Source organism: Hyaena hyaena, unplaced genomic scaffold, assembly GCF_003009895.1.
Source record: "Hyaena hyaena isolate Hyena2069 unplaced genomic scaffold, ASM300989v1 scaffold_483, whole genome shotgun sequence".
In the NCBI taxonomy this organism is placed as follows: Eukaryota; Metazoa; Chordata; class Mammalia; order Carnivora; family Hyaenidae; genus Hyaena; species Hyaena hyaena.
In genome coordinates, this window is record NW_024081117.1 from 162,182 (window position 1) to 234,270 (window position 72,089).

The window sequence follows — 72,089 nt, forward strand, 5'->3', positions numbered from 1 at the left end:
GGCTTTCAAAACACAGCTGGGTCATGTTCCAGCCATGTCTCTTACTAGCAGAATGTCTACAAAAAGTACAAAGTACTTAAATTCTCAAAACCTCAGTTTCTTGGTAAACACTCCGCCTCCAAGGTTACTATGAGGATTAGAGATCTAAAACTGAACTCTCTGGTGTTCCCTCTTGTGGTAGGCAGAATAATGCCCACCACCCCCCACCCCCTGCCCAAAGATGTCTCCATGCTAATCCCTGGAGCCTTATGTGGTATTTCCCAGCAATGGGGGAATTAAGGTTTCAGATGGAATTAAGGCTGCTAATCACTGATCTCGAGGACATTATCCTGGATTATCTGGATGACCCAGTGTAATCACAAGGGTCCTTAGAAGGAGGCAAAAGAGGAGGAATCAGAGAGACTGTGAGATTACTGAGCCTGTCACTCTTGGTTTCCAAGATGCAGAAGTGGGGCCATGAGCCAATGAATATAGGCAGCCTTTGGAGCTGGAAAAGGCAAGAAAATGGACACATCCCTAAAGCCTCCAGAAGGAACACACCTTTGCCTACACCTTGGCCTCAGCTCAGTACAACCCATCTTAGACTTCAGAACTCCAGAACAATAAATATAATACAAGTATGGTGTTTTCAGCCACTGGTCCGTGGTAATTTGTTACAGCAGCTCTAGGAAATGACTAGACCTTTCGTCTGCACATTGTTCTTGCTCCCCCGGAGCAGTCTTTACATCATCTTTTGGTTAGCTGCAGCTTTTTGGAGGACACGCCTCGTAGGCGATTCTTGGGCAGAATCTCTGCTCTAACACAAGCCAACCAAAGCAGAAGGCTGCTTCTTCAGAGGGTGTGGTTTCTCAATCCCTTGTAGCTAGTTTGTTTAGAGCTGAACTGAAAGCAGTGGTTTGTATTTGGGACGCATCACACTTGGGAACGCAGATGTGCTCTAAAATAGCTGGTAATCTGATCGCTCTTCCTCCTGCTGGATCATACATCTTTTAGTTAGAGCTGCAGTCTTTCCAGAAAGCGCTGCCCTCTTGCAAGATGTCAGATGCCATTTGCCAGGAAATGGTTGAGGGAGAGGCAACAGCGAGGTTCCGTGCTGACTGGCAGCGGTGACAGACGGTTTGTGGTCTCTGCCCCTTGCAACAGCCACCATCCTGTGTGACACAACCCTTTGATGCAGTGTGAAAGCTACTTCAGTGGGAGTGACGGCCTCTGTCTGACCCACTTCTTTATGCTCAAGCACAGGTTATCAGGATTTGCGTGTTGGGTGACCACATGTTCATGAAGTTCCATACAATTCTCAGCCTGCAGGGACACTATTACATGATCGCTGCCTGTGACGAGTTTATACAAGAAAAGGAGAAGTTGCAGAGTGAGGCTCCCCCTCGTGCTGATACCTCCGTGCCCACACGCCTCCAGTCATGTAGGTCGGCCGCTCTCAGCTTCTCTGGCGGTGCTGATGTTGGTGCTGATGTGGGCTGTTGAGAGGGGAGCAGAGAAAACTTCTTTGTGGTTCCTCAGAGGAAACAAGTTGTTCCTACTTCTGGGGCGAGCTGTGGGAGTGTGGGTTACTTTTAGCTTCTCCCTTTTCTAAATTTTTCTTTTCCTTTTAAAAATAAAATAGCTAGGGGCACCTGGGTGGCTCAGTAGGTTAAGTGTCTGACTTGATTTCGGCCCAGATCACGATCTCACAATTCTTGAGATCAAGTGCTGCATGGGTCTCAGTGCTGACCGAGCAGTGCCTGCTTGAGATTCTCTCTCTCCCTCTCTCTGCCCCTCCCCCACTTGTGCTCTCTGTCTCTCTCAAAACAAATAAATTAAAAAATTGGAATGGAAAGGAATGGAAATGGAAATGGAAATGGAATGGAGTAGCTAAGATGGCTCCTCGTAGAATAGTGAAACATTTCATCCATTTGTTTAGGATTTCCATCATGTTTGCTCCCTACAGAATTTAGAAGAAAATAGAAGATTTAAAATAAACAACCACAGTAAGGTACAGCTTTCTTCCATCAAATGATTAAATATTTCAGAAGACAATCCTCAATGTGTTGGTGAGTGTGTGGCATATACCACAAGTGGGAGGTACAGATTTTCCAGAAAGCAAATTGGCTTTCTGTAGCAGGAACCCAAACATGTTAATGTCTGGAACCCTGAAATTTGACTGTTCAGAATTCATCCTTTTAAAACTCATCTGACTCTTGGGGTGCCTGGGTGGCTCTGACTTTGGCTCAGGTCATGATCTTGTGGTTCATGAGTTCAAGCCCTGAGTCAGTCTCTGTGCTGACAGCTCAGAGCCTGAAGCCTGCTTCAGATCATGCCTCTCCCCCACTCATGCTCTCTCTCTCTCTCTCTCTCTTTCTATCTAAGAAATAAATAAAAACATTAAAAAATTTTAAACTCATCAACTCTTGATTTCAGCTCAGGTCATGATCTCATAGTTCATGAGATGAACCCCCCTCCCCCACCTCCCCGTCCCCGTAGAGTGAGGAGCCTGCTTGGGATTGTCTCTCTCCCTTTCTTTCTGCCCTTTCCCTGCTTGTGCTCGCTCTCTCTCAAAATAAATAAATAAATAAATAAAAATAAAACTCATCCTTCCAGTTTCGTCAGCTGTAAAACCAAGCTATTAATAGAAACTATTGAGTGATGTGAGAAATGCCTAATGGATAACTGGTACACAGTGTGCACTCAGCAATCGTTAGGCATCATCACTGATGAAAAAATAAGAATCTTTCCAGATAAAAATTATTGCAACATCGTGGCATAGAAACTTCAGGCCTTGAGAGCACCATGTGCTTGAGCACACCTGAAAACCATTTTAGGAAGAGAGCTTTGGCTCACCCACTTCCCATTCAGCTCTCGAAATAGATCTCTTAAGATGTCTCAAAGTTATGCAAATTGGAGATCTTGATTTAATTCAGACATATGGTCATAAAAAAGGGTAAGGACTTCTTTGACATAAGAAAAATGCATATGTTGTTTTTAATGGGATACTTCTGGGCCAACTTAGTGTTCTCTCAAGGGAACATTCCGGTGAGCACTGTGTTCCTGGAATTGCATGCTAAGTGTGGGCTTACCAACCTTGCTCAGCAGGCACTGCTGTAGAGCTATGGTATGGGTCTATTTGAAGGTTTTCAAAGAGCTGTGAAGATGGAACTTTCTGGGCCCCTGAGGAAAGGGGATCCACATTGGCTTTGGCCGGGAATGAGTGGGCTGCCATTTAGATAAAGAAATCAAGCTCTGTTGTGAAATAAAAGGAGAATACTGCTGTTTAGGAAAGCAGTAAAGATGGTGTGTGGCAAGAACTCACAGAAAATAGAGACGATAGAGCTCTAGTGGTTATGGGATTGAGGCTCAGTGACCTGGGCCCTGAGTAAAAGAGAGTGGTCAGAATGGGGACTGGAGACTCTCAGGGGGTGGTGGGTGAGAGGAAAGTCTGGGGGAGTAGACTTATGGGCCCCTACCGGGTCCCTCTCATGCATCCAGGAACAGCCTTGAATGGTGCCTTCATCACTGAGCACCTAGCCTTTACCCACGTGGAGACCGCTAGCTCCACGTCTGAGCTGCACACAGGAGAGACCTGCCTCCACCTGCTCCTGTACCTCTCCAGCTGCCAGACTAGCCGGGGCAACCCCCCCAGCAATGCCACAGGCTTGCTTCTGTCCAACTGCCTGTGCACACACTTCCCCACAACTTCCCAGGATATCTAAAACCCAAGTGGGGTGCTGGGAAAACTCCAAGTCTAGAGCTTGGGCGCGGGTCCTGCCAAACTGAGCAAGAACTAGACCCTCAGGCTGGGATAGTGCTTAATGACATCTTCGTTACCTTTATAATGGAAGACTATTTTCCTACTTCTTGTAAAGTGACTTGTCTTTTACACAGGAAATACTATCCACTGTGCCCACTGAGAACTGCAAGTAGCCGTAATTCCATTTGCTCAAAGGAGAGCAGGCAAGGAACTGGATGTGATAATCATGATAACAAACCCTCTCTATTACCATAATGGAATGAATTCATTTGGAATCCAAATACATGGACATCTGAGGGCTCCTTGAGCTTTGCCAAAAGGAATACTGTAGATCATTTTGGGCTTCTTTTCTGGCATATTGCCAAATAGAAGGGGCAATGAGATTGGAAAGTTCCAGTCCAGGCAATTCTTTCTATGATGTATGATGTTACAAAGAACTGTCCTTGTCTGGATGCTGTTTTAAGGTCTGTTTATCACCATGCTTTTGGGCCAAGAGAATCCTCAGTTAAGGTCAATTGGAAATCTGGTGTCCAAGCAGATATTTCCCAATTAGATAATGATTTTTTGTAACAGTCTCTGTGTCTGTCCTCGGCGTCATGGAGACTATTGATTGGGTTGTTGAGCCAAGTTTTGCATTACTGTAAATTACTTGGGTAATTCTTACTTTTTAGTGCCTCACTTTTCAAATTAAAAGCGTATGACAGAAGCAAGAGTGACTCAGGGCTCAAAAAATGTCATTAGCGTGCATTTCTTTTCAGTACAAAAAAATGTACACAACCGGTAAGCTATGTGAAACTGAGCTAAAAAGGTAAAAGAAGAAAATTGAGCTGTTATTTCTACAATTTTATAGAACCCCATGGTTTTCACTGAACTTTAAAAAATTATGGTAAGTAGCTTGGCTGAATTCCTGAGGAAAATGCCCATTTCCCCCTTGGAGTATCGACTCAAGAAAAATCTAGTCATAATACTATTCTGGGCATATCCCTGACTTCTGCCGAATTTCTAAACTTCAGCTTTCTGTATCTGAAGTATACTGAAAATTTAACTGGCTCAGATTTTCCCAGTAATCAAACAAATTCAGCAAGTTGATGTGGAAATGTTGAGGAGGGTCGGACCTTTCAAATCTGATGTGACACTTTGAGGACACAGACTCCTATTCTCATGCTCCAGGTGACAGGAGACATTGTTTCCAATTTTCAGGAGCAGCTGGGGTAGAAATTCTCTCAAAAGGGATTAGTAGTCCCACTGCCCTGGATTCAAGCATTGCCTGTGGGTCCTGAGGGGCCTGATGGGAGAGCGGGTGTGGCTACTTCTCTGAGCAAGTGAGACCCAGTGAAGGTTGGAGGCAGCTGGGGGCAGCATGGAGTAACTTGACCCTTTCTTTCCCTGGTCCTTTATGACCTCTTCCAAGAACTCGTTCTTTTCTGCCTCCACATGAAATCTCTGGTAGATGCCAGAAGTCCTTCCTGCCCTTTTTGGTCATACGAACAGTACCATCGCAGCAACAAAGCATCCAATCCGGTGTGACAATCATACTGGAAGCTCTTAGGCAAGTGAGAATAGTATGGGGTCAGGCTTGAAACTCACAGTGGGGCAGGGGCCCTGATCAACTCTGCCGGTCACCCCCTGCCCGCCCTCCCCCAGCGTGCTCTCCCATCACTCCACTGCAGCTTCTGACCCTGTCGGAATGATGCCGAGGGGGAAAAGGATGGGAGAAAAGGACAGGCTTTGTCACTGGCACTGTCATGATCAGGCATTGTGCCCTTCGGCCTTGGTGGATGCTCAGATCTGACTCCGTCTGGGCAATGTATTGGGTTTCTTGGAGAGCCCCCCACCCGCCAGGAATCTGCCATTGCTGCTCCCACTGGCTGTCACAAAACTAGCTTTGTCCACTTCTTTCCTAGCTCTTTGGTTTGGAATGTTCTGTCTAACATCTCAATTTGGAAACTTATCATTTTGTTTTAAGCATTTAAAAATGGAAACCCCGAGAGTCACATTTTAGCATCCGGTTATAGTTGCTAAGCAGTACCGAACAATAGCTTAGCAACCTAAGAAGAGGTGATATCAGATGCACGTGTATGTGAGGTGCTGACGTGTAAACCGAGAGAAGCTTAGTCTGTGGCATTGTTTTTAAGTTTATTTATTTATTTTGAGAGAGAATGCAAGCAGGGGAGGGACAAAGAATTTTATTAAGTCGGAAGCAGAACAAGACTCGGCAGGTGAGAGTGTGAAGATTGCTTAGTGATGTCGCAGTGAGCTGGGAACTATGGTAACATGGGGCCAGGCATCTTCTATCCTGGTGCATGTTGGGCACTCAATAACAAAGCAGCTCTTACATGCTTCCATTCTGTTCCTAGGCTTTCTTGGCTTGCTGGTTTAGTAGACTTTTTTTTTTTTCTTTTAAAGGTACACAGGGTTATAAAAAGGACCAGAAGTGGTTGATTCGCTGGTAGGTCAGAATCTGATGAGGTGAGAGGCCTGACTCCCTGCCCCACCACGCAAATGGCCTTACAGGTAAATCAGTTTGCCTCCCCTTGTCCCCAACCTAACATATAAACCTAAGTGAAATCATGTTCAAAAGGAGTTGAGAGAAGCTTGAAGGGAAAATGAAATGATCTTAAAACATAGTACTTTAGTAGGGGGAATATAATATGACTCTTTCCTAATGTATTTGTTTGGAGTGTATTACAAGCTATATTTGTTAAGATTAAGTTTGGCTAGAGAGAACAGAAAAGCCCAAAATACTGATGATTAAAACAAGATAGAAATTGAGTTCTCTTCATGTGCAAGGTAGGCATACTGGTCTGATATTGTGGCTTATGGTGTCACCAAGGCCCTAGGCTTCCTACCTTCTATTTTCAAGGTCATCTCCTGGCCGAAAATAGCTACTGGGACTCCAGCCATCCTGTCTGCATTCCAGGCTAGAGACAAGGGGAGAGATTAGAGAGCAAAAAGGGCCTTCTCTCAAATCAATCTGTTCCCTTAAACCAGCCTTCCTGGAGTCCGACCAGTGCTTTCACTTATATTTCATTGCCGTGATTTAGTGACTGGATCTAGCTTCAAGGGAGCCTGGGAAACATCATACTTAATATTGGGAGGCAATTGTGCCTAGTTAAAATGAATTCTACTTCAAAGGAGGAAAAGGGAAAAGGAAATGTAGTAAATAATCCATCTTCTGTGCCACACAGGTAATACTAAAAAAAAAAACAATGGCTTTTAAATCCCTCCATTCCTTCAGTATATGAAAGTGCTTTGCAAATTATAAAATATTTAGACATGTAATCTGCTTTACAATGGCAGGGAAGGGGTTGAAGTGTTGCCAAGACAGCACATTATTTGATGAGAGACTAAGTGAGCAAATTAAGAGCATTTAAATCATACTGTCTTTTTCTCCTTATAAATAACTTAAAGATTGTGAGCAAATACCTGAGTTATTTTTTAAATGACAGTATATAGCCTGGCATCTTGTCTGAGCCTGATGATAGACCAGAATATTTAAAATTGTGAAGTCATTTATGCAATATATTATTAAAGTCATGTTCTGTTCTGCGGAGAATTTATTCAATTGAATAAATATAGAGAATGTCCCTGCTATGTGCCAGGCACCATGCTAGAAAATACCTTAAAAACCAGCAAAAGAGAAAATAACATACCCTATTTGTAAGGAAAAAAAGGAACAATTTATTAGAATGCAAATTCCATGAGGACAGAAACATTTGTCTCTTTCATTCCCTGCTATCATTGAAATGTCTAGGACAGTGTCTGTCATACAAAGAGAAGCCAATAATATTTGTTAATTGAATGAATGAATAAATAAAGGAATCCATCCAAGAAAATACCTGCCACTTACTCTAAAAAAACAAAAACCAAAAAACTATCTTGGAAAAGAAAATCCACAAATTAATTCAAAAGTGTGTATGTGTCAGTTTTTATAAAATATATATTATTTCTGAGGAGTGGAATATTAAATCATATTTAGAGCTATTTTATTTAAAAATTTTTTAATGTCTGTTATTTTTGAGAGAGAGCACAAGCAAGGGAGGGACAGAGAGAGAGGGAGACACAAAATCCGAAGCAGGCTCCAGGCTCTAAGCTGTCAGCACAGAGCCTGACGTGGACCTCGAACTCACAAACCGCGAGATCATGACCTGAGGCAAAGTTGAACACTCAACCAACTGAGCCACCCAGCCACCCCTCAAGCTGACAATTTAAAGGTGACATATGAAGATGGATTTTATAGAACAAAGAATCCTTTTATAAAGAGAATAATCACTTCTGTTCTGACAGATCTAGATTTTTTTTAAATGTGACGTTTGCATAAAGTGGCCTCAACTCCACTTAAGTGTTCAGAAGAGAACAGAATATGAATTAAAACCAATATGCAGTTCTGAAATATCATATCAGTTCTATAAAACTGTTTTCTCTATGACAAAGTTATAGGCTTGGCGAATTGAGTGAAGTCAAGATTTTTTCATACTTCTTCCTCTCATGAAATAGATAGAAATCAAGGGAATTATTCCAGAGACCCCCCCTTCTCCCTCATGCTCAACATCCTTTCTGCCAACTTTACATTCTAACTATTTCTAGAAAATGTTCCTCCTTATTACTACTGTCTCGCCTTGTTGGAAATCTCAGCACCTTCTCTGCATTTTCCAATCTATTTACATAGTGATCATGTTATTCTTCCATTAAAATCTTCAATGGCTCTTCAGCAGCTAATGACACTTCTTAATATGGAATGTGAGAGCCTGATGACCCAGCCCTGTGTACTTCTCTAGCCTTAAGCCTTATCTCTGAAAATCCTCTACTGTGCACTTTACAACATTAACCTTGTTCATCTGGCTTAATGAATATGCCCTCCGGAAATCTTTCTTGAGTCTCCATAATTGGTCTGTGCTACTTCATTGTGGACACACCTCCATCGTAGAACATTCCACATTATACTTTATCCAAGGAGTCTATATTTCATGGCATCTAGTAGGTACTCAATAAATCACAGGCGAGACTTGAACTCACCTAGGAAAAAAGTGATCTCCAGGGAACACTCGCTTGAAAGTTGTACTCAAAAAAAGTTAATGTGATTATTATTTATTTTCTTTATTCCGCTACAAAACAACAAATCTTCATTTGTCCCCAGAGGTGTGTAGCAGAAGGGTCTTTGGCCTCCCACACATATGTCCTCTCACAACCACTTTATGAGTAAAATACTACATTTCTTATTGGTAAAAAACAGTAATTCCTGACATGTTAGGAAAGAGTGGCTCAATGGTCAAAATGGGTTGGCACTCTTGATTTGTGGAGCTATGGATTTCTGAGATTAATTGTATTTGGAACATTTGCATTGTTTGCTAGCCAAAGGAATCCTATTTAAAGATTAGAAGTGCTTAACTAAGCACAACTTGGAGAAAATAGAAAAAAAGAATCAATTTTTGCCATTAATCTCTATATCCTCCCCCTCCCCTAAATGTAATGAAAACAACAAACAAATAATATGAGAGATCCTCGATTGACATTCAATCAATTGGAAATCTCCTTGTGTTGGTAATTTAAAAGTAGAAGAAATTGGAGAAATATATATTTAAAATCTATTTAAAAAGACAAACCACAACGCCCTTGAAGGAAGCCATCATGGTATACGAGAAGGGAGAATTGGATGGGGTGTGAAAAGACACATATTCTGACATTAAAAATAAGTGCTATCCTTTCCTGAGCCCGGTCCTGCGCTAGGTGCTTATCAGTCAGTTCTGTAATGCTCACCACTCGACCTCTGCTTTCCTTGACGTTATTGCAAGTAAGAGCCCAGAGTCTGGGAGTTTGGTAGGGATAGAGCATTAGTAAAGGAGAATGGAAGGCCCAGTCACCACTTTGGAACAGAACATTCCCTCAGCTTCCTAACAACCAACTCTGGGGCCCCAGGCCTTGACTCCGAGCCTGCAGGAAGTGGACGCCCTGGGTGGGACCATCTAGAATGCTCACTGCAGCTGTGCCTGCCGGGGCTGGGGAATGCTCTGGGCTCCATGGTTGAGCGCCAGTGCTTCCCCGTTTCCACCGCTGCTGTCTCTGGCACACCGTGACACCATGGATGGAGTCTCTTCAAATTGTTCCTTATGGCATGTTGTTGGGAGAGCAGTTTATAGGAGACAGATGATCAAGAGTACAGGCTCAGGATGTGTGAATTCAGGTATGTGAAAGGAAAGCACTTCTCTGTGGGCTAAGGTTATGGTTATGGACTAACAGTGATACCAGTAAGCGACCGCCAAGTGCCTGGGCCCCTGGAGATGTTACAAACTTCTGTCTCCTTAGATTCCAAGCAGGAAATGACAATCTACAGCAAAGGGGATTTGCAGTAGATTGGCCCTGCTGTCCCATCCCCATCCCCTGCCTTTTGCCACAGCCCACTCAGCATGCTGATTCCATACAGAGCTCTGATGGTGGCCAAGGGGCAGAGCAGAGAACAACCAGAATTGCATCCAGTTTTTCTGAACAAGGCAGAATATTCCTTGGAGCTCTATTGTTCAAATCTTTGAGCTTAAAAATTCTGCTTTTTGAATAAGTGCATAAAGCAATAATAGCCATGATTACTGCTTCCAATAAGATGTCAGCATTTTAACATAAACAATGTAGGTCATACAGAAGAAAATCTCCCAATGGCTGAATTGCTATCATTATCATTATTGTTACATAAATGAAGTCATAGAATCTATGTTCTGGATGGGGAGTCTATATTGTGAAGATATCAGTTTTCTTCTGTTTCTAACAAAAATCCAAAATAGTTGATTTGGTGAAGGGGTGGGGGACACGATACAAAACAATTTTAAAGATTTTAATAATTATTGTATAAAAATAAAGGTATAAGAATAACTAAAAAGTAGTGAACAGAAATAGAAATGAGTTGGAACTTGATAAACCAGATATATTACTTAAGATGCAGTTTCAGTTAAAATAATTAAAACAGTATGGTGTTGACATCACATAGACAAGTTAATGGAATAGGGTAGGGGGGAAAAACACAGGCCTAATTATGTAAGAATTTAATGCATCATAAAAGTGGCATTTCAAGTTGGTAGAGTGAAGCTTCAGTTGATAATGGGGACATAATTTCTCAGCATTCTAGAAAGACTTAAATTTGAAGCCACACCTCATGTTCCATACTAAATTAATTTTGAAATGAATTAAGACTAAAATGTAAAATAAGTAAACTACAGATGGATTTTTATGTAACTGGGGAAAAAGGAGGACTTGCTAAGCTTAGCAATAAAAGACAAAAACATAAGGGAATAGATTGGTTTTGACCAACATCTGCCCAATTTCCCTAACCCCCAGCTCCTGGTAACCACTGTTTTATTCTCTACTCTGATTTTGACTTCTATAGGTTCCACATATATGGGAGATCACATAGGATTTTTCATTCTGTGTCTGGCTTATTTCATTATTCACTGACATTATGTCCTCCAATTTCATCCATGATTTTACAACCTAAAATTTAAAATCTTCACATCAAAAAAATAAATCAATGAAAGAAAATCTTTGTGTCAAAAAAAACCCCCTTTGAATAAAAATCAAAGGCTAGTAGTAAGTGGAGAAAAAAAACTTTCATCATAAATGTTAATAGAAGGTTAACATTCTCAACATATACAAACCACTACAAACCAGTAAGATGAACATATCAATAGAAATATCAGAAAAAGATGTAAAGAAAAAAATCACAAAAGATGATAGAATCATGACTATTTAACATGGAACCCAAATTAACTTTATTAGTAATAAAAGAAAGTAAAATAATCATATATACTTTCTATCTGTCTTATTGGCAATGCATAGTTAATTAATTAACTAAAATCAATGACGTGAGTTTGGGAAAAAGGGCATCTCACACACTGCTGGTGAAAAGCTAAGCTGATAGTGAGGATAATAACAATTTCATCACAAGAATAAAAAGCTATAGGGGTGCCTGGGTGGCTTAGTCGGTTAAGCATCCGACTTTCGCTTAGGTCATGATCTCGCAGTTCGTGGGTTCGAGCCCCGCGTCCGGCTCTGTGCTGACTGCCAGCTCAGAGCCTGGAGCCTGTTTCAGTCTGTCACTCCCTCTCTCTCTGACCCTCCCCTGCTCATGCTGTCTCTCTCTCTCTCTCTCTCTCCTAGAAATAAATAAAACATACAAAAAAAGAAAAGAATAAAAAGCTGTAAATTTCTGCACAATTCTCATCTAGCAATTTTAATGTCAGAAATTTTTATTACAAACAAAAACAAATACAAATTTTGGCAACATTTTATCTTTGGTTTTATTAAATTTATTAAATCTATTGTTGCTTACATAGATAAACACCAAAGATAGTTTATTCAACAAGAGAATATTAGATAAGCAAGTTAGGGCACTTTCATCACAATTTCTCAATATTGGATCTAACCTAGAAAAGTGTTTGCAATACATGATTCAGGGAAGAAAGAAAGGAAATGTCACCATTACATGATCCCATTAAAAATTAAGACATTTTTATATTGATTAGAGTAATTCATAATTAAACTGAAATTCAAACATTGGAAGTAGAAACAATCACGTAATAGAAAGTGAAAGACCCTGTTCTCAGCCCCCGGATACCGTTTCTCAGAGGGAACCATGAATCCTTTGTTTAGCATCCAGACTGTTTCTCCCATATTCTTCTACGTGTACCCAGATGTGTGCTCACGCACATACTTGTTGTTATAGGATGACGTTGGGGTTGCCTTGAGTATTTTTTTTAAGTTTATTTATTTATTTTGAGAGAGCGCGTGCATGGGGGGGAGGGGGGAGAGAGAGAGAGGGAGAGAGGGAGGGAGAGAGAGAAGCTGGGGAGGGGCAGAGAGAAGGAGAGACAGAATCCCAAGCAGGCTCCATGCCATCAGCACACAGCCCAAAGTGGGCTCGAACCCACGAACCACGAGACCATGACCTGAGCCAAGATCAAGAGTGGACATTTAACCAACTGCACCACCCAGCCGCCCCGGGATTACCTTGACTATTTTACAGACAGACTGTTTCAGTGACCCTTAGTCCTCCTTCATGTTTAAATTGAGTTAAACACTCTATACATCAGGACTGATAAACAGGAAAAAATAGAGGCCCAAAGAAAACGATGAAAGGAAGGAAGGAGGGTGAGAAGAAAAACTGAAGGCAGGGCAAGTGAAGGAAAGGAAAGGGGGTAAAGGACCTACCTATTGAGATGTTTTGCACCAGGATAATGAATATCTAGAAAGAGAAACATTCACCTGTCTCTATTCTCTGGCCTCTGATGCTCATGGAGTTCCAGATGTCTAGTGGCTTACATTGATCAGTTTTTTTTTTAATGTTTTATTTATTTCTAGGAGAGAGAGAGAGAGAGACAGCGACAGCGTGAGCAGGGGAGGGTCAGAGAGAGAGGGAGTCACAGACTCTGAAACAGGCTCCAGGCTCTGAGCTGGCAGTCAGCACAGAGCCCGACGTGGGTCTCGAGCCCGCGAACCGCGAGATCATGACCTAAGTGAAAGTCAGACGCTTAACCGACTAAGCCACCCAGGCACCCCTACATTGATCAATTTTTGAATGTTAAACTAGTCCTGGGATAACATTGCTAAAATAATTATAGAATGAGATCTCAAGGATGACAGTGTATGGCTGAGATGAGATGAGAAGACAGTAAAGTGCGCTGTGCCCCAACCTGCATCTTTCATTTCTCCAGCATCTTGGGGTGAGTCTTCTCACCTCTGGAAACCAGAGAATGTCAACGTTAGTGACTGTCCGAATCTTCTGGAGAGAGAGTAATTATGAAGACTCCTGGAAACCAACCCCTGAGATTCTAATCTAGTAGGATGGGGGTGGATCTGAGATTTTGCATTTCCAAGAAGCTTACAAATGAAGTCAATATTGCTGCTATAGAATATGACACAAAAAAATTCTTTTAGAAATCTACTGGAATAAATTTTCTTATTCTAGAAGTTTCTTCTACATCCAGCTGTGTGCTTACACATGCTTAGAGTTTCCCTGGAGGCAAAACAAGAAGCTGGTAGCAATATTTGCCTCTGAGGAGAACTGGAATCTGAAGGAAGTGAATATGAAAGATTTACTTTTCACTCTGACCCAAATCTTGTTTGAACTAGGTACAATATATAAGTATTACATATTCAAAAGTAAATAAAATAAATATTCTGTATCCCCCCAATTAAATATAAATGCACATACCTTTTGACCTAGCAACTTCACCTTTAGGGATTTATCTCACAAACATATTTAAACATGTGCAAATGACGAGATTATCTGTTGCAACATTTTTTTTTTCATAGTAAGAGGTTATAAAAAGTTTAAAGTTCATTTGTACTGAACTGGTAAAAAAAAAAAGCTATATACACTTTTCAGTGGAATAATATGCAATCATAAAAAATAATAGAAGGTAATATTGATATGGAACCCCCTCTGTGATGTAGTATTAAAAGCAAAGGTCCAGAAAGGAGTATATATTTGTTAATATTGTATAGATGGTAGGAAAGAAATATATTTACTTACTAGCTTATATATACATAAAATATCCTGGAAGAATAGAAAAAGCTTGATATCACTGATTATCTCTGAGATGCAAACAGATAGCAGAGCATTGGGGTTAAAGAATTTTTAAGATCTACTCTTTTGTGTCTTTTGAATCTTAAATTATATGGTTGTATTACCTATAAATATCTTGTTAAGAATACTTGATAAATATCTTTCTATGTCAGGAAAAACAAAGCTATCTATTTTTTAAATGGCTGAATGATATTACCTTCTTGGATTTCCCATATTTAACCATCTACTGATAAAAACTTAAAATGTTTCCAATTGATCACTGTTATAATATCCTCAGGTATATATTTGCATCCAAATGTGAGTATTCTTAAGCAATAACTCCTTATAATTATGGTGAAAATATATGTGTATTTAATTTTGTTATAGCCATTTAAATATTTAGCTCACATTTTTGTTGTTGTTATTTGTTGTTTTTTAATGTATATGCATTTTTGAGATGTATGCATGGATGAGAGAGCAGATCCTCCAGACAGAGGATCTGGAGCAGGTTGTGTGCTGACAGCAGAGAGCCCAATGGGGGGCTTGAACTCCAAAACCAGGAGATCATGACCTGAGGAAGTCGGTCAGTCAGCTGACTGAGTCACTCGTGTGCCCCTTTATTGTTATTTGTAACAGCTTATTGCGTGTTAGGAATTTTAGAAGTCTTTGATAGTTCTAGATTTTAGCTGCCTAAAACATTTTTCCTTTTCTCAATTTTCAGTTCCAGGCTCTTTCTTGGGGAAAATCTATCTCATGTGTTTTGGAAGAAGCTAATTCCCCCTTTCCCAGATAGGCATGTGACTAGTCCTGGCCAATTAGAGTATTCCATCCATGAGGCTACAATGCTTTGTCCATATATGAACATGTGACCCAAGTTGAGCCAATGAAAATCACTTCTAATACGTTTTAGTGTAATGCTTGGGATAGATAGTGTACTTTTCCTGAGGTTCCTGACATTTTAGTACATTAACCTGAACCATCAGTGGCCATCCTTGCTACCTGGAAATGAGGCAAACTTAAAGAAAAGTGTTGCTAAGAGATAGATGGATGGATGGGTGGGTGGATGGATGCATGGACATATAGATAGATAGGCAGAAAAATAGATAATGCCTTCATGACACAGTCTGAGTTCCCATATTGGCTGCCCCTGAAGATGCGCGCGCACGCGCGCACACACACACACACACACACACACACACACACACACACACTAATACATTTCCTTCAAGTGGATTTCTGTCATTTACAATCAAGATTCCATGGCTACTAGCCTGACTCTGTGTCATTCATATATATTACAGGTGTTTTCCCATGTGTTACTTGTCTTTTGACCTTGTTTATGATGATTTTAGCTGTACGGAAATTAAAAATTTTTTGCATAATGAATCTGTTCATCTTTTCTTTTGGGTTTTTTTTCCTGCTTATAAAGATCCTTCCCATTCTAATTTTTAGACCCTATTTATCTATTTATACTTTCAATTTAGACCTTTAGGAATCCAGAATTAATCATTGTGTGTGGTATGAGGCAAATAATCCCATTTTAAAAAGAAAGCAATATGTAAGTGTGCACATATACACATATACATGTCACAAGGATTATCTCTAATTTTCACTGGGTGGAGTTACAAGGAGAACTTTGTTTTCTTCTTAGGTTTAGTTCTCTTTTAAAATGTTTGTGTAATAAGTATGTCTTAGATCACTTAGATTCAAGGCTTACACTAACCACGAGGATATAATGAGATTGGACTCTAAGTGTATTTTGTATTTGTCCAAATGTCTAGGTATATTTATTTTTCTGCAACATCTCTAAGATCTTGTAATTTCCCTTGAAACCTGTTCTTTCTTCCCTATCTCAGTTTATTTTATTCCCTATCTCAATATGATATCACTCTGTTACTCAAACCAAAAATCAACATTTTTTAATTAAAGAAATAAATGCACTTTTCCCTCCAAGAAATATTTCAAGGACAAAGGTAAGTACTAATTGGCTATATGCAACTAGGATTTAATCTTATTTTTATCTTGTTTGTAATCATGGATATATTACATTTTAATACATTTATTTGTTATTAGGCTATAAATATCCTTGTCTAGATTACATATATGATATGGTAGTTACTTCTGTATAAATAATTTCATTATTTTGCTGATGAATATGGTGTATACCTCTCAAGCGATGTTTTCTTATTTCTGCTTAAAATCAGACTGAGTCTCAAGCAGATGAGTATAAGTATCTCAATTTATTGAAATCAACAGAAAAAATATTTGCCTGGTGTGTTTTGTCTTTGATTTAAATATTACTAAATGAAACACACACCTGACATAATGTGAATTTTCTGACATTCTCTAAAGATAAGATACCTGTATAAATTTCAACCATGTGATTTCATCAAGTTTCATCATTAACAATGGCATTTTGGACTTAAACACACATAAAAATATGCCGCATATGAAACAATTCTGTGCCATTCTGATAGTCAGTTGTTTGTTATATCAAAATGCTCTTACCTTCCTCTTACCAAACACTAAATCTTAAAGCCTCAAGTTCTACTGTAGGCATATGTTGCTTTACAGTGTAATCTTGTAAGTTTTACTTTATTTTCTTGTCAGGCTATCTTTTTTTTTTCTTAATGTTTATTTATTTTTGAGAGAGAGAGACAGAGCATGAGTGGGGAAGGAGCAGAAAGAGAAGGAGACATAGAATCGAAGCAGGCTCCAGGCTCTGAGCTGTCAGCACAGAGCCTGATGTAAGGTTTGAGCTCATAAGCTGAGAGATCATGACCTGAGCCAAATTTGGATGCTTAACAGACTGAGCCACCCAGACACCTCAATTGCCAGGCTATCTTTGAAGGCCTGGTGAATGCTAGCACTGGCCTATGGAATCAGGCTTTATGAGATGAAGGTCAGGATAACTGAAAGACTGTAGATAACTGAGTGTTCTAGGAAGCCTGAGTAATGAATTCAAACAACTAAATATAGGACTGGAATGAATCTTTTATTCTTAGAACAATCCACAATTGAGATGGTTGGCACTGTACAGATTTCTACAAAAATTCACAAACAGAATTCACAAAGAGAACTTGGGTACATGGCTTTGAACCCATGTAAGGCACAAATCCCACTGATGACTTTGAAATGCTATCTTATCACTTGGAATGGATGCATAAAGATGCCAGTTGTAAGATAAATCCTTTTGTGCAAAGGATTCTATCGTTTCTCCGTTTTACAGCAAACATGTGATAAAAGAAATTTTCCAGATTTTCATTGAAATCCAAAGACCTTTACTAATCTTCCTAAAGTAATTATTCTTCAACAATTCCATAACAGTCACAAAGTTTCATAAGAAGCTGGGATTACAAAGAGGAGTCACAGAAGACAGAACCTGTACTCTCAAAGAAGTGAATCACTACATACATAAACTTTAATGGCTCTTAAAGTGGGACTCCTAAATTATCAACTCAGAATTTAGAGTTGTTCTTTGGCTGGAAACAGTATCTAAAATGAAACTGCTCTCCTTTACTTTTCTATAGCAGTAAGAAGAACAGACATGATACAAAATAGGAAGATGTGTTGCTCCAAAAATATCACAGGATTGGATGACTCGAAAACCTTCACCAAACATGGGACCTTGACACCACTCACATCTAGATGGGCTGCAAGGGAGAAAACATCAAATCAATATTTAGTAAATATCTACTAAAGAAAAGACATCTTGCTTGATGCTGTGCAAAGCAGTTTAAAATAGGGCCCTTATCATTATTGATCTTACCATCTAATTAAGGAGCTAAAACATACACAAGTAAAAATTAAATGCTAAAAAATAGATACATGTATATGAAACAATCCTAGTTTTCTAAAACAAAAAAGGTATAGATGCATAGCTAGAAAACAGTCTAAGGGATTGCAGAGAGAAAACAGTACTTATTCTGGTCAGTATGATCACAGGACATTTTAAATATCTTTCTAAAGATTTTCAGTAGTTTCCAAATTTTCTGTAAGAACCACATATTATTTGTAGAATTCAAAATAAATATATCATTTTAAAAATAAACGGACTACCATAACCTAGTATAGGATTAGTGTCTGCATGTATGTTTAGATGCTCACAAATCAGCTAAAAAAAAAATAAGGACGTCAACCCATTATTCCATTTACATGAACACACTCTTCACAGAAGAAGAAACTTAAATGTCGAGAGCACATTGAGAAGTGTAGCTTCTCACCTCCATTAGCCATCAGAGACTACAGATCCCATTTCATAATCATCCAATAGGCACAATGGAAAAATCTGCCAGTACGAAGTTCGATATGGATGAGAACCATCGGGTGGGGGTGGGGGAGGGCATTAATACTTTCTTAATGGTGTAGACATTGGTATGATTTACCAATTTTAAATTTTAAAAAATTAAAAAAAATTGATATAAACATGTATACATATTCATTTTCATGCATGTTTAAAATCCCAAAAGAGTTGTGGCTCAGTCGGTTAAGTGTCCGACTTTGACTCAGGTCATGATCTCACGGTTTGTGGGTTCGAGTCCCGCGTCAGGCTTTGTGCTGACAGCTAGCTCAGAGCCTGGACGCTGTTTCAGATTCTGTGTCTCCCTCTCTCTCTGACCCTCCCCTGCTCATGCTGTCTCTCTCTCTCAGAAATAAATAAAAAACATTTTAAAAAATAAATAAAATCTTTGGGGCACCTGGGTGGCTTAGTCGGTTAAGCATCTGACTTTCGCTTAGGTCATGATCTCTCGGTTCGTGGGTTCGAGCCCCGCGTCAGGCTCTGTGCTGACTGCCAGCTCAGAGCCTGGAGCCTGTTTCAGTCTGTGACTCCCTCTCTCTCTGACCCTCCCCTGCTCACGCTCTCTCTCTCTCTCTCCTAGATATAAATAAAACATTAAAAAATAAATAAAAATAAATAAATAAAATCTCAAAAGAGTTAACAGAATGTCTTGGACAACTTTTTATGGAAGTAAATTTTGTTTTGCTTCATATTAATAGCATCATAATATTCCATAACATGGATACATCATAATTTTACTTTACTACTTTTTTTATTATTAATTAATTAATTATTTTATTTATTTGAGCACATTTGGGCTCAGATTTTCATCCCTGTGCCTGACTTGTGTTCACATGTTACTATTCTATAATACAGATTCTGAAGACTTAAATTTCTATTTCAAGGAGTAAGCAGGATACTGTCAAAATGCCTTCCACAAAGTTTTCACCAACTTACAGCACCACTAATGGTACATGATAATCCAGTTTTGGGGCACCCAAAGCCAACATTAAACATCAATCTTCTTAATCTTGATTAAACAGGTAAACAAAAACCAATTGTTGCTATGTGGTATCACAGTTCCTCGATTACCAGTAAGATTTAACATTCTTTTTTTTTCAAAAATTTTAAATGTTTTATTTATTTCTGAGAGAGAGAGAGAGAGACAGCATGAGCAGGAGAGGGTCAGAGAGAGAGGGAGACACAGAATCTGAAGCGGGCTCCAAGCTCTGAGCTAGCTGTCAGCACAGAGCCCGATGCAGGGCTCGAACCCACAAACTGTGAAATCATGACCTGCACCTAAGCCAGACACTTAACCGGCTGAGCCACCCAGGTGCCCCAAGATTTAACATTCTTCATGTTTATCAGCTATCTCTCCCATGAGTTGCATATTCCTATCGTCTCCCATGAATTGCATATTCCTATCACTTACACAGTTTTTATTGGTTATATCTTTTCTTGTTTTAAATGTTTTTAAATGTTTTCTTTATTTCTGAGAGAGAGAGAGAGAGAGAGAGAGAGAGAGCAAGCATGAGCAGGGGATGGTCAGAGAAAGAGGGAGACACAGAATCAGAAACAGGCTCCAGGCTCTGAGCTAGCTGTCAGCACAGAGCCCGAAGCGGGGCTCGAACCCACAAACCGTGAGATCATGACCTGTGCCAAAGTTGGACGCTTAACCAAATGAGCCACTCAGGCGCCCCTGGTTATATCTTTTCTTACTGATTTGTGATCGACATACATATATGTTTCAACAGCTGTATGCATTGTAATATCTTCTTAATGGCTTGTCTCTTAATTTTATAAGTGTCCTATTATACTTTTATCAAATTTATGAAACTTGGCTTTACTGTTTATATATTTTGTTTTGCTTAAGGCTATCTTTTCCTGTCATGAAATCATACACATTAGTCTCCTATACTTGCTTGTAAAGGCTTTAAAGTTTTGTTTTTCACATTTACGTTAATCCAAATGGAACTGATTTTGCATCATATGATAGTGACAAACACATAGCAGGAATCTAATGATACATTTTCTCCCTGTAGATGACCAAATATCTCAGTATCATTTACTGAAAAGTCTCTCCTCTCCCTACTCATCCACAGCGCTATTTTGCCTGATACCAAGCTTTCGCACGTGCGTGAGAATGTAACTGGACTACGTACTCTCTTCCATTGGTCAATTTTTCTTTCATTGCACGTAACATCAGCTGTATTACTTTCTCTGACTTTATCATAAGTGTTCATATCTGACCATGTATAGATCAATGAGATCCTTAATGTTAGTCTTCTTTTTCAGGTTTGTCTTAGCTATTTTGAAGTCTCTGCTTTTCCAAACACATTTTATAGTCAGCTTATCAAGTTTCTTAGGATATTCTGTTGGGGTTTTGACCAGAAATACATTGAACATACAGCTCTATTTGGGGAGAATGAATATATTTTTGGTGTTGGTTAATATCATACCTGGATATGTGTCTTTCTCATTTCATTCAAACTTCTTTATTTTTCTGTCATTTTAAGTTTTCTCTCTAAGTACCTTATGCATATTTCACTTCATATATTTCTAGGTATAGTCTGTTTCTTTACAAAAGTATCATTTAAATATTACATCTCTAATTATTTTTGATGTCTGATTTTAACTATAGCTTCTTTTAAACAGCATAACATAGATACTGTTGTTATTATTATTTCATAGATCCTAGAGTTCATGTTTGTTTATTCACATATTTCCAATTCCAGTCCCTTTTCCCTCCATTTCTTCTTCCATCTCAGAACTTGCTTCTGGAGTCGTTTTCCTTTCTCCTGATGCACATGCTTTGCAAGTTCCTTTAGAGACAATCTAGGGGGAGGAAATTCTCTGTTTTTTTTTTCCTCTGGAATGACATTTGTTCTCCTTTGTTCTTGCAGGTTAGTTGTGCTGGGCAAGGTAACATGTTTTCCGTTATTGTTACACTGTTGTTAGCAGTTGGCTTGTTATTCTCTGTAAGCAGCTCCCCCCTCCACCTGATTTTAAGTCTTTGCTTTGTCTTTGGTGTCTATCAGGTATGTTACTTAGCTCGTGCAGAGCTTTCAGCATCTGAGTTCACATCTTTCATTACTTCTGAAAATGCACAGAATTCTCTGGGAGTCTACGTCTGTGTTAGGGTATATATTAATATCTCTTTACCTCCTGTCTGTGAAGACACAGTAATCCCTTAGATCCCTCTTCATGTCTGTATAATTGTCTGTTTAACCCATGCACAGAGTTAATTTTAACTGTTACACTTTTAGTTTCTAGAATTTCATTTCATTTAAATTTTCTTTTTCAGGAGCACCTGGTTGGCTCACTCGGTTAAGCCTCCGACTTTGGCTCAGGTCATGACCTCACAGTTACTGAGTTCCAGCCCTGCATGGGACTCTGTGCTGACAGCCCAGAGCCTGGAGCCTGCTTCACATTCTGTGTCTCCCTGCTCTCTCTCTGCCCCTCCCCTCTCAAACTCTGACTCTCTCTCAAAAATAAACATTAAAAAGTAAATAAATAGGGGTGCCTGGGTGGCTCAGTCTGTTGAATGGCCGGCTTCAGCTCAGGTCGTGATCTCACAGTTCGGGGTTTGTGAGTTCTAGCCCCGCATCAGGCTCTGTACTGACATCTTAGAGCCTGGAGCCTGCTTCGTATCCTGTGTCTCCCTCTCTCTCTGCCCCTCTCCTGCTCACCCACTTTTTCTCCCTCTCTCTCAAAAATAAAAACACACACACAAAATGTTTCAATAAATAAATAAAATAAAATTTCTTTTTCATATGTGCCTGCTGATATTTAATGGCCTTTTATTTCTTGACCAGTTTTAAAATTAAAATGATATTTTATTACTTTAAACCCTTAAAATAGGTATTTTGTATTCTGTAAAGTTCTAATATCTTGTGTCCTTGGAGATTTGTACTTTTTGACTGATTTTGCTTCCTTTTACTCTCGCTGGCTCATTTCCTCGTGTATTTGGACATTTCTTTAAATTGTGAGATAATGTTCAATTTAACTTAATTTTTCTGGAATCTTCAGAGCTAAACTGAGGATGTTTCTCTCAAAAATATTTGTTTAGCTGGAAAAAAGGTATTTACTGCTTGGGGACATGGAGCCCACTCTTGGGTACAGATTTGAGGAATGTCAGCTTCAGCTTCCCTACTTTGTGGTGAATTCAAATAGTTTCATACGACATCTGTTACCACTCTCTGGTTTGGTTTTATTTCTTTATAAAACTTTTTATCTTTTGAGAATTTTTCTTAATTTTTCATTTGCATTAGAATCTCATGAGCACTGACATCTCGATGCATTAAAATGGAAAACTTTGGGTCCTGGTCCCTTTTTATTGGTAGTTTGTTAATCACCTTCTTCAATTGCTTGGAAGATTACTCATCTGTTTTGACTTCCTGCCTTTTATTGAGTCAATATTGGTAATTTATATACTCCTGGGAAATTTTACTTAGGCATACAACAGATATTTGTTAAATCAATAATATACACACTGATGAGTGTAAAAACAGATTTATACCACGTGCAGGAAATAAGAGATAAGCTGAGTGGACTGCCAGTGCATGGGGTCCACCCAAGTTTTGAGATTAGGCAATGATTCTCACATTGGCCATTGATCACTGAGGAGGAGAAGTTGCTCTAAATACGTCTGGTCTCTTCCTGATCCCTAGGAAGCTAGAGTATAACGAATTTCCCTGCATAGAGTGCCTGGGAATAAAGAATCCTTTTTTGGAAGGACCCACTTCTATGTCTTCAGTAATTCACAGAAAAGATTAATACTACAACAATTTTGCCAGCTACACCTCAGCAATTTGTAACTCACACTGGAATTAAGTAGTAACGAGAATATTAGCAAATGGCAGAATTCAGACTACATTATGATGCCTGGAGAGTCAGAAGGAGAAAGGTGAAGAATTTTATGTATGTCTGAGGGTGTGGTGTGGGGTGTGCATGTTAATAGTAAAACAGTCACCTGGCCTCTATTGAATAACATTTAAATGCTTATAGGGGTGTTGGGGCACTGGGTGGCTCAGTCGGTTGAGCATCTGACTTTGGCTCAGGTCATGATCTCAAGGTTTGTGGGTTCGAGTCCCACATCAGGCACTGTGCTGAAAGCTATCTTAGAGCCTGGAGCCTGTTTCGGAATCTGTGTCTCCCTCTCTCTCTGACCCTCCCCTGCTCACACTGTCTCTCTTTCTCTCTCAGAAATAAATAAAACATTAATTTTTTTTAAAAAAATAAATGCTTATAAGGGTATTTTTCTTTTATTAAAAGGGCTTCAGAATTTGCTCACCATTCTAGCAGCTTCTGAATTTCCACTGGGATCACTTCATAATATTTATGTAGATCATTTTTTAAAAAGAACAAAGAAGTAAGATGAGTAAGACACGGGGGGCTATTCAAAGAATTCTCTTTCCAAAAAATCGGGTGAGTGAAAGTATTCTCAAACTGGAGTTTTTTCAAGTTAAGCTTCAAAATTGCAGGTGGAAAAGTAGTCAGCTCAGTCCCATCAACATTCAGTTTTTCAAGTAGTCTGCAAATAAAGGAAGCCAAATTTAAAAGGTATTTATGCAATTTATAACACTGAAGTAAAATTCTGTTCCAATGTTCCTGAAAATTAGCATCACACTTAGCAATAAAATATGAGTGTTTAAGTATTTCCTTAGAATCAGAGAATTAAAAAACAATGGAAACAATATATTATTACAGCAATATGTGGGTTTGTGTAAGTGAATTAAAGCATAAGTTCTGGGTCTTTGCAGCATGTTATTACGAGAAAAGAAATAATATAGTACAATGATAGAGTATATTTTCATTGACAAATTGAACATCAGTACCTCATCTCATTCAAGCCTAATCAAAACCGTGAAATTAACACTATCACACTATCATGTGCTGTGTTGCACATGGACTTTTCATCCCCTGAGTCCCCTTGGTTTTACTGTGTTCGTTGATTCTGATAACCCTGATTTCTTTGTTGAAAGAGACCCGATGTTACTGATTTTCTCATTTATACTACTTGTCTTGATGGTGTGTTTTACAGTCACTCATCTCCTTTCTAATTAGTGCTGGAGACAGGCAGAAAAATATCTGTTTATGGGGGCCACATAAAAACAAATCAAAGGCTGGTCCAACTTGTCAAATGTACTGGGAGTGAAAAGGTTGAAATGAGGACTTTTGAAATGAGGGGCTGGGAGGTCTAGAGTCTCATGTGCAGCCTAGTTTCTCGTCCACACAAATCCTTCAGTTCTGACTCTGGCTGACAATACTAAAATGTGATCAGGGCTCCTGGGTGGCTCAGTCAGTTGAGCATTTGAGTCTTGATTTCAGTTCAGGTCATGATCCCAGAGGGTGGTGGAGTTGAGCTGCGTGTCAGGCTCCAGACTCATGAGATTTTCTTTCTCCCTCCCTCTGCCCCTCTCCCTTACTTGCGCTCTCTGAAAAAAAAATTAAACATGGTCAAAAAAGGGATTTAAAATAATGAGACTAGGAAGAACCATCAGTGGTCTTCATCCCTCAGCCACAGTCTGACCACTGCACCTGTCACAACCTGGAAAAGGAAAGCAAGACCCCAGGCTTTGCTCTGATTTCCAAGGAGAAAGTGGCATGGTCACTATTTTCCCTCTACACCAAGCACAAGCCTCAGGGCCAGCAGCAGAGAGCCCAGTGGACAGCCAGAATAAGTGTGGGGTACTCTAGGGGAAACGCCAGCGAGGGTCCCCAAACACCCCTGGGTGAGGCTGCCCCTGCCTGAGTTTCTTTTTTCTTTATTTTTTTAATTTTTAAATTTGTTTCTGAGAGAGGAGAGAGAGAGAGAGAGAGAGAGACAGCGTGAGCAGGAGAGGGTCAGAGAGAGAGGGAGACACAGAATCTGAAACAGTCTCCAGGCTCTGAGCCAGCCGTCAGCACAGAGCCCGACGTGGGGCTCGAACCCACAAACCGCGAGATCATGACCTGAGCCGAAGTCGGACGCTTAACCGACTGAGCCACCCAGGCGTCCCCTGAGTTTCTTTATCATAGAGTCTCCACCAGATAGGGTTCCTCTTTCCTCTCAGTGAGTTCTGGGGAGTTCGAGAGGCTAAACAATGTTTAAAGCTGGAAGAGCTCCCCACTGAGACAGCCTTCGTAGCTGAGCATCCTACGGACCGAGGCACTTCCTCCTGTCACACACTGACTCTGTCTGCAGGTGCTCTGAGACTGCCTTCAGCCCGGAGCAGAAGACAGAGCAGCCAGAAGAGAAAAACAAACAAACACACAACAGTGCTCCTGAGGCAATCACGCTCTGTGGAGGCAGAGGAAGTGTTGGGGTGGGGGGCAGAACTTAATAAAATTCACTTAATAAGAGACAAACCCACACAAGTAGACTCTCTTGAACCCAAACCCATGATTTATAAAACTAAAGAATTCAGCAGATGAACTGAAGAAGAACATGGTCTTCATAAAGATCTGGATTAGAGGTGAAGACCAAGAAGTAACTCAAACAGAGCAAAAATATGAAGAAAAATCATGTGAAAAAAATATATAGATGTCACAGAAGATAGAACTAGGAGACCTAACAGATAAACAATAGGTATTTTAGGAAGACGAAATGAAACCAGATGGAGGAGAAGACTCGATGGTTAAACATATTTCTTTAATTGAAAATAAAAATGTTTAAGCTGGTGATTAAAAGAGTTCATTGAATTCCGGGAAAGACAGGTGTGATGTTGGGATTTACAAGAAATATTTGGTCTTTATCCATAGTTCCTGGCTCACAACTCTCAAAACCCTTGACATTTCCTGAGAAATAAGAACAATGGGAACATCTTTTGTTATTTTTTGTCTCTTATCCTTGCTATTATTACCAAGCAGTGCGGGGTATCCCTGGTATTATTAAGATTACACTGTATATATGTATATCCTTACCCAAAATAAATAAGACTGATAAGACCACAGGTGTACACACAGAAAAATGAACAAAGTTATCCTGTCGTTCTATTAAGTAGTCATCAGTACAGCTTTTAAACAATCACTGAAAATGTTATGTCTTGAAATGTTATGTCTTAAACATACTGATCATTCAGATTATGTTTTTGTAAACTTTATGCTTTCACATATTATGTTTTATGGCTATTGAATATAAGAAAGAACTCAATTTTCTCCAGCACAATCATTACCAAATACACCCTTATAGGGCCTATGACTGTGTGTACTCACTACATCCAAAATACCTGAGTCTCTGGATTTCGTTTGAAATAGAAGCAATACTATTGTAGGAAATATCAAGTTCCTCAAGATAGGTCAAAGAAAACAACCTTAAATAGAAAAATAAAATGAAATTAAAAATGATTAAATGTTTGTCATTACTGGGCATGAATAAAGAACTAAATATTTGAGTATATAGGTAGAAGTATGGAGAAACTATATTTTTCTAAGATCTTGAAATTTATGGACTTCTTTTCGTTATTGGGTATAATTACAATCAAAGTTCCTAAAAGAACCCATTTATCCTTTAAGACTGCTTTGAAATGTTTGGAGTGGATATTGTTGAGAGTGCTGCTATGAACTTTGGGGTGCATGTGCCCCTATGCATCAGCACTCCTGTATCCCTTGGGTAAATTCCTAGCAGTGCTATTACTGGAACATAGGGGAGTTCTATTGTTAGTTTCCTAAGGAACCTCCACACTGTTTTCCAGAGGGGCTGCACCAGTTACATTCCCACCAACAGTGTAGGAGGGTGCCCGTTTCTCCAGATCCTCGCCAGCATCTAGAGTCCTCTGATTTGCTCATTTTAGCCACTCTGACTGGCGTGAGGTGGTATCTCAGTGTGGTTTTGATTTGTATTTCCCTGATGAGGAGGGATGCTGAGCATCATTTCATGTGTCTGTTGGCCATAAAGCCCCACACAGAAAAGCCACCTGAGAAACTTCTAACACACTTGGATATGTTATTTTCTCAGTTGCTGTTAGTTTTCTAGAGCTGACGTAACAAATGACCACAGCCAGGTGTCATGGAGCAATGGACATTTACACTCTCAAAGTTCTGGAGGCCAAAGGTCTGAAATCAGACCTTGGGGTTGGTTCTTTCTGGAGGCTGTGAGGACCCTCCAGGTAGGCTTTGGGATGGAGAAGACAAGAACCAAAAAAGAAAAAGGAAAAAAAAAAAGGAAAGGAAAGAGACACATTTTGGTGATGTCCTTACTCCTTAAATGAACAATGAAAATATATTTCATGAGCAAATCCTATCTCAAAGCTTTGGAGAAAAGAAGAGGCCTGTTGGGCTTTTGAAGTGATGTATTATCTTTATTTTACAAGAAAACTAAATAGACAAATCAAAGGACTTTCCATGGTTACAAAACTTCAAACATTTAACCTGAGAGAGTTGATTATACCTTTACAGTGTATAATCAAGGGCATAACTGTAATAGTAGGGCATCTAAGGTCACAGCTAGTATGAGAATCCCGTTCTTTGTGCTTTCAGAGCTGGGCCGTTCCAACTATGTTTGCTTTATATCAGATGCCCTAAGTAGCTCAAAGCCAGATTGTAGCAACAAAAATTTAGGCCTCAGGGAGTTTGTGCTGTGCTGTCAGTCTTCCCCTGATATACATACATAACCTGTTATCTTATAAAAATACACAGCTTTATTTTAGAAATGCTAATCTTATTGAGAAATAGCTCCTTAAAACTTTTGATTATAACCAATGGTTAACCAATATTCCAAACTAATTTGCTTAATCTCTAAATAGTGAACAATGTTGACCCTCTACTTATGAATGAGTTGTAGTTGCTTTAAGAATTTTAACATTTTGGGGCACCTGGATGGCCCAGTCAGTTAAGTGTTGGACTCAGACTCAGGTCGTGATCTCATTTAGTGAGTTCCAGCCCCATGTCGGACTCTGTGCTGACAGCTAGGAGCCTGGAGCCTGCTTCAGATTCCATGTCTCCCTCTCTCTCTGCCCCTCCCCCACTTGTGCCTCCTCTCTCTCTCTTTCTCTCTCAAAAATAAACAAACATTTAAAAAAGAATTTTTACATTTTGTTCATTTAAAAATCATTTTTGTAATGTTAATTTTTGAGAGACAGAGACAGAGTGTAAGCGGGGGAGGGGTTAGAGAGAGAGGGAGACACAGTACCTGAAGCAGGCTCCAGGCTCCCAGCTGTCAGCACAGAGTCCAGCGGGGCCCAGCAGGTAGTTTGAACTCACAAACCGTCAGACTACCATCTGAGCCGAAGTCAGACGCCCAACCAACTGAGCCACCCAGGCGCCCCTACATTTTGTTTAAATGACAGTTATGGTTATTAAAGTTTGTAATTACAATAAGAGATAATCAAATGCAAATTTATATTTAGATGCATATGTAGGTATATACACATACATATATATGTGTCTCTATATGTACATATATATGTAATTGTGTGTGTGTGTGTATGTATGCAGGGGTATGTGTATATATATTTCTTAATGTTTATATATATACATATATATACACACACAGAAATAATTGTAGATATGTGTGTACACACAGATTAGTATATATACATATATTACTTAGCTCTGTTCACAGGGAGTGTCTAGAAGCAATGTCGTCCCAATAGCAATGGGACATCTAGCACTCAGATCTCAAGTTTTAAACACCATCTTTCAATAAAAAGGAAGCAGGGTTTCCTTAGAGAGATAGCTGTTTCTAGTATCAAGGCAGAGAAAATACAATTTATGTTACTGTTGAAAAATATAGATGATTTAAACAGAAAGGCAATACACACAATGCAGTATTCTTACTTTCTTAGTGTTTTAAATGACTGAATAGTTATACAGTTTATGAATGTAGATTTTATTGGATTGTTAGAATTTATTGGATTGTTAATTACGAACAATGGTGGGTGAACAACTTTATAAATGAATTTTGATGCAGTTCTTTAATTACTGTGAGAATCTTCTTTACAAAATGTTTTTCAACTATTTACGAGCCCTGTCCCTTTGCTCTTAATCCACATTCAGTTTGCTAAACTCTACCTGGAAGAAGTATCTTGTTTTGCATTTGGTTATGGTTTTGGTTTAAAATTTTCATTAGGGGTTAAATAATTACCTGTCCATATGTGGGGAGAAAAACCCATCTCTCTTATACTCAAACATCCCTTCTTGGGTATTGTACTGGCTAATTTCTTAGTTTATAGATTAGGAAATTGAGACCAAGAAGCTTACGTGACTTTCTCCAGATAAAACAGATCATTATCAATTTTGAAGTTAAAAGTCTAGATTTCCTAATTCCACATTCAGCCTTTCTAAAAAGTCTATAAAGTCTCTTTATATGACAAGTGTTCTTTTAATCCATACCCAAATACTGGATTGCTACATAAGCACTCACTGGCCTGGGCCCCATAAGAATTGGCATCTATGTAGCTGGTAGGATTACTTTTAACACAATAATAAGCAGCAAATCAGTGATTCAGAACAAAATGCGAATTATTCGATGGCTAAAATGTTGCCAGCAGCTTTCAAAAGGGAAATTGATCTCTTTATAAGTTATAAACTCTTTTTCTGTGTTTATAATCTCAGGTCTACCGACCTTACCCAGGTGGAAGAGTAGTAATCAAATTAAAGGCAATGCTGAAAACTCTAAGGAACTTAAGTTGCTGAATTTCAGAAGGGATTTCTTTGATTGGATTATTTCTCAGGAATAGTAGTTGTAAATTTTTAAGGCAAAATATCTGAGGAACAGAAAAGAGAAACAAATATGAGTGGCATGATAAAGTGTACAGATCTCTCTCTATTTGTTACATTTTGTAAGCCCTTCAAACTAATGTAGTAGAATCAGCAAAGGAACATTAATTGGCTGCATCGTTTATCTCTTTTTTCACTCTTTTCCAGGGCATCATAAGTGTCTATTTTTTGTTCTAATTATAATTAATAAGACATTATCCTTGAAAAGACAGTAAAATAAAAAGTAAAAGTAAAAGAATATTGCAATATATACCAATGATAAAAATGGACTCACTTCTGTGGGAAAATCACTGATATCATTAAAGGATAAGTTAAGATATATCAATTGGGAAGCCAAAGGCGTTAAGTCTGGACAATTCATGATAAAAAAACCCTAAAAGAAAGTGACAAGAGATTAGAGGTTAATTGTTAACAATGCACAAAATATTTTATGTAAAGGTAAAAAAAAAAAAACCAATGAGCACATAATCTGACAGTGTTTATCACAACACACTAACAAGCCTATATTCATCTTCCATTCATTTAGTCAGTCATAATAATAGCTTCTTAATTATGTAAAGGATAGAAACAAAATAGAAACACTGCTAAGTGTTCGTGTATGTAATAAATATAGTGTTATATGTGTGACAGGAATTATTTTCGTTAATAACAAGCAAACATTTATTAAATGTCCACTACATGCTGAAAAGTTAGTAAATATATTTTACATTGAATTATGTCTTTTATCTTATTTTTTCATGTTTCTACTTCTATTTCTTTCTTACCTTGCTATTAAACTAACATCTATCTAAAATTTCTTGCTTAAGTATGCCAATTCTGATTGAAGAAAACTATGTCCTGTTATGAACTAAATGTTTGTGTTCCCCTCATATTCATATGTGAAAGCCCCAGTCTCCAATGTGATGGCATTTAGAGGTGAGGCCTTTGTGAGGTAATTAAGGTTAGATGGTCTTAAGGGTGGAGCTCTTATAACAGGGTTAGTGCCCTTATAAGAAGAAGAGGGGAGCAGAGCTCTATCTTTCCACCATGTGAGGATACAGGAAGAAGACAGCTGAGAGCAAGAGACCTCAAACCAGGAAACGAATCATCTGACACCTCAATGTTGGACTTCCCGGCCACCAGAACTGTGAGAAATGAACATTTTTTGTTTAAGTCATTCAGTCTGTTGTAGTTTGTCAAAGCAGCCAGAACTGATTAAGACAGGCCTGCTGCCCCCAGTATCCTTAATGCTCCAGGAAAGTGGAAACATTTGTTTCTTAAGGATCCTAGACTCACTAACAGTCACCTGACTGAACCAAGGAACTCCATTACTCAGCTTGTAGAGAAGGGAGACGTTGCTGTAGTGCATTAGGCTATGCCACATAGTGTATAAGAATGAAAAGGTTCATGGCTAAAGAATCTTGAAGTTGACAGTGCTGGTTTCAAGACTGACATTTTTTAAATTAATTAATTAATTAATTAATTAATAATTTTATTTTTTACAGAAAGAGCATGACCTGGGGAGGGGCAGAGGGAGAAAAAGAGAGAATCTTAAGCAGCCTCTATACCCAGCACAGGGCCCATGGAGGGGCTTGATCTCACAACTGTGAAATCATGATCTGCTAAAATCAAGTGTCAGATGCTTAACCAACTGAGCCACTGGGGGCCTCTAGACTGACCTTTTATTAAAGTATTACTATTTGTAAATGTGTATAGAGACCAAAAAAAGTCGGTGTTCTTTTTTTCTGTCATTAAACACTTCTGTCTGCCGAACTGGTGGTACATTTACGTAGAAGAAATGTATCTGTCATAGTTTCCATAGAATCTAATCACTCCACTTAACCATGCTCAGACCAACTCACACCTTTACATTTCCTTCTGCCTGGAAAGTTCTTCCCCCATTTAGTTCCATGAACTTTCTTCTCACTTCATCAGTGGCCTGCGTATAGTCAGCTGTCATTTGACCAGAGAGGCCTTCCCTAACCAACCTATGATAAATAGTGACCTCCCACACCAGTGCTCTCTCAGTGACTCCCTGTCCCTGTCACTTGCTTTATTTTTCTTCATAATTCTTATCATCACAGGACAGACTATGTACAAACGTATGTATGATTTCACCCCACTAAAGTATATGCTTCATGAAATAGGCTTTCTTTTCTGCTTTGCAAAAGACATGTGAGATGGAGGGATGCATAGTTTACCACTGGCACATGGTGGGTTCTTGGTAAATATTGGCTGAATGAGTGACTATCCAGAACCTTCATACTGCCTCATGTAATGCCAGGGACCTTCACGGTGGATATACCACGAGGCCTGCCCTCCACAGGTACCCTGGCGCTCCCTTTTACCTTCCCACTGTAAAACCTGTTTGCTGTGGTTTTTATGAAAGAGATGTGAAGAACGAAATAGCATTAAGAATGTGGAGGCTTTCCCAATCTCCTGAACTGCTCTAGCAACCTTCAAGTACTTATAAACTGAGTCTGTATTAGACTATCCAGTACACTTGGTTTGTGTAACTTTTGTGCATATAAAATCTACTTCTTTTAATAAGACCCTGAAATAAATAAGAAATTATGACTTTTGGTTCATTTGTAGCATCCTCGTAGAACTCCAGATTCTACTGTGGAGTCAAATATTTTTTTAAATAATATTAATGGCTGTGGAAATACATTTTTTCTTGACCAGCTTCACCCAACTCTTTAAAAGCTACATTCTTTCTCCACGTGAAGCAAGGATTAGCAACCACACTCTGCCAACTGTTTTTCTAAATAAAGTTTTATTGGAACACAGCCATGCCCTTAAGAATTGTATAAGGCTGCTTTTGCACTACCGAATAGACTCGAATATTTGTGACAGAGACCACGCAATCCTGAAAGCCTAAGATTTTACTATCCAGCCCTTTACAGAAAAAGCTTGCCAACCTTTAATTTAAAGTAATTAACTCCAGGGGCACCTGGGTGGCTGAATTGGTTGTGTCTGATGCTTGATCCCGGCTCAGGTTATAATCTTACAGTTTCTGCGTTTGAGCCCCACATCGGGCTCTGTGCTGACAGTACAGAGCCTGCTTGGGATTCTCTCTCTCTCCCTCTCTCTCTGCCCCTTCCCCATTCATGCTGTCTCTATCTCTCTCAGAAATAAATAAATTATTTAAAAAAAATTTTTTAATAAGATCTTAAGAAAAACAAAGTAATTCACTTCGAAACCAGATGATCTGGTATTTTTACTTCTAATGGTTAACAACCTTATTTCAAAACAATCTTCCCACTAAAACCAAAACGGTAAACAAACACAATGCAATAAATGCTTGGATAATTACCAAGGGTAGCTAGGATTTAATTAACCAAACTTCCAGAGAGAAGAGACTCTCAGGGTGGTAAACACAACACTCAACACTCTCCAGAAGTCATTTGCTTCATCAAAAGCTGTGGTCACGAAACTGAGTAGAATTATAGCCAGTCTATTGGGGTTGAAAGATAAAAACTGGAGTTCAAGGATGAGACGGGCCTCAGACTTGGTATGAAAGGGCCGAAAGGCTACAGCCTTAGGAGAAAAGGTTAACAGGAAAGCTCTAGAAAGATTGAAGCTCAGATTTAAATGAAGAGTTTTAGAAGCTTCTGGTCCAAGATGGCAATGTAGAATGTCCCTGAACTCACCTCCTCCACGCACACACCCAGTCTATACCTACTCATAGAGCAGTTCCTCCTGAAGACCTGAGGGCTGACTGAACAGCTTCTGGGCAACAAAGGATAGAGAGACCCTGTAGAGAACATCAAAGGAGATGGGAATACCCTGAGGGAGAGAACCCTCACCCTCCTCGCACTGCAGTGGGATAGTCTGGAGGGACCAGGAGCAGATTCATCTGCTCTGAGGCACAGAGAACAAGCCTTGGTTTAAGGGAGCGACAGGAATGAAAAGGAACCAGCCGAGGGCCCTGGCAAACCGCGGGAGAGAGCCACTGGAGCTCTGGAACTCTCTCGGGGCTTGTGGAGTGGTGAGTGCACTGGTTGATGCTCCCCTCCCCCTCCAGAGTGCAGATGTGAGCGGGTCCTGCAGGGGGCCCCAGTTCCCTAGCCCACACCAGCCCTAGTCCCCCCTCCAGGACGCCCCAGGATGGTGCCCGCCAGGGACACTCCCAGTCAGTGCTCACTACAGCTTCAGCCATCAAGCCAAGGTGACGCGGGGACAAAGCACTCCCGAACAGCCCAGGCCTGCCCCACTTCAGCTCCAGGGGGCTTGTCAGGGCACCCCTAGAGCAGAGCGCTCTGGGGCTTCCTGGTTCATGCCTGCTTTGGCCCCAGCGGCCCCACCAGGGTCCCTCCAGTGCAAAACACCCTGGGGAACCCCCAGCCGGCACCCTGCATCAGCTCCAGGCACCCCACATGGGTGCCCCCAGCATAGGGCACCCCAGGACACCCTGGCTTGTCCCCTGTCTCGGCTCCAGCCACCCTACCAGGGTGACACTGCACAGAGCATTCCAGGGTAACCTGACTTGCACCCACTTCAGCTTCAGCTGTCCTGCAGAGAATCCTGAGACACCCCCCCGCCCCCGCCCCCAGGGCACATACCCACTTCAGCTCCAGCCACCTCACTAGGGTAGCCCCAGGGCTAGCGAGAACCATCTTCACAGATATGAAAGGTTTCTTTCAACTCCAGTGTCCTTAGAGGTGTGTTTGTTTTCCTTCATCCTAAGTGGGTGCTGAACGTTGTCAAGTTTTTGCATCTATTGAGGTTATATTGTTGAGAATAACACTGATTTTCAAATATTAAGACAACTTTGAGTTTCTTGCAGAAGCTTCATTTAGTCCTGATACATTATCCATCATTTAAAAATTTTCGATATTGCAGGATTTGAATTGCTAATAATTTTCTTGAGAAATTTTGCATGTACATTGAGGAAAAATTGTGGTCTATAATTTTTCTTTCTTATAATATCCTTGTGTGGCTTTGGTGTAACAGTTATACAGGCATCATAAAATAAGGTCGTGTAAACAAGTGTTGTATCTTCCTTAAATGTTTGGTAGACTCACTGGGGAAGTTCTATGGGCCTGGAACTTTCTTTATGGGAAGGCTCTTAATTAAAATTTTAATTAGATTTTTTTTACAGATACGAAACTATACTGGTGTTCTATTTCTTATGCCTGTTTCAGCAAGTCGTGTTTTCCAATGAATTGTTCCATTTCATCATAGCTGTGGCACTTCCTGGGAAAATGTTGTTCTTAGTGTTTTATTATTTTCTACTTTAATGTCTGTGAGACATTTTGATTTTGATTTTTGTATATAGAATTTTCTTTCCTTTTTCCTTAACCAATTACATTATGGATTTAGAAATTTTATCCCTCTTTTTAAAGAATGAAGTTTAGTCAAATGCCTTTTCTGCATCAACTGAGATGATTATGTGTTTTTTTTCCCTTATGCATGAATGTATATTGATTGATTTTCTTATGTTGAACCACCCTTTTATTTCAAGAATAAATGTCACTTGGTTATTATGTATAATCATTTTGTTTTATTTTAGTTTATTTATTTTATTTTACTTTACTATTTTATTTTATTTTATTTTATTTTATTCACTTTGCTAGTATTTTGCCCAGGAGAATAGTTTGCTAGTATTTTGCAGGGGAGGGACAGAGGGAGAGGGAGAGAGAGAGAATCTCAAGCAGGCTCTGTGCTATCAGGGAGGAGCCCAACAAGGCTTGATCTCATGAACCGCAAGATCATGGCCTGAGCTGAAATCAAGAGTTGGACACTTAAGCGACCAAGCCACCCAGGTGCCCTGCCAAGGATTTTTATCTATATTCATAAAGGGTGTTGGTCTGTGGTTTTCTTGTGGTGTCTTTTGTTTGTTTGGTATCTGGGTTATATTGACAGCATAGAATATGTTAGAGATTGTGATATTCTAGTTCAAAAGAATATCATTTGAGTGACCAAATATATATCTCTCATATGTATTTGGTCTTCATCCAAAGTTCCCGGCTCACAGGTTCCCAAATCCTTGAAATTTCTAGAGTCATAAGAGAATTGGGAGCATCTTTTGTTATATTTGATTCTTTGTCCTCAGTTCCCCAAATCACATCAGAGCCATAAAGATGAAATGGGTGTCTTGTTATTCATTACAAGCCCCTTTCCACCACAACTGGGTTTCTGATAATGGGGTGACTTGTGGGAAGCACTGAAGGATGGAGACTGGTTGCCAGGGGAACCAACCATGTGATAAGAAGGTTGACATTTTTGGCCTCGCCAAATCCCCTCCTCCAGAGAGAGAAGAGGGGATGGAGATTGAGTTCAATCACCAAAGGTCAATGGTTTAATCAATTACACCTATGTAATAAAACCTCCATAAAAACCAAAAGTACATGGTTTGGAGAGCATCCTGGTTGGTAAATACATGGAGATTTGGGGGGAGTGCGGCCTGGAAAGGGCATTGAAGCTCCATACACTTTTCCATACCTTACCCTGTGTATCTCTTTATCTGACTGTTGATTCATATCATTTAATGTCCTTTGTAATAAGCCAGTTATATAGCAAGTAAATGGGATTCCTGAGTTCTGTAAGCCACTCTGGCAAATTAATTGAACCCAAGAAGAGGGTCATGGGAACCTGTAAATTTGTAGCCAGTTGGTTAGAAGTGCAGGTGACAGCCTGGGCATGTGATTGGCATCCTGTGATGGAAGGCAATCATCACTTGTGGGACTGAGCACTTTACCTGTGGAATCTGGTGTTATCTCTAGAGAGTGTCAGAATTGAGTTGAATTTTAGGACACCTTGAGGGTATCTGAGAATTGGGTAGTAGTGTGGGGAAACTGCTCCCCCCACCACGGTGGAACTGGGTTCAGAATACTATTAGAGGTATTCCCTCCTCTTTTATTTTCTGGAAGAGTTTGAGAAGTATAAGTGTTCATTTTTCTTTAAACATTTAGTAGAATTCATCCATGAAGCCATGGACCTTTCTTTATTGGGAGGTTTTTGATTATTTATTCAATCTCTTTACTCAGTATAGATCTGCTCAGATTTCTATTTGTTGTTGAGTCAGTTTTGGTCATTTGTGTTTTCCTAAAAAATTCATCTAAGATATTTAATTTGTTGGCATACAGTTGTTCATAGTATTCTATTACAATCCTTTTTATTTCTGTAAAGCCAGTAGTAATGTCTCCATTTTCATTTTTGGTTTTAGTTATTTGTATCTTCTTTTTTTTTCTTCATTTAGCTAAAGCTTTGTCAATTTTGTTGATCTTTTTAAAGAACTATGTTTTGGTTTTATTGATTCTCTCTACTGCTTTTCTATCCACTATTTCATTAATTTTTGTTATAATCTTTCTTTCTTCTTGGTGCTAATTTAGGATGTAGTTTGTTCTTTTTTTCAAGCTCTTCAAGGTGTAGAGTTAGGCTATTGATTTGAGAATTTTCTTCTCCATATACACTTTCCACACACATATACCTGGTCTTCCCCAACATCAACATTTCACACACCAGTATGATGTATTTGTTATAATAAATGAACCAACATTGCACATATCATTATCAACCCAAGTCCATAATTTACATTAGAGTTCAAACCTCGTGTTGAATAGTCTAAAGGTCTTGATAAACATATAATGCAATGGATCCATTAGCACAGTATCATATAAAATAATTTATAGCCCTGAAAATCCCTTGTTTTCCTTCTATTCTTCCATCCCTCCCTCCTTCAACATCCCTGGCAACACTGATATTTTTACTATGTCCACAGTTTTGCCTTTTCCAGAAGGTTTTTTATTGTTGATATTTGATTACTGCCTTCTTGGTGTTTAATTATTTTGCACTCTGCCATATTGATTCTCTTCTCATTCTTTTTTGTGGTATATTTTTAAGACAGTTTCTTAATAGTTGTTACCATGGAGATTATTGTTGGCATCTTAAATTTAAAACAAATCTGGTATGGATTGATACCATGTTAACTTCAATAGCACAAACAAATCTTTGTTCCTATACAAACCACCCTGTCCTATTCTATGTTGTTTTGTCCAAAATGACATTTTTATACATTATGTGTCCATTAACATAGATTGATAATTATTGTCTTATGTATTTGTCTTTTAAATAATATAGGAAATAAAAAGAAGTGCTGAAAACCAAAAATAGAATAATACTGGGTTTTATATTTCATTATGTAGTTACCTTTACCAGATTTTATTTTTTTAAGGTTTTGAGTTCCTGTCTAATATCATTTCATTGCAGACTAAAGAACTCTCTTCAGCATTTCATATAGGGCAGGTGTACTAATAACAAACTCCTTCAGCTTTTCTTTATTGTGGAACATCTTAATCGCTCATTTGGTTTTGGAAAAATAGTTTTGCTGGATGTAGGGCTCTTGGTTGACAGATTGCTTTTCTTTCTCCACTTTAAAAATATCATTCCGGGGTGCTTGAGTGGCTCAGTCGGTTGAACATCTGACTTCAGCTCACGTCATGATCTCACGGTTTGTGGGTTTGAGCCCGCATCAGGCTCTGTGCTGAATGCTTGCTCAGAGCCTGGAGCCTGTTTCGGATTCTGTGTTTCCTTCTCTCTCTGCCCCTCCCCAGTTCACTCTCTCTCTCACTCTGTCTCTCAAAAATAAATTAAAAATGTAAAAAAATATTTTTTTAATGTTATTCCATTTCATTCTGGCTTCCACAATTTCTGATGACAAATTGGTTGTTAAGTATGAGCATCCTTTGTGCATGACAAATCATTCCTCTCTTGCTGTTCTCAAGATTTTCTCTCGCTTTTGACAGTTTGATTATAATGTGTTTCAATGTGAAACTCTCTGTGTTTATCCTTCTTGGAATTTGTCCAGCTTCTTGGATCTACAGATTTGTGTCTTTAATCAATTTGGGGAGGTTTTGGCCATTGCTTTTTCAAATATTCTTTCTGCCCTTTTCTTTCTCTTCTTTTTCTAGGACTTCCATTGCTTGGTACCCTTGGTGGTGTCTGGCTGGTCCCTTAGCCTCTGTTCATTTTTCTTTCTTCTTTCTCCTCCTTCTCATGTGTCTTCCTCTTCTGCTTCTTTCTGTTCATCATATTTGATTATTTCAACTGACCAGTCTTCCAGTTCTCTGATTCTTTCTTGTGACTGCTCAAACAGACTATTGAAAGCTTCCAGTGAGTTTTTTGTTTTTGTTATTGTATCTTTCAGTTCCATAATTCCTTTTTGATTCCTCTTTGTAATTTCTATCTCTTTATTGAAAAATCTCTACTCACACCTCATTCTGTTTTTGTTTTGTTTTGTTTTGTTTTGTTTTTAGCTACTTTAGAATACTTAAGACAGTTGATTTAAAGGGGTTTTCCCCGTAGTGAGTCCAATGTCCATGATTCCTCAGAAACAGCTTCTATTCATTTCTGCTGTGAATGGGCCTTATTTCTTGTTTCTTCACATATTCCATATTTTTTTGAAACCTGACAGTTCATGTATTATAATGTGGTAATTCTAAAAATCATATTATTCCCCCTCTTTATGTTTTGTTTTGCCTTGTTTTACTTGCTGTGGGCTGTAGCTGTTGGTTTAGTGATTTTTCAAAATTGTTTTTGTTAGGTCTGTACTTTTTCATGTGTTGTCTTTGAAATTTCTGCTCTGTTAGCTGATGTTCAGTTAGTGGTTTGATGGAAATTTCCTTGTACAACAGGAGAGGAGTAGAGAGAGAATAATGTTTCTTCTAGTATTTTCAGATTGGCTCTATGTGAGGGCACACTTTCAATGCTTAGGCAGGACATTGAAAGGTGGTGAAAGCATGGGGTCTTCTCGGGCCTTTTCTGAGAATGCATTCTGCCCTGGCCACGCACATAGATTTCTAAATCCCCCAGTATCCATAGGCTTTTTCAAATGCCTTACTCTCCCCAAGAAACTCTTGCAAATAGAATTTCCTATGTTTGCAATTTTTCTATGAGTTTGAACTTGTTTCAAAATAAAATTTAAGATAAAACATAGATTTTGAGATCAAAGAGCTCTGGCTTCAAACCTAAGCTCTGCTGCTTGCTTGCTGTATGGTCTTTCCCAAGTTATTTTCATTGGGCTTCAGGGCTCCTATCTGTAAACTGAAGATTATAATACCTCTTTTGCTGAATTGTAAGTTTAAGAGTAACATTTGCTTTGCACATAGTGGGTACTTAATAAATGGTAACTATTATTGCTATTCATGATGCCAGGCTTGTGTTCAGTGAAAATTTAGCCTACTGCTCGATTTGGCCCAAGGGCCAAAGATTGCTGATAACTTTAAAATATGATAATTCTGAATCTCAATTTTTTTTTTATCATGCTATATAATGAAAAAAAACTATCATTTCTTTGGATCTGGAACGAAGGAAAACTAGGACACAGGTTCAGAGATAAATTTGAATGTGTTCCTGGAAAATCTCTATTGTAACAGGAAGGATCCTTTCAATACCATGGAAACTAACCTAAGCTAAGAAACTTAAAGCAAAAATAACAGATAATTCAAAAAGAAATGACCATTAAAAAGATCCAGCATACCTTAAGATTAAGTGCATTTCTTCCGTATATTTGACAGTTTATTATGGCCAGGTGGACCATAGCTACTATTGTTTCATATCGTGTTGCATTAATAGTCTTAAAACCTTCACCACGTATAACATGTGATTCCTCTCTTATTTTAGGTTTGATGTTAATGATACCTAAATAAACAGAAGAAAACGTGAGATGAATGTGTTAGCCCTTAGAGTGAAAATTAGGAGGTATTTGTATTATGGTAGCAGTGAATCATCATAAATAGGTTGGCTGTGTACATCCTCTGGAGAAAATCTTCCTAGTCTTTACCCACCCAGTCCCTGCTGGTTCTATTTGCTAAACTGGGTTTTGTTGTGTGTTTTTTTCAAATATTAGATAGCACCATTATCTTTCCAAAGGAAAACCATATGCCCTAGACTTCTCTCTAGATAAGAGTCTATCAATCTCAGTCTTTCTGTGTTATATGTACAAATATTTTTTAAACTGTTACTATGAGTTACAGAAGCAACTTCTTGCTTCACAAAACCAATAAAGGACATCACATAATCATAAGTCAGATAGAGATCACCTTGCAAGGAACAACCTTGCTTTGTTTCAAGTGCCTTAAATAATTCAGCTTTCTTCCCTCAGTTTGGAGACCCCACACAAGAAAAGAAAAAAGTCCAAACAACTTAGAAGTTAGTCAAACTGAGACGGTCTAAATTTACTTCTTCATGACATTTGTGGGTTTCGCCTACAAACATGGCCTATCCACATACAAACCCAAATGTGACAGGAATATATTTTGTAATCTTGAAACATATATTTTACATTCACAGCCATTCTTGCTGCATTATTTACAGCAACATATTTTACAATCTCAGGAAGTCTTATGCCATGGGTTCAAAGGAAATAATGCATCCTAAACCAAGGAAAGCAATGGTCAGCTTCTAGTTTCTAAAATAGGCCCTGTGTGCCCATTACAGATCAATAGATGTGAAAGGTAACTGCAGCATAAGGAGAGATGGTGTGATATGATCTAGAGAGTCCTTGGCTTGGAAGGGGATGCGAGCAAGAAGGAAAGGAGAATGAGTTAAGACATAAGCCTGTGGGCTGCTCCCAGCTCACCCATCCTCATGGACTAAGCCCAAGCATTGGGTTTTGAGTGGAAATACAGCAGATGGAGGTAGAGAAGTAAATAGAAATTCCCTGATGGATCTCCAAAGGCTCTGAAACTTTCCAAAGAGGGAACCACCAGAGTGGGACAAATTCAACAAATCAGAAATGGCAGCATGATTTGTTTCAGCTGATGACATGGAGGAGACCCAGAAGTTAATTTATGTCACCGACAATGATCCAGAACTGCTGGGAGGGATAGTGGCACAGAGTCCTGAGGTTGCTATTGTTAACAGTACTGTACTTACTGTATTTTTGCAAGTTGCTAAGAGAGTAAATCTTAAAACTTCTCATAATAAGAAAAAAAATGGTAACTATGTGAGGTAATGGATATTAACTTATTGTGGTAACCATTTCATAATGAGTAAATAAAACTGGAAAAAAGAGAAAGTTTATAGTTGGAGCATTCTGTGTTGAGTCATTAATTGAGCCATTAATTTGTTTTTTTGTTCTAGAATTTTGACTATTTTTAAAAACAAAAATTCTAGTTCTCTGGTAAAATTCTCAAGTTTATTCTTTACTTTCTTAACCATAGTAATCATAATTTTTTTAAAAAATCCTTATTTGAGGGGCACCTGGGTGGCTTAGTCGGTGAAGCGTCCGACTTTCACTTAGGTCATGATCTCACGGTTCGTGGGTTCGAGCCCCACGTCGGGCTCTGTGCTGGCTGCCAGCTCAGAGCCTGGAGCCTGTTTCAGTCTGTGACTCCCTCTCTCTCTGACCCTCCCCTGCTCACGCTGTCTCTCTCTCTCTCCCTCTCTCTCTCTCTCTCTCTCCTAGAAATAAAATAAAAAACATTTTAAAAAATCCTTATTTGAAAACTTCAGTATCTGATTCTATGTGTCTGTTTCTATTATCATTTCTTTCTACTGATTTTCAGACATTTTATCTTGTTTTTATAGGATGACTTGTGATTTTTTACTTTAATGCTGGATGTTGTGAATGAAAAATTTAAAAGTTCTGGATAATGCTAAGTCCCTCAAACAAATATTAAATTTTCTTTGGGCAAAATGTATCACTTTGATTCATTAGGGATTGGTTTTGAGCTTTGCTAGGGATAATCTATTTTAGTTTTGTACTTTTTTCTAAGACAACATCCTTATTTCTAAGATTTGGGTCCTCTGGGTCTCAACTAGAAGCCCTGTGTGTTTACAAGGCCCCTACATTTTGGCAAAGCTTTAATTTCACTAACTGTCTTCCATGCAACTCTGAAAATACATGCTCACTTCCATAGCTTCTCAGCTGATGTTGTTTTCTGCGTTTCTTAGAGTATTGTCTTGCACATGCATCGCTTAGAAATCAGCGGATATGATAACTTCTGGTGGCTCAGTTGTTTCAGCGGCTGACTTTGGCTCAGGTCATGATCTCACAGTTCCTGAGTTCAAGTCCCATGTAGGGTTCTGTGATGACAGCCAGAGCCTGGAGCTTGCTTCGGATTCTGTGTGTGTCTGTCTCCCTCTCTTTCAGCCCCTCGCCTACTTGTGTGCCCTCTCTGTCTCTCTCTCTTTCTCTTTTCTCAAAAATAAATAAACATTTCAAAAATTAAAACAAAAAGAAACCAGCGGATACATATGCAGATATTTGGATTCACTTGTGTCCTCTGACACTTTGCATCTCCAGCCCCAGCTCTCGTGACAGTTCTGAAGTACCAGGACTCTCTCCTCAGCTCAGCAATGCTGCCACTTTCTGCTTGTGCTCTATTCTCTAAGACCACAAGTGACCTCAGGCAAACACCAAGGCAAATGTAGAGCTAACTGATAAGCTTCCCTTATTTCAAAGATTGCACCCACTCACACTCAGGTCTGCAATGATTACTCTCCAATACCTCCCCTAGCTATTTTATATAGATGGGGCAGCTTTAATAGTTGATTTTGGTGAGAAGGTTGGTCCAAGCCACTCAATCTTAGACTAGAAGTCTTCAGGTTATTTTAAAACCTGTACCTGATCATTCTAGCACCTGGATCTCCTGTGGGTATGTTTTTACTGTTTACTTCTCTGTTAGTTTTCATTCATTTCGTCTCTCTCTTTGTGTGCCTCATAATTGTGAATTGCTTACTACATGCTGTGAGATTGTAGAAATAATGTGGGCCTACGATGATATAATCTTCTTTAAAAATTTTTTAATGTTTATTTATTTTTGATAGTGAGAGACAGAGTGCGAGCGGGAGAGGGGCAGAGAGAGGGAGACACAGGATCAGAAGCAGGCTCCAGGCCCTGAGCTGTCAGCACACAGCCTCAATCACAGCTTGAACTCATGGACCATGAGATCATGACCTGAGCCAAAGCCAGACACTAAACCAACTGAGCGACCCAGGTGCCCGATGTAATCTTCTTTAAAGGTGATTTTTCATTTGTTTCTGCTAAGTAACTAAAGTTAAGGCATCTAGAACAGTGCCTGGCACATGGAAAGTCATTAACTTTCATTGTTGCATGTTTATCTAACCCGCCCAGATTAAGAATACTCCAGCTTTGGGGCGCCTGGGTGGCTTAGTCGATTAAGCGTCCGACTTTCGCTTAGGTCATGATCTCGCGGTTCATGGGTTCGAGCCCCGCGTCGGGCTCTGTGCTGACTGCCAGCTCAGAGCCTGGAGCCTGTTTCAGTCTGTGACTCCCTCTCTCTCTGACCCTCCCCTGCTCACGCTGTCTCTCTCTCTCTCTCCTAGAAATAAATAAAACATTAAAAAAAATTTAAATAAAAAAAAAAGAATTCTCCAGCTTTTATGTTCTCAGCATTAGTACAAATTTGGGTTTATAGTCAATACTTAAAAAATAGTTGCTGAGTAAATGGCCTAAAGAGTTGAACATGAAGTGAGAAGTATGTGTGAACCACACACACATACACCAACACAAAATCATGAATGCTTTTGTAGAGATACATTTATATACAGTTTTTTAAAAGAATGAAATAAGCTTAGCATTTACCTTCACTCAGGTTTGACGTGCTTTGCCTTGAAGCACTTTCCACATTTTTAGATTCTGCTACTTGAGCTTCTAGAATAAAGAAAAAAATGAAACAACTTTTTGGATACTTGTGAACATGCATGTTCAGGGTGTTATGATTTCATTATCATTGTCCATCTTTTAATGAATTTGGATTATCCAAGAAATATGCAGCCTTGGCATTCTGCTTCTCGAGTTCATCTTGATCACTTTTTGAATGACTGTTCATTCTCACTCCTCTTTTATACTGACTTTTCTGATCCTTTGAACTTCCTCATCTGGTTCCCACTACCACCATCTGAGTAGAGCACCCAGTTTGACCTTGGCAGACCTGCAAGGTCGATACTTCTGTTACTGCATTCTGGTTCATATATTGAATGTATGTATGGGCAAAAAGTGATCCCAGCATCCCCATCTGCAAACCCAAGGGGAAAACAGCCTTTGCTTACATGCCTTCTCTCCCCTTTGTTCTACTTGGCCCCATTATTACAAACCATGTTCAAAGTGGATTTACCTAACAATGACTGTCTTCGAGGTTTTCTTGGTAAAATTGGTGGTGGTAGAACAAGGGCACCTGGAAAATGACTAATAGTTAGTACCACTGCAGTGTTTTGTTTTAAATGTTCAGACCACTGGCTTTCTGCTTTAACAGGCATACTTCTTAGTAGAGGCCCTGGCTCTGTTTCACTTAAATCTATCAGACGTTTCTTAAAAACAAAGGTTTTCTTCGTTGATAAAGGTAGAGACTCAGGGAGAAATTCCTTGAGCTTGGGAGTAATAACTGGGGAAGGGGCTCTTGCAGGTCTGGAGAACTCTGAGGAGAGAATCAGAAGGTCTTTGAATATGTTATCAGCATGAAGATTTTTTCTTTTTGATGCTGCTTGTTTTGCTCTTCTTGAAGTTTCCATTTGGCTTGTTTCTTTCCCAAAAATTCGACTTGAGGCTGAATGACAGCTTGGAAAAAATATGGAGCCAGTAGCAGTCTCTGGAAAGTGCCAATAGACCCTCTTAAAATGTTTCCTTGGTATTGAAATAGTCTTCAGTCTTTCCTGTACATGATAATCAATAAAGAGAGTTTGGATATTGATAGGGATTTGTGATCGATCTCTTGAAACATCAGGAAGACTCGTTTTCTCTCTTTCAGTTGAAGTGGTTTTTTCTAGAGTGACCTTCACACGTTTTGGCTTAGTTTTACCAGTCTTGGCTAAACCAGAAAAAAAAAAAGGCATAATTAGTTTATATTTATCAAGGTATCAGGGACAAAATTTAATGTCTTTGTGTTCATACTCACCCTCTTTCACCTTCTAAGAATTTCTGTATATAACTGCTCAGCTATGAGGACTTTTGTTTAGCTGACTGGGGTAAAGTTTGAGTGATCAGGGGCGCCTGGGTGGCTTAGTCGGTGAAGCGTCCGACTTTCGCTTAGGTCATGATCTCGCGGTTCATGGGTTCGAGCCCCGCGTCGGGCTCTGTGCTGACTGCCAGCTCAGAGCCTGGAGCCTGTTTCAGTCTGTGACTCCCTCTCTCTCTGACCCTCCCCTGCTCACGCTGTCTCTCTCTCTCTCTCTCTCCTAGAAATAAATAAAACATTAAAAAAAAAAAGTTTGAGTGATCAATTGGAAAAGTGAAAAGTCTAAATTGTATTCGATTTAGAAAGGATAAGAAGAGACTCTTGGAAGAACAGAATTGATCGAAGAAAGGGTATAAAGGGAATTTTTTGACCAATTGCTACTAAAACTGGAAATACGGATGGGTAAACATGACTTCGATGAAGTTTTGTTATTTATCATTCTTCATTATCTCTTCCTCATTTGAAACTTCTTTGAGCAGAGACTTAAATTTCTTTTCAGGGCCAAACGTCAGACCAATGTGGCTTTTGAAAATGATAATATCTTGATGCTGGATGCAAAGCACTACAAGTTCAGTTAGGTTACAATGGTGAGTGTTATTTTCTCTCCTAGGTCCAGAAAACGCACTATGGCCTGCATTCCTTGGTACCTCAATTCCCCGAATATGCTTTCTCTTTCCTGTGGGACAGAATGTTAAATGACTTTTTCCCACTGTCTTAATTGAATACAATAAATGGTGAGGACCTCTGCATTCTAAAGAAGAGATAACAGATTCATTAAGGCAAGGCTTACAAAGAGCTAACCAAAAGAAACCCAGCTCTCACCCATCTGCTGTCTACATACAAGAGATGGCTAGAGTCTGACCCAAGTTCAGAGAGAGGAATTCTTCTGGATAGAGTTATTGGAATCCATGTTTCTTTGATCTTCCCCTCCCCATAGTAGGTGGAAGAGGATGATTTCCTCCCACCTCAAACAATGAGGGGAATTCTCAGAGAACCATTTTGAGAACAAGAATGTATGTCCCAAGGAGAAAATAACACCTCACTATTCCCTTACTCACCTCCCCCGATTATACTTAGAGTAGCAAAAAAGGATTAGCCCGCCCAATCAAGGCAAGAGAGTCCTTGAAACTACTCGACTTGTGTCTCCTGGCATTTCAGGGAGTACAGAGACTGATGCCTGATTCTTAACTCCTTAACTCTTCTCCATCCCTAGCCCCACCTATGGAGGAGCAGAAACTGTAAGTTGGGGAAAAGGAGTAAAGAAGAGGTGGAAGAACTTGTCATGCCCCTGTTTCCTCTGGCTTGTCTTTTTTTTTTTTAATTTTTTATAGTTTATTTATTTTTGAGACAGAGACAGAGCACAAGGAGGGGAGGGGCAGAGAGAGAGGGAGACACAGAGTCTGAAACAGGCTCCAGGCTCTGAGCTGTCAGCACAGAGCCTGATGTGGGACTTGAACTCACGAACTGCAAGATCATGACCTGAGCCGAAGTCGGATGCTTAACCAACTGAGCCACCCAGGTGCCCCCCTCTGGCTTGTCTAAAAATTTGCAGATGTAGTCTGAGCTGGGAGAAAGGGCAAGGTTTGATTGCCTACTAAAAAGCAATAATGATTTAGATGGAAATATTTAATATCTGAAAAGGACACAAGGCTAATATGTGAAATGGACTAGAAAAGCCTTGGAGGAGAGATGTCTGCCCCGTGTGAGTTTGAAGGGTAGTAGTAGGAGAATAATGTTTGCTTCCTGCTTATATGGAACTAATAAAAACTAGCTCATTCAAAACAAATGGTCACACCACTATCTTCACCTTTTCCCCTCTCTCTCATATTAAAACAAAACATAATAACACAAGCAAGATCCTCAACAAACTCCAGAACTTTCTCCAACCACCACCATCTCACCATATTTATCCTTCTGGAGTATGGACTAATTGACACTCAGTTTGATGACTTCTTTATTTAGTCTGTAACTTTTAAATAAATTAATAGTCTTTCTTTTTAGAACAATTTTAGATATGAAAACACTTGAGCAAGAGTACAATTCCCATATATTCCCCTTTCCTGAAATTTTATCTATTATTAACATCTTGATTAGTGAGCGCATGGATGAACCAGTGTTGACATACAATTAATTTAAGTCCATACTTTACATTAGGGTTCATTCTCTATGTTGCACATTTCCATAGACTTTGACAAATGTGTAAGATCATGCGTTTGCTATTATAGTATCATAAAAAATAATGTTACCATCTTAAAATTCCCCTGTGCTTCACCTATTCCATACTTCTCTCTCTGAACAAATTTCTGGCAGTCAGTGATTCTTTTTTTATCCATGTTATTGTTTCACCTTTTCCAAAATACTATAGTAGTTGGAATCACGCAGTACACAGCCTTGAATGAGTAAGAGTTTCTTTTGTTCTTCTCTGGCATTTGGTGGTGTTAGTGTTGTGTATTTTAACTACTCTATGTATGCAGCGGTATCTCGTTGTTGTTTTAATTTGTTATCTCTAATGACAAATGATATTAAGCATTGTTTATCTTTTTTCTTAATTTCCTTCTTTTTTGGTGCTAACATTTTTTCTTAAAAACATTTTTTTAACATTTTTATTCATTGTCGAGAGACAGAGAGAAACAGAACACTAGCTGGGTAAGGGCAAAGAGAAAGGGAGACATAGAAAGTGAAGCAGGCTCCAGACTGAGGTGTCAGCACAGAGTCCGATGTGGGGCTTGAATCCACGAACTGCGAGATCATTACCTGAACTGAAGTCAGCCACTTAACCAACTGAGCCACCTAGGTGTCCCCCCTTTTAAAAAAATGGGTGTTTTTTTTTTTTTAACGTTTAGTGGTAAGTATTTTTTCCTATTCTTACTTGCTTTCTGGATATCTTCAGTGAAGTGACTGTACAGATATTTAGCTCACTTTTATTATTTTTAAAATTATTATTATTACTTGAGAGAGAGAGAGAGAGAGAGAATGTGTGTATGCATGCAAGCAAGGGAGAGGGGCAGAGGAAGATAGAATCCCAAGCAGACTCTACACTTAGTGTGGAGCCCAAGGCAGGGTTCCATCTCAGGAACCTGGGATCATGACCTGAGCTGAAATCAAGAGTCAGATGCTCAACTGACTGAGCCACCCAGGGGCCTCTAGACCACATTTTAATTCAGTTCTTTTTCTTACTGTTTAGTTTAAGAATTCTTTCATTTGGGATGCAAATCCTTTATTAGATATGTGTTTGGTAAATATTTTCTGCCAGCGTGTGGCTTGTCTTCTTATTCTTTTAACAATGTCTTTCACAGAGTAGAAGTTTTTAATTTTAATGGAGTTCAATTTACCAATTTTTTCTTTTATGGGTTGTTCATTTTTATTATTGTATTGTTTTATTTCTATTTAATGCATAAGAGAATGTTCCAAAGGAAAGACTTGGAAATATAAACCTGATAAATCTTCCATTTCATGGACTTTTCCATTGGTGTCATATCTAAGAAGTCATTGCAAAATCCACAGTCCTTGAGATTTTTTTCCCATGTTATATTTTAGAAGTTTTGTAGTTTTGCATTTGTACATTTAGGTCTATGCTTCTTTTGTGTTAATTTTTGTGAAAAGTGTAAAGTCTGGCCTAGGTTAAGTTTTGGGGTTATTTTTTTTTTTTTTTTTTTTTGCATGTGGATACCTAGTTAATTTGTTCCAGGACCATACACTGAAAAGACTTTATCTTTGTTCTTTGTTCTTTTGTCAAAGATTGGTTGACTATATTGTGAATATCTGTTTCTTGGCTCTCTATTTTCATCCATTGATCTACTTGTCCTTTATTTTGCCAATACAACACTGTCTTTATTACTATAAAGTCTTAAAACTGAGTGGTGACTATTTTACTTCCTTCACCTTCTTTGGTATTGTATTTTTTCTTACATATAAAGTTTAGAATAATTTTGTCAATATACACTAAGTAACTTGCTGGTATTTTAACTGAGATTTCTTTGACTCTGTAGATCAAGTTTAGAATAATTGCCATCTTAACAATATTGAATCTTCCTATTCATGAAGATGAAATAGCTTTCCATTTATTTATATATTTTTTATTTCTTTTATCACAGTTTTGTAGTTTTACTCATATAAATCCTGTAATACGTTATTAGGTTTATGCCTAAATTAATTGTAGTGTGTTTTGATACTAAAGTAAGTTGTAGTGTCTTGAATTTCAAATTCTAACTGTTGATTGCTGGCATATAGGAAAGCAATTGATTTATGTATATTAATCTTGTATCTTGTAACATCGTTATAATTGTTTATTATCTCCAAGAGTTCTTTTGTTGATTCTTTGGAATTTTCTGTGTAGAATAAAGACAATTTTATTTCTTTATTCTCAATCTGTACAGCTTTTATTTCATTTTCTTGTCCTATTGCATTAGGCTAGGATTTTTTAGTACAATTGCTTAATAGCAGTGGTGAGAGGGGACATCCTTCCCTTGCTTGTCATTTTAGGGGGTAAGCATCTAGTTTCTCACCATTAAAGATGTTGTTAGCTATGGGATTTGGGGTAGATCTTCTTTATCAAGTTGAGAAAGTTCTCATCTATTCTTAGTTTGCTGAGAATTATTTCATGAAGGCATGCTGAATTTTGACAAATGGATTTTCTATATCTACTGATATGATCACATGAGTTTTCTTCTTTAGGCTATTGATATGATGGATTAAATTAACTGATTTTTGAGCATTGAACCAGTCTTACATATCTAGAATAAATCCCCACTTGGTCATGGTGTGCAATTATTTTCATACATTGTTGTATTCAATTTGCTAAAATTCTGTGGAGGATTTTAGCATTTATGTTCATGGGTGATATTTATCTGCAGTTTTCTTGTAATTTCTTTGTCTTCTCTCACAGGATGATTTAGGAAGTGTTCTCTCTGCTTCTATCTTCTGGAACAGTTTGTAGAGAATGGATATAATTTCCTCTTTAAATGTTTAGTAGAATTCACCAGTGACCCTATCTGGGCCTGGTGCTTTCTATTTTGCAAAGTTATTAATTACTGATTCAATTTCTTTAAAAAAAATAGGCCTCTTCAAGACTATAAAGTAATAGATAAGTTATAAATATAAACATTATTTATAACAGATTATATATTTTATGTTGTGTGAGTTTTGGTAGTTTATGTCTTTGAAAGAATTTGTCCTTTTTGTCTGTTACCAAATGTATGGGCCTAGAGTTGTTCATAATATTTATCTTTTTTAAAATGTCTATAGACTCGGGGCGCCTGGGTGGCTTAGTCAGTTAAGCGTCCGACTTTTGCTTAGGTCATGATCTCACGGTTCGTGGGTTCGAGCCCTGCATCGGGCTCTGTGCTGACTGCCAGCTCAGAGCCTGGAGCCTGTTTCAGTCTGTGACTCCCTCTCTCTCTGACCTTCCCCTGCTCACGCTCTCTCTCTCTCTCTCTAGAAATTAAAAAAAAAAAAAACCTTAAAAAAAAATGTCTATAGACTCAAAAGCAATGAACCCTCTTTCATCTCTGATAGTAGTAATTTATTTCTTCTCTCTTTTTTCTTAGATAACCTGGTTAGAGTTTTATCAATTTTATTAATCTTTCCACGAACTAGCTTTTGATTTTGTTGATTTTTTCAACTTAATTTCTGCTCTAATTATTATTTCTTTCCTTCTGCTTGCTCTGGGTTTATATTCTTCTCCTTTTTCTAGTTTCCTAAAGTAAAAGTTTAAAGTATGTGCTTTAGATTAATCTTCTTTTTCTAAAATATGCATTCAAGGCTATGCATACCTTTTAAGCCCTTTTGTTTTGCACTGCACATTTTGATAGGCTGTTATTTTCTTTTCATTTAGTTCAAAACATTTTAAAATATCTCTGACTTCTTTGACCCCTGTGCTATTTAAGTATGTTTAGTCTCCAAATATTTTTGGATTTCCACATATCTTTCTGTTACTGATTTTTAGTTTAATCCCATTGTGCTCTGAGAACAATCACATAGTATCTGTTGTTGTTGTTGTTTTTTTTTAAGTGTGTTTTATGGCCCAGAATGTGGTCTAGCTTGATGAGGCTCTTATGTGAGGGAGAAGAATGTTTTCTGCTGTGGTAGATGAAGTGCTCTACAAATGTCAATTGTATCCTGTCAATTGTTGGTACTATTTGGTTAAACTAAATCCTTACTTATTTTCTGCCTGCGAGATCAGTTAATTACCAATAAGGGGGTGGAACTCTCACTATAACAATGGATTTATCTATTTCTCCTAACAATTCTAGCAGTTTTTGCTTGAAATATTTTGACTCTCTCTCTTTTAGGTGCATATCAGTTAAAGATTTTTATGTCCTTTTAAAGAATTGACCCCTTTATAAGTAAGTATTGCTCCTATTCTTCCCTAATAACTTTTCTTGTTCTGAAATCTGCTCTGTCTGAAATTAATATAGCCACTCTTTTCTTTAGACTAGTGTTAGTATGGTATGTCTTTCTCTATACATTTACTTTTAACCTATCAGTGTTTTTATATTTAAAGTAAGTTTCTTGTGGGGGTGCCTGGGTGGCTCAGTTGGCTAAGTGTCTGACTTCTGATTTTGACTCAGTTCACGATATCACAGTTTGTGAGTTTGAGCCCCAAGTCAGACTCTGCACTGAGAGCATAGAACCTGCTTGGGATTTTCTCTCTCTTTCTCTCTCTCTGCTTCTTCCCCACTTGCACGCACTCTCTCTCTCAAAATAAATAGTTTTTAAAAAAGTAAGTTTCTTGTAGACAACATATAATTGGGTCATGTTTTTTTAATCTACTGTAGCAGTTTTATTTATTTGTTTGTTTATTTATATAATTTATTGTCAAGTTGGCTAACATACAGTATGTACAGTGTGCCCTTGTTTGGGGGGGGTAGATTCCCGTGGTTCATTGCTTACATACAACACCCAGTGCTCATCCCAACAATTTGGCCCATCACACGTTTTCCCTCTCCCCTGCCCCCCGCATCAACCCTGTTTGTTCTCTGTATTTAAGTCTCTTATGAAAAAAAAATTTTTTTTAAGTCTCTTATTGTTTGCCTTCCTCTCTATAACATTTTTTTAAATTGGCATATGTAGAACATGTATACTGCTGCCGCTTTTTTTTTTTTTTTTTAATATTCCCTTCCTTTTATTCTTTTTTTGGTTTCAGTTGAGCATTTTACCGAGAGAGAGCGAGAGAGAGAGAAAGAAGAGAAAAATCTCAAGCTCACTCTATGCTCAGCATGGAGCCCAATGCAGGGCTGGATCCCATGACCCTGGGATCATGACCTAAGCCAAAATCAAGAGTCAGCATTCAACTGACTGAGCCACCTAGGCGCCATCATATTTTTTGATGGATCTAAGAAAGTCACTGATTATCAGTTTGTTTATTTTTTTCCCCTTATGAAGATACGAGTGATGACTTTCAATCTCTTTACATTTTGAAGCTGAAACTGAAAGTTTCCTCCTATATACTCTTCGAACCATTATGACCTGGAATTTTCCACCTCTACTACCAAAGCTATTATCACAAAGTTATTGTTGGTATCTTGTTGTTAAACCTATTGGATACACACTATTATTTACCTTTATTTGACCTCCTCTTTGCATTTGATACTCTAATCCACCCTATTCTCCATGAAATTCTCTCTTTCCTTGACTCTCGTGAGAGCCATTTTTCCATTCCAACCACCTGCCCATTTATCTTTCTCTAGGCAAACCTTTCTCTTTCTCAATTTACCACTTAGTATTCCCAAAGATTCTACCATTATTCCTCCTCTCATTTTAACTAATTTTCCATATACAATAATAATTCTAAATCTGGGTCTGGAATCCCTAAGCACCTCAAACTTATCACGTCTACACAAACTTATCAGCAGTTTCTGTCCTCTTGTATCTCATAGAGATACATCTTTTATCTAGTCACACACATGCACATGCATGCACACACACACACACACACACACACACACATACACACAAACTTGAATCCTAGATTCTTCTTGTATTAGTTTCCTCTAGCTGCTGCAACAAATAACCACAAACTTCATGGCTTAAAACAACAGAAATTTATTATCTCACAGTTCTGGAGGCCAGAAGTCCAAAATTATATAACTGAGCCCAAACTCAAGGTACCAGCAGAGCCCTGTTCTCTCTGGACTCTCCTGTAGAGAATCCACTCCTTGCCCCTTCCAGCTTCTGGTGGCTGCCAGCATGCCGTGGCTTGTGGCCACATCACGCCTGTCTTCAAGGCCAGCATCTTCAAATCTCTCTTTGCTCCATCTTCCTATCACCTTCTCTGTGTGTGTGTGTGTGTGTGTGTGTATGTAATCTCCCTCTGCTTCTTTCTTATAAGGAGACATGTGATTGCATTTGGGCCCCACTTGAATAATCCAAAATAATCTTTCATCACAAGATCCTTAACTTGATCATATATGGAATGCCATATAACATTTTCTTCCTTCCTTCCTTCCTTCCTTTCTTTCTTTCTTTCTTTCTTTCTTTCTTTCCTTCTTTCTTTCTTTCTTTTTTTCTTTCTTTCTCTTTCTTTCTTTCTTTCTTTCTTTCTTTCTTTCTTTCTTTCTTTCTTTCTTTCTTTCTTTCTCTCTCTCTCTCTCTCTCTCTCTCTCTCTCTCTTTCTGTTTTGGCCATAGAAGATAACATTCACAGGTTCAAGAAATTAGGATGTTGATATTTTTGTGGGGTTATTTTTCTGTCTGCCATACTGCTAATTCCTCACATTTAACACATCCAATTAATCAACTCCAGGCTATATTCAAATTATATATGTCAACTCTAAAGTTTCTAATTCCCCTCCCCTTTCCTCCTCTGTCCCACTCCCCTTTCCTTTCCTACCATGGGAATCACAGAAAAAGTGAGCTATTGTTCTCTGGGATTTTTGTCCCATCTTCATTTGGTTTACAGTGGAGATGAAGACAGACAATCAGTGACCTAAGTTCTGCTGTTGCAGAATAGAAAGGTAAGACATGTGGACTTAATGACTTCCTAAGGCCACACATCTTATGAGTGTTGGAGCTATGACCAGAATTCAGATCCCTGGATTCCCACTGTAGTGCATTTTGCACTGTTCCAGGTTCCTACAAGTCAGCAAATAAGTCCAGACCAAGTGAGAGGTATTACAAGTATCATAACATCTTACAACCACTCAGTGATTTTATAGCTTATAAAGTGCTTCCACACAGGCTATTGCATTTTAACCTCCTTTTCTCATAGTTAAGTGATATTTTTAAAAAACCAAATTTTCCCTTCTAATTTTCACTGCCATTATCCTAGTCTTCATCAATTTAACTTCACCCTTGATTTTCTGATACAACCTTATAAAGTTTTCATCAAATTATCTGAATCTTATCAGTGATAATTCAGATTCCTTAGTTTGGTGAGTAAAAATCTGTGTGAACTGGAAACATTTTTTTAAAAAAACAGGGCACCTGGGTGGCTCAGTCAGGTAAGCCTCTGACTCTTGAATTTGGCTCAGGTCATGATCTTGAAGTTGTGAGATTCAGCCTTGCATTGGGCAAGCCTGCTTGGGATTCTCTCTCTCCCGTTCCCCTAAATGTGGGCTTTTTCCCTCTCTCTCAAAAATAAATAAATAAACAAACAAAAAATATCTATGTGACTTTGGTGTCTAATGATTCATTAGTTTCCAGTGGAAACCCTCAGATACTCTAATTATTACTGCCAATCACAAAGTCCATACTGCTCGTTTGTAATTTAATTTCTTATGCTGATCACACTGCATGGAATACTTTCTCCTACTAACCAATTGAAATCATTCTTCTTTTAATGTCTACCTAAAAACCTTAATCAATCCATTTTTCTTGATTAATATAGCCCACATTTACTGCTCCCATTAATCAATAAACATTTAACATGTACCATGGCCAGCTGTATACATTGTACTGAGGGTACAGTCACACAGCACAAACCTCACTGCCATCAAACATCTCACAATTAAATGTAGAAACTAGGCAGGTGAGCAGTTATACTAGAGAATGACACGCATTTGGTAAGGGTAAACATGGAATGCTATGGGAACATAAAGGAAGGTACTCTGACCAGGTGAAGGGGGAAGAGGTGCTTAGGAATATCTTCCCAATGAAGACAATATCTCTTTTCAATTCCATACTACTCTATTTTTTGATACATTTCTCTGTGATTTTTTTCTAGTATCTTAAATTTCTACTTTTCCAATAGACTCTCCTCTGCCATCAAAAACTACACTACACAAGTCTCCTCTATAAAACGTATTTCACTCCACTTTTAGTTATTCTTCAAGTCTTAGTTCAAGCCCCATTCCTGCTCCAGTGCTCACTCACATGTATGAACTACTATTGTCTATACCATTAATTGGACATAATTTTATGCTTCTTTATACTCTTAAGGTTCTTATTTTATGGGTATCTCACCTTTAGAACTTGATTAAAGGTCTTAAAACGTCCTGAAAGGCAGGGACCAGATCACTCATGTCATTAACTCCCTATGGTATCTAGCATCTTATACAAATTATAGGTATTTATTTCAGGGTTTTATTTCAGTGTTTGAATATTCATTTTTACAAATTGTATTTCAGTCATTTTAAGTTTTAATGGATTTAAAGAACAAATAGTTTGAACACCTATTATATGCAAAATGCTCCACCAAGAGCCTTTAGAAACACAGGATTATTAACAGTCAAGGTCACAGAACCTTCAAGAGAGCCCCCTCCCCCACAAAAGAAATTTTCCATCCCAAAATGTGAATAGTGAGAACTCTGTACTAGAGGATAGACTTTAACCAAAAGATGAATGAAAAAACTACAACAAAAGAACCAGTCGTGAGCAGTAAATCCATATCACTGTGGGCATTATTGTTACAGAATAGGTTGTAAATGTAGAAATATAGAACATTCTAGAAATGACAATGTAGAAATGATATAACAAAAGCTGAAAAGGAAAGTGGGATAGGAAATTGGAGATAGTATAGGGCATGTTGATTTATACATCTTTAATAGCCATGAATCAAAGGCAATAATTTAACACTCTAAATCAAGTTATAGACTAGGCAAATTTAATAGTATACGTGTTTACGCTAAAATAATGAAATACATTCTAAAATAATGAATACAATCAACTAAAATAAGGTGACTGAGGGCACTGAAAAGGGGAAAGAAGTGGAAACATGCTTTTATCATTGCTGTAAGGATCAACAGATACCACATACAGAAACAGAGGATGAAGGGTTTTATATAAAGTTATGGTTATCCAAGTGGCTCCTCCTCACTTCACTGCACTTATCACAATGTAATTTTACAATTACTTATATGATTATTTGATCCAAACAGAGGTCAACGAATAAAGAGGATGGACAAAGGCTCTTTTGCTCATTATTACATCCCCAATTCCCAGCACTGTGCAAGGAAGTACAGTCAATTCTTGTTATTCGTGGCCATTCTATTCTATAAAATCTCAGTGAACACTGAATTATCCAGTACTGAGCCATTGCTTCTAAGGCAAATATAGGTCTAGTTTCCTCTAAGCTTCTGGTCTCAACATTATCAACAACCAATCAGTACATAATCTTGTTTGATACATGTTTCTATTCAAAGACACTTAACATATATTGCTGATTGCTTCATATTGAACAGCCAACAACACTGCAACTCATGCCTGAAGGAAGCTCAGCTAACACATGTTTTTCTCTGTAAGGCACATCGCAGCCTTCTTGGGCTTAGGAACACCAGACAGCCCTTGAGCACTGTTACTGGGGGCTATTTTAGATAGCAAAAGCACCAACAAAAGGCACAAAAAATTTTAAAGCGTGACACTGAGGAAAAAGACTGAACAGACTGAGAAAAGGGCAGTTGTTGACAGTATGAGAGCTGAAACAAGAAGGCAGGGCATATCCTTTGTTAGACGGCAGCTGGGGGAACATGTATGTTTTCACTGCCTGCACATATCCATCCGCTAGTGACTGAGAGTTACCATATATCCTACTCTCTTACACACAGTTTCACTTATTATAAAAGGAGAAAGAGCTGTCTCTACTGCTCTGAAGGGTTCTTCATTGACATATCATTGAGTTAAAAAGATAAAGTATAGTACAAGGTAGTGTTTTGGGTGTTAGAAATAATTTTAGCAGTTAGGTAACAAACAATGAAGATCAACTGTAACTGTAGAAATGAATTGGATGTTATCATCTCACAACAAACATTTGGAAGTTACTGGTTACCAGTGAGAGTCTTTTTCACTATTGTGATTCTGAACTGTGCATCTTGAGAAATTTCCATGAAAAATAAATAAACTGAGTAACATATTTGATTAATACACATACCTGTATAGACTTTCTTCTTAGATAAAGGCAGCTTAGGGACTTTTGGAGGTAAAGGTCTTCGAAGTAGTTGTGGGTGGTTTTGCATTTTAATTAACAATAAGCACTGTTTTTCCACAGCTATTGGTTAAGCGAGAATTGAAAAGGTTTTCACTATGTTTGAATTGTTGCTGAAAAATAATTCATTAGAATCTACATTTAGTGAAAATCATTCTGTGCTAATACTGTACTGAGTCCAAGCAGAATTCCTATAAAAGAAAAAGAGGATAAGAAAAAATTCTTTAAAACTTCTAGAATCTAGATAAAATTTAGGTTTATAATTAACACAATTCTAAAATACATGTACTATTACCAATCAGGATCATTCTAAAATTTCTCATATTAGTAAAATGTTCACTCTGCCCATGCTATATCATCTAGTAGATACTGATTTTCCAGAACAGTAGAAATAACACTCATTTTCCCCCTCTACCTTCAAAATGTTATCACTTCACATATTTGGAAAAAGATTTGGTTAAAAAGGTAAGGAAATCTCTCCGTGATAGCCTCTTAAGACCTGAAAAATGCAACTGTTCACAAGTAAGTTGTTTTCTTTCTGTGTTAGGTTTCAACCGTAACTAGTTGGGTCCTACTATTTAACCCCAAAATAAGATGTTATTCAATATAATGAGATTTTTCCAGGATCTCTATTCCAATTTACATATGATGCCAGAAGCTCAAAACATGCGCTAAATTCTCAAGGCAACATCAAAGTGCCTGGCTCATCACTATTCCGTTGACAGTCCGGAAGGGAATGCTTTGGAGCTGCATAAATGGGCCGTTTTATTCCCGAAAGAGAACTTTGCATAGAAGCGTTCAAGGTATTCTCCCTGTTAGTGTGTCTCCCTTGATGCTGGTAATTTTCCTTCCGTATTATCAGAGAAGATGGGTTGGACGCCTACACTATCCTTTAAGGCAATCAGCTACAACTCAAAACAACCGGCTTTTCCTCTTTCCTCTTTTCCTCGGAATTGAGGCAGCAGGTAAAGCTCAAGGGAGGGTGCGAGTCCCCCCGCGGGATGTTGTCCGCAGAGAAAGCACCTAGATAACTTATCCTCGACCCCTCCGCACGGCCCGGCCAGAGGCCAAGGCCACTGGCCCTAGCAACCGGAAGCCGATAAACCCGCCCAGCCCGCGGCAGTCGCGGACGCTGGGGGAGGGCGGGGCCGGGCGGGGCGCGTGCCCGCCGAGCCCCGCGGAGCCGGCCCCGCCCCACGGCCGGGCGCGCGCGGCGCCCGCGGGCCTCTCTCTGTGCCGCCGCGTCCTGCCGCCGGGAGGCTGCGGGCGGTGGGGGCTGGAGGAGAAGCCCGCTCCCTGTGCCGCTGCTGTACGGAACCCCGTGGTGACAATCATTATTCCTTTTCTCATTCTTAATGACGTTGACCACTATTATTTATTTACTTTTCTTGATTACACGGTGTATCTAGGGCCTGGGCTGGCGTTCTGTAATGGGGCACCTGGGCGCAGCGGGGTCCCGTGGCTGAGATTATAGTACCCCCGAAAAAAGAACATGCTGTTTTCTTCCTCTTACTTTTAATGCAAACCGTTTTGCCTTTCTGATCCTTTAAAGTTCCTGGATGAAGAGAAACTGAGTAGGAATAGGGGCATTAAGGGTCCAAGCGGGCTTTAAAAGAAACCCATTTCTCACTGTTACAGTCATTTGTTTTGAGTATCATAATATGGCTTGTCTCCTCTGTCTCGGTGTTGTCTCGGTGTTGATAAACCTGTACGTCCGGTGATCGGTACATCGTCTGCGTTTGCGTGTATGTGCATGTTTCTCTGAAGATTTGAGGGAGAAAGAGTATGAGGGAAAACTCATCAGGTAGGTGTGTAAATCCCAACTCAGAAAGTAATGCAGATGGAGCTTCCTCCGAGTCTGGTTCTCCCCCCCCCCCCCCCCTACAAGTGTAGGAACTTTAGTAACAGATGTTGGAAGATGAGGGACTTTTGTTTATAAATCTGTCTAGCTTTGGGGATCCTTCAAGATTTAGTCCCTAACGACGTCTTCCTTTTTCTTCTTAGGAGGAAGCATAGATTTTTAAACAGTCAGTGCAAAAAGTGGAGAAGTAAAAAAGTGTTTCATCAGACTCTGGGAAATATGCACCTTGTTTTTCGCTAAAGTATTAGCATGTGGTTTCTTTTCCTTGTAAGATTATTGTGTCCCAATGAGACTGCGGCCACAGACCATGAATTTTTTCCGCTTTTGCGTCTAGATTTTGCTCCATGGATTGATAAGCCTCTAGAAAGAAGAAAGTTGACAGCAATAGGCAGATCTGATTGCTAAATTTTGTTTCAAGTAATATTTGTTGTGCATAGTTTGTAAGTGTAAAAAATGTTTATACTTTTAGGCCTAAAAATGTGTATTTCTCATATAAATGTGTGTTTCAGTATTTAAATTGAGTCAGGTTCCTATGCTCTTAAAAGTTGTTTGAACCATGAGAAACTGAGATTCAGTTTTACTGACCAGTGCTTGGCCTTTAAAGTTTATGCTTAGTATTGCATGGTCAAAATCAAGGGAATGTGCTTATCATAGTTTTTTAAAAAAAAATGCTTTGTCATATATGGAATCAGGCACCAGGCTTCATTCCCTGCAGATTTCCTTCTAGCAAGTACCAGGTAGAACCTTGGGCTTTTAATATGGAAATGATGTACGAGTGCAGGCTGCATTTAGAAAGCACAAATCACATTCAATTGGGATTATTTTATTATTTTTTTTTTACTATTTTTGAAAATGTTACTACCTCAGTTTTTTTCCCTTAAAAAAAAATCATGTGTCATTAAATACTGTGGCTCCGTCCTTGATTTTAAGGGTCTATTTTACCTGTTGTACAGCACTGCCAGCCTATTTATTTGTCATATTAGCTTTGCAATTTGGCAGAACCACGTGATGGAGCTTGAAAAAACTGAACCACAACACTTCCCTCTTTTAGCAGATTGTATTAAGGAGACCAGAGGAATGGTGAGCCAAGGTTATATACATCCTGTGTTTTGTGCTTTTTTTTTTTTAAATGTTGCTAAAATGAGATAAAAGCTTATGCAAAAGAAACCCTAGGCACCCCACAGGTAATGCTGTTGATTTCCTACTGGTGGGGAATACTTGGGGAATCTCAGATTTGCCTTTGGTGAAAGAGCTGTGTGCTCTGCTGGAAAGGTATAGAAATTTTTGCTAGACATCTTAACCATTTTCCAAATGCTTCTCATTTATTTATTTTCCTTTTAAACAACAGAGGTTTACTAACCATTTTGGTCAGTGCTGATTTAATCTAACCTTTTGCCCTATGGAAATAACTGGAGTAATTTGTATTTTTACGCTCATAGTAGTTTTTAGAAGTTCTTTTGAAAAATGAAGAGTTCTTTTTGAGTGCACGTTGGTTAAACTGCTGAGTCCACATGGTAACCTAGGGCACCAAAATGCTTCTGAGAAAGAGGTATTTTCTTGGTCTGAATTTTCCTGTTTAATTATATAGACGGTGCTGTGAGATGTCTTTAGTTGTCACCTATCACGGTGGCTATATTTCGTGTGTTGTTTTCATGCTACTGTGTAGAGAACAGTTTAACATTTTCTTGAATGTTAATAAAAATATTTTGAAGCTGCTTTTCCTTTTACCTTTCATATCTAAAAACTTCATTTCTGTTCTTAATTATTTTAATTATTTTTGGCCAGTTATTTAGTTACTTCTTTTTGTCTTTCCGGATGATAGTTATTTTCTTTCCCTTATTTGAAGTAGAGATTGATCCTGAGATTCCCTTAAAAAAATATTACTAAGGAAATGATTTAAAAATCTTTAATAAGAACACACTATGCAACCTGCATCATAGAGTTTTTAAAAACTCCTAAGCATAACGAAAAGACAGCGATTTATTGAAAACTTATGCATAAGGTACTTTGTAGGTGCTAAACTTCAAACTTTATTAAAACTTATAATGGTTTGTTTGAGGCTTTATAATTTTGTACATTGAAAGGAAAATTTAAATCATTTTCAAAGACTTTATTTTATTTTTATTTTTAACATTTATTTTTTTTTTTTTAAGAGAGGGGAGGGACGGAGAGGGGAGGGCCAGAGAGAGGAAGACAGAGGATCCCCGCAGGTTCTGCGCTGTGAGCGCCCCATGTGGGGGTTCAACTCCGGATCCCCGAACCTGTAAAATCACGACCTGAGCTGAAATCAAGAGTTGCCTGCTCAACTGACTGAGCCACCCAGGTGCCCCTCAAAGACTTTATTTATCTATAATTATAACTACTTGAGGTTTTTAAATTTTTAATTTTTTTTTTTTTATGTTACGTTGTTTGGGTAGAGTAGGGTTGTTTATTCACACGACTCTGAATACTTGGAAATAATTTGGTATTTCCTTTGCTTCAGTGATGGTTTTAGACTGTTGGCCTATACCCAGCAGATATAGTAGATATCTGTGTATATTGTGTGACTGTGTCCTTCACCAAAGAAAGGAAATTAATATTTGTTTCCTTAATGTTAGGTTGACTAACCAATATTGCCTTCAGTGCTGTGAATGATGAAAGCCCCTGAGGGTTACTTACTATATGGAAGGCACTGTTCTAAGTGTTGATTTTGTTTTATCTTACCCCCATTATCATGCTAATTGAGAATTCTAGTCTCTGCATCAATTTTCAAAGGCAGCATAACATAGCTCAGCTGGGTTCAAATCCCTGGTTGCCCCCTCTTAGCTCTGCCCTTGGAGCAGCTGCTTAACCTCTCTAAACCCCAGTAGTTTCCTCACCTGTGAAATGGGGTAAAATGGTACCTAACTCAGGGTATTGAGATTTAAAGCAATAATCTGTATCAGACTTAGTTTTGTGTGGGTACAGATGAGTCCTTGCTGGATGCTAATTGTTAGAAAACAAATGTTCCAGGTGTCCTATCCCCCTTGGCTCTGCTTTATGTGATGATAGTTGAAGCAAACCAGAGTATTGGGAGCATTGGGGGTGAATCCTGGGCATTTATCTATAAATATCACAGTTTGCTAATGTCTCCAGCATGGCAGCGAACCTAGCCTGCAGCTCTCAGATTGTGAAACAAATGCGGGCTCTAGACACTTCCTGATCCTTATGCCCCTCCGGGCTGCCGGAGATCTGTGGGACAGCTTGTACCCACGAGTCCAAGTGGGTGATGTAAGTAAGGAGACCTTGATTCGTCCTTCACGTGAGTTGAGTCTGTGAGCTGCTGTCAGGATTGGCTGAACTGGACTGAATTCATGATGAGTCTCAACCAGTAAAAGGATGAAAGCCACCTTGTTGTCCACATCCCCCAGGCCAGCTGGTTAGCCGAACAGAGGTGGAAAAGGCGAAAAGGCTGAAATGTGACCCTCCTTTGAATGGCTGGAGGGAAAGGTCTTTCAAAAGCATATAACCATTCCCAGGTTTTTTCTAATGTGCCCACCAGACTTTGGGAGATTAATCTACTGGGTCCTTGGAACCAGCTGAGATTCAGTCCTAAATTTATAAGGAACATGCGCCATAGGCATAAGGTATATGAGCTGCATGCCCTCTATTCAGTCCTCAAAAAAGACATGTAGCATTTCGAACCATAGGTGAGTAGAAATGCATTGTGATGACACTCTAAGACAAATAGCAGTTTATGACCTTCCACAGTAAATACAATGGATTTGCTCTTCAGACCTATCATCCTGCTTTATGCCCACAACCCAGACTAAGCCTATGTTTTATTCTTATGTGGGATGAGGCTAAAATTGCATGTGGGGACTAGGGTCGGGAAGAACACAGATTGCCTGGACAGGTGATGGTGCGTCATTCTCTCTTTGTTAACAGGGAACTAGTAAGCATTTCTTACACAACAGCTGGACAAGTTGAAGGGTGGCTGACTGTTTCTGTATCGTAAAGTGAGTTTAGCGTTTCTTGACAGTCCTTCAGAATTTACAGTGATCTCAATCCCTGACCCTCATGTTTTGATGAGACTTTGTTAGGGTTGAAAAGAGGAAGTTCCAGGACATTGCTTCTCTCCTCACCCTGTCCCAGGTGGTGACCTGCCTTGGTGGCGTGGAGAAAGTTGCTTCATTTCCTCTGCCAGTTTTTCTAGGTGACATAATAGCCTCCAATGGAAGGAGATATGGTGTCCAACTCTAATCAGGTGCCATGGGGGAAGACAGATTGTAGTTCTTTACTCTTCTGTCAATGCAATTCCAAGCAGAACACCTACACTTTTATCTCTTTGACATGTTAATATGGCTCTGATTAGGATTTGCTTCAAAGAAAAGGTTCTGTAATTACAAGAGGGTTGGGCGCAGAAGACCAAGCAAGATGAGACTTTGTGCTCTTGCTTCTCATTGGATGGTACCTTCTCTCTCTTTCTTTTTTTTTAAATGTTTATTTATTATTGAGACAGAGAAAAACACAGCATGAGTGGGGGAGGGACAGAGAGAGAGGGACACACAGAATCTGAAGCAGGCTCCAGACTCTGAGCTGTCAGCACAGAGCCCAACATGGGGTTCAAACCCACAAACTGTGAGATCATGACCTGAGCCGAAGTCGGCCGTTCAACCGACTGAGCCACCCAGGCGCCCCTGGATGGTACCTTCTCATTGGATGATACCTTGCCATCCTGCTTCTCATTGGATGGTACCTTGCCATCCTATTTCTCACTGGATGGTACCTTCTCATTGGATGCTCCCTTGCCATCCTGCTTCTCATTGGGTGATACTTTCTCACTGTGTGGTACCTTGCTCTGAGCCATGGAACTCTTATATGCCATTGCTGTGGGGTCCCTTCCTTGTGTTCAGGAGCCCCACACGCCCCTTCAACAACCAACCTGCCTTGAGTCAGACCCATAAGGAGATGCCTGTAGTCACCATTCCTTTCAGCAGGAGCTAAGAAAATCAGAGCATTCCCTTCTTCCTTGCTCCCCCACCCCACCCCATCTTCCAAACCCAGAATGATGGCCTTAAAAAGGATTGCTTACAGTGGATTTGTAACTTGGTGTGTCACTTTACCCAAGTGATCCTACCTGGAAGGAGAAAAGGCATCTCACCCTGCACACTCACTCTGGTTCTTCTCAGTACATAGTTGTGAGTCACTTGGTGTGTCCCCGGTGAAGGTAAGAGGGAGATGACACTAACAGGGTCAGCGAAGAGCTGAAGCAATTGACCACAGTGACTGAAAGTGGATCCATTAATGTAACAAATCTGGCTTGCCACCGTTTGCTTAGTAGAGATTATTTAGTTAGGAACCGGAAGGGCCGGTTTTGCTAATCTGCTGTAAAGTGAGCCGTGATGAATTAGAGCAGTGTGCTTTTCAGACCTACACCTGAGAAGTCGACCTGGCCCAGAGGGGTTATTAATACATGCATTTCACTTATTTATCCTTATTTTCAAGGGGAAAACGTCATTTTGAAAATGAAATGTTTTCTATAAGGTGTAGAAGTATTAGAGCATCAAACACTGCAAGAACGTTCTTTAGTAGTGGAGGTGTGGATTTTAAGAAGCCAGAATTTTCTGTATGAGTTATTGACATGAGCTGGCTGGAGAATATAGGAATCACAGAAGGGGAAGGACTCTGGCTGAAATGGAAGCAAGGCTCTTCTCTTCTGCTTCACCTCTAGACCTACCCCAAATGACCTCTGCTCTTTTGCAACATCCACACAGACAGGCACCTTTGTAGTAAGAACAGGTAAGGGAACCATGGCACACATGTATAGGCACAATGGTAGTCCTCAGGGGGCCAGGCACCGGGGGGCTGACTCAGCCCTCCACCATTGCTCAGTCCCTGGCTGGCAGCCTGGCACAGGTTACACCTGGCGGGCGCGCTGCCAAGTCAGTCCACTCAGCACACAGTAGGACAAGGAGACACCTGACTCTTTCCAACAAGACCTCTCCCCCCATACCCCCACTCCTGGCTCCTCAGACGCTCCACCAGCAGTGGTGACCCAAGGGGGTGGCTGGGAATGGGAAGCGAGGCTACCCTGGAGCTCAGGAACCAGGGGCCAGGTGCAGTGCGCTTGGGCCCCAAGGCTGGAGAAACAGCAGCGGCTCAGCCCCCTCCGGTCCCCGCTTCAGGGAGAGCCACTGGTCATCCACAAACAAGAGGCCAGAGAGCATCTGCTGTGTGAGAGAGCCCAGGCCCAGCAGTGCCACCGAGAGGCAGAGGATGGGAGGGAGTCCTGCACCCCTTTCTGCACAGGCTGCCCACGGGCAGGGAGGAGAAGGGCGGCTGGGGGCATCAGGAGAAGAGTGGCCCCATTCCCCAGGAATGGTTCAGGCATCCAGGGCGGTGGCCCTCCCAGGAGAGCATGAGGTCACCATGTCCGTCTGATAGGCACCTTTCTTCCAGGTACCGCATAGCACCTCTCTGAAGGCCAAGGGATAGACTTTGATGGGGTGGGGGTGAAGCACAGGAAGTTAGTGCCAGGAAGGTCACACAGCTCCAAAGAGAGAGAAGATGAAGATCCCGTCTCCTGAGACCGTAAATGACCTTTATGGCAGATTTATACTATTTGTTTCTAAACAATGGGCATGTTTCCTGAGTGTGTGACCATGAAGCTTATACAAGAAGTATCATTACTGAGTCACTTCAGGACAGCTTGAGCCTCAGTCTCCAAAGGAAGATCCAAGAGAGTTGTTGGAATTATTATGTGTGTTTTCAACCTCAAAAGTTTCTGAAGCTGAACTCAGTGGGGCTCAGGGACTGCGTCGTCTCAGATGACGAGCTTTTGTGAAGCTTGTTTCCTCACCTTTAAAGGCTCTTTACATATTCATGCTCTGTGGTTCTATTACTAATTTCCATTCACGAACAGTTATTGATCAGTAACCATAAGTGTAAATAATTATTGAATGTCTTAACATTTCCCACATAGACCAATCTTGGAGTAAAAATGTCTGGAGGTCTATTTGATTTTCAAGTACTAGACTGGGTAATTTTATTTCTTATTAAATAATATATGTTAAGCTTGGTGGATGTTAACACTGAATTTGGTATTTCCATAATTTAATGAACAAAAATGTGTGTGCTTTATAAATTTTGATCAGCTCCTCCTTCAACTTTTGTATTTTTGAGTGTTTTATCTTATTTTTTTAATGTTTATTCGAGAGAGAGTGTGTGTGCAAGGGAGAGGTGTTTAGGGGAGGGGAAGTGAGAGATGGAGAGAGAATCCCAAGCAGACTCTGTACTGTCAGCACAGGGCTCCTAGTGGGGCTCAGTCTCACGGACCCTAAGATCATGACCTTAACTGACTCAGCCACCCACGAGCCCCTAATTGAGTGTTTTAATATCAAAGTAATTAATACTTGTTGGGAAAAAATAATAGAAATGTGTAGAAAGTAAATGTCCTCTCTCTGTAGTCCCCAAACCATTATATTTATTATATAATATAATTAATATATAACATATAACGAATATGTACAATTTCATATAAAATAATTTATGATATCTAATTATATATAATTTTTAAGTAAAGAGATTACATTGTCTATATTATTTGGTGACTCAATTTTTTTCATTTATTTTATCTTAGACATCCTATGGGACCATATTTATAGACCCACTTCATTCTTTCCAATCCAGCCTTTGATTTTACTGGTTCAGAACCTTGCTTTTTCAACCTGCCCAGGTATTGTTAAGAAATACTGAACTAGGGGTGATGAAAGTAGTACATATTTCCTATAAAAAAATCAGTTATACAAATAAACAAAGAAAAATTTCCTGTAATCCTTTTCATATAGAGATAACTATTATTAGTTGATATTTGCTGTAATATATAATTAAAAGCATTGTATATACATAGAAATATACATGTGTACATATATATTTTAATTTAAAAATATTGTTTCATTCCTATTTTATAACCTTATTGTTTCTTTCAAAAATATGACTTTTTTCCATGTGCCATAAACATTTAAAAGCTTTTTCACAAAACATTCCCTATTTGTCTTTTGGAATCCTGATTTAAGTTCCCACCAGCTGTGTGTAAGTGTTTATTTCCCTTCGTGGGAGCTAACTGGTCCTGGGAATTAATCATTTTTTAATCTTCATTCTGATAGGTAGAAAATAGCATCTTATTTTAATTTGTATTTGATTATTAGTGAGCTTAAACATCTTTTTCCTCTGTTTATTACTGAATATTATCTATTATAAAGGACTTCTCCTAATCTCTTGCCTGTTTATTTCTCCCCCACTGCCCCCCAGTGATTTTTAAGGGATCTTTGTATATTATGGATACCTACTATACCCAGTTTGCCTACCTTGACTATTTGAGGTGAGATGTAGTCTGGTTACATATTTGGGCCCTAAAGCTGAACAGACATGGTTTGAGTGCTGGCCTCACCATTTCCTAGTTGTATGACTTTGGTCAAATTACTCAACCTTTAAACCTTAATATCTACATTTGTCAAATTGGGACAGTAATGGCAACTACCCCATAAAGAGCTGTGAAAACTACATGAGAAGACACTTGACGTGCTTTAACACGGTGCCTGGAGTATTGAAGATGCTCACTAAATGTCAACTATTATTTTTTTCAGTGGCAATTCGGAACCTAATCATATAAAGGAAATGTCATGCCATGACCATTATTATTATAATTGCGTGCAACAGGGATTTTGTTGCTGGAACTTGTACTCTTCCTTAAAAATACATATATATGGGGCGCCTGGGTGGCTCAGTCGGTTAAGGGTCCGACTTCGGCTCAGGTCATGATCTCATGGTTCGTGGGTTTGAGCCCCCCATCGGGCTCTGTGGTGACAGCTAGCTTAGAGCCTGGAGCCTGTTTCGGATTCTGTGTCTCCCTCTCTCTCTGACCCTCCCCTGCTCACACTGTCTCTCTGTCTCTCTCAGAAATAAATAAAACATTAAAAAAAATACATATATATGTATTTATATATCGATATATACATCGTATGAGCAGACAGAAACTTATGAAGTACATATGTATTTATACATGTATATATGTGTATGTATATATATATTCTGTCGTAAAGTTATTTTATGAGGATGTATAGTTTAATTGGTTAGAAATCGATGCTAGAATTCCAGTTTCCATGGCTGCCAGTGCTCAATTGGACAGCCTCCTACCCACCCAAATACACAGAAACATCAGATAAAATATATAGGTGAGATCAACAGAAAGAAGTCAATGGCAGTGAACCAAGCTTGTGGTGAAGCTGTGGTGATCCATTGAGGTGTCTCATTAGGACGTGGGCTTTTAGGGGCCAGGCAGTGGGATGTAGGCAAGAACTCTCTGGTCTGCAGCAGGCGGAGAACTGAAACAAAATACCCTGTGTCCTGTCCCTGAAACTAGAAAATCCACGCCCTAGGCAGGAAAATAGAAGGGGCAAGGGAGCTCTCTGGGACCTCCTTAATAACAGCATTAATCTCTTTCATGAGGGCTCCACCCTCACAACCTCATCACACCCTCACGACCTCATCACCTTCCAAAGACCCCACCTCCCAATATCATCCCTCTGGGGACTAGGTATGTCCATACGAAATGAGGGGAAGAGACATTCAGTCCATGGCGGCAGGCGTCCTAGTGTGACTAGGAAAGAAGCTGGTTCAGGAAGACTGCCAATGTATGTCTGAGAGGGAATTTGGTGTCAGGATTTTGAAGCAGTAGAGTGACTGAAAGATTTGGAGCCGGGCATCTGCAAGGTCTGCATTAAGAGATGGACCTCGAATTGATGCCAAGTTACTCCCTTAATTTTCAAGGGCTAGTGAGCAAACAACCGGATCCAAATAAATCATGTGTTTTTGAAAAGTGAAGGCCAAACAATGTCACTGAAGGCTGCAGGAGTTCAAAGCAAGCGAAGTAGAGAATTGATCTCCTGGAGAACACAGTAGATCGTGTGGGTGGTGGACAGAGAATAACCTGTGCCCTGTGTCCATGGGGACTGGCACCCACACACAGGGCAGAGGGTGAATTAATTCCAGGAAATCACCACTCTCCTCATTAAAAGATGTAATTCGATTTTGTTGTTATTGTTTTGAATTTAATTTTTAAGCTAATTTTGGATCTATAGTTATGATCTAACTACGTGAACAGTTTATGCCAAGTTTTATGTTTGCTTGTGTAAAGCAATCGTTAAAGACAACTGTAGAAAGTCAGATCATTTTTCCAGATATTTATTCATGCTAGAGAATTCCGGCCTAGCTGACTCCCCTCATGTTACAGTTACAGTTAAAATGTAAAATGAGAGGCTCCTGGGTGGCTCAGTCAGTTAAGCATCCGACTCTTGATTTTGACTCAGGTTATGATCTCACAGTTGTTGAGATCGAGCCCCACATCGTGCTCCACACGGGGCATGGAGCCTACTTGGGATTCTCTCTCTCTTCACTCTCTCTCTCTCTCTCTCTCTCTCTCTCTCTCTGTTCCTCCCCTGCTCTCACCCTGTCTCTCTCCAAATAAGTATTTAAAGAAAGTAAAATACAAAATGAAGCAGGGGAAGGTGACTAATAATAATAGTAGTTATAATAAAAATTAAGTACTTGTGGTGCATATGCCGTAGATTAGTCATTATGGTGAGCCTTCCTCATCCATCTGCTCACTATGCCTTGTAATGTACTAGGAGGTGAGTGCTGTTTACTCTTTCCTTTTCTTATTTGATGAAGAGACAGGCTTAGAGGAAATTAGAAGCATATCCAAACTCACAAAGACCATACGCCCACACTATCATCCACACTATCAAAACTTCAGAATATTTATTCACATTTTTCATTTCATTTGAGAAAAACTTTGACTTATGTTTTAATTAGTTATTTGATACATCTTTTATTTTCCCTATCACCTATTTTCACACACAAACGTTGTTCAGGTTTTGGGCCAGATATTGGCCCAATAAGTATCTGTTGGACGCGGCTGAATAAAAATCTAAAAATCTAGAACCTCTCTTCTGCTTACAAAGAGCTTGTATTTCAGTAGGCTCCCTTCAAATACAAATGTATGTAAGTCCATACATTGGACAAGACAAAAATTGATTTAAGAAGTATTTTCTAGAAGTTCCCAGAAGTATTTCCACAAAGGCTGGACATAAATTAATCAGTGCCACAAAACTTTGAAATCAGAGCTATTTTTCTCCTTTGAAATCATGTAATCCATCAAACATCCTCCTATAATTGATTGCGCTGGTCTGCATGGAAAATCTGTTGAAGCAGTTAACCTCTCTATTTGATGATATCAGCAACTGTTTTAGATTATACCTTAGCTAAGGCACTCACTTGATAAACAACAGTATTAAATCAGTTCTCCACCTACTGAGTACTTGCACCAGTGGAGATGGATAGGGTGGGAGAAAAACCATGCAGAGTGCTTGTATTTTGAATTCACAATCACCTAATTATTACAAAGGGAAAAAGAAAAAAAAACTAGCTTTACAGTGGAGGACTGTGGCAGACATTAGGTGCTCCGTGATCTCATGCACTAAAATGGGCATGTCACCTATGTGGTATTATTGCCAAAAATACATACCTGATTTAAACTGAAAAAACAGACAAGCCCAAACTGAGGGGCATTCTATGACTAGCTTGTCTCAAAGTGTCAGAGTGATGACAAACAGACTGAAGAAGTTTCCTAGTTACAAAAGACTAAGCAGACATCACAACCACATGGAAAAAGGGATCAT

At 39.1% G+C, this 72,089-nt stretch overlaps 1 protein-coding gene across 1 annotated transcript; it reads right to left on the reverse strand.

The window, feature by feature from the left end:
- Positions 1–17,278: 17,278 nt before the first annotated feature.
- Positions 17,279–59,613, reverse strand: LRRC63 (leucine rich repeat containing 63). Its single transcript, XM_039254372.1, has 10 exons — positions 59,553–59,613; positions 58,476–58,720; positions 45,336–46,025; positions 44,804–44,872; positions 40,733–40,893; positions 30,545–30,643; positions 30,121–30,257; positions 26,781–26,864; positions 23,864–24,103; positions 17,279–17,944 (listed from the first exon to the last, which is right to left on the reverse strand). Exons 2-10 carry the CDS (start codon positions 58,558–58,560, stop codon positions 17,737–17,739), a joined length of 1,773 nt encoding a protein of 590 aa, XP_039110303.1. The 5' UTR covers positions 58,561–58,720; positions 59,553–59,613; the 3' UTR covers positions 17,279–17,736.
- Between the last annotated feature and the right edge of the window lie 12,476 nt (positions 59,614–72,089).

Bases quoted from the DNA above. Each gene is read 5' to 3' on its own strand.
- LRRC63 (XM_039254372.1), bottom strand. From the start codon at position 58,560: ATGCAAAACCACCCACAACTACTTCGAAGACCTTTACCTCCAAAAGTC. The intron at 30,258-30,544 runs GTGAGTCCATTT...TCTGTTCCTCAG, and splicing joins TCAGTGATTTTCCCACAGAA to ATATTTTGCCTTAAAAATTT. The intron at 24,104-26,780 runs GTATTTTGGATG...CTTTATTTGCAG, and splicing joins AACGAAATCCAGAGACTCAG to ACTACTTGAAAAACTGAATG.